This window comes from Hevea brasiliensis, chromosome 6, assembly GCF_030052815.1.
Source record: "Hevea brasiliensis isolate MT/VB/25A 57/8 chromosome 6, ASM3005281v1, whole genome shotgun sequence".
Taxonomy (NCBI): Eukaryota; Viridiplantae; Streptophyta; class Magnoliopsida; order Malpighiales; family Euphorbiaceae; genus Hevea; species Hevea brasiliensis.
The window spans coordinates 38790691-38862779 of NC_079498.1; the positions used below are offsets into that span (position 1 = coordinate 38790691).

The 72089-nt window shown below is 34.9% G+C and overlaps 2 pseudogenes; both read right to left on the reverse strand.

Moving 5' to 3' along the window:
- Nucleotides 1-26649: 26649 nt before the first annotated feature.
- On the reverse strand, nucleotides 26650-27647 carry LOC131180976 (mitogen-activated protein kinase kinase kinase 20-like; annotated as a pseudogene).
- A 3140-nt stretch (nucleotides 27648-30787) lies between these two features.
- On the reverse strand, nucleotides 30788-53085 carry LOC131180633 (mitogen-activated protein kinase kinase kinase 20-like; annotated as a pseudogene).
- Between the last annotated feature and the right edge of the window lie 19004 nt (nucleotides 53086-72089).

Sequence of the window (72089 nt, forward strand, 5' to 3'; positions counted from 1 at the left end):
GGCTCATTTCGGATAGCTTAAGGTCATTTTCGGGGCAGGTTATCTTCACAAAAAATCTAGCCCTATGTCTTAAGTTTCGTTTCCAATTAGTTTCACACCAATTGAAGTTGTGTAGCTTAAGTTATGGGCTCCTAAACACACTGAATTCAGTGTATAAAATTCTGCCCTAAGTTCAATTTTTCATTTCTTCAATTACTTCCATTAACCAACCTCAATTCACATTTAATTCACCTAAAATGACTATAATTTAGCATTGAAACATCAATGGCACTTCCTAGTACAAAATCCAAAATTTTCAAACACCAAAGTTTGTAATTTTCCCTAATCCTATCATTTCATTACTTCCATTCATCAACTCAATGTCAATTCAAACTAAATAAACCTCAAATGATCATAATTTAACACTACACACACCAATTTCACTATCTAGCACCAAAGCTCTAATTTTCCCATGAGCCCTAATCTTCCATAATTCAATTTATGCAATCCCATGAAATCTTACTACTCCCAATCATGCATACTACTTCAATGTAACTTAGATTTATCATTAAATTAACTAAAATACATCAAAACCCTAATTTCCCTAAATTGGCCAAAACCCTAGTTTAGATTTCCATACATGTTTCCTTTCAATTTCTCATGTTATTTCATCATAAGTTAACTTAATTCAAAGCCTATACAACTAATCTAACATGAAAATACACTTACCTCAATTGTGACCTTCCTAAATCTTTAATTTCTTCCAAATCACTTATATCCCCTAGATTGTAATATCTCAATCAATGTTTAATTTGATGTTCTCTATCAATTAGATGCAAAACCCATAGAGGAAAAGCAAGGAATTGAGTTTTGAGAATGGGTTTCAATGGAGAAAGAAGGAAAAAGAAGAAAGAAAGAAAGAGAGAAGGAGAGAGAGTGGGTGGTAACTAAATGGGGGAGAGGAGAGGGTTTTTCCCTTTATATATTTATCCCCATTATTTATTTATTTAATTCATTTAATTGGGTTGTCCAAAGCTCATTGATACTAAAATTTTAATTAAGTTTATATTCTAAATTTTTGTCTCTTTCATTTTCTTTTCACTTTTACTCTAATTTTTCCCTCAATATTTCTTCATAATTCAATATTTTATTTTCATTTAATTAAATTGACATTTTGGTCAAAAATCAACTCTTAAAGTGAATTGACCAAAATGCCCCTTATCGGGTCATAATCCCTCTTTTACAATATACCCCATGAATCCTTATATTTTTGGGTCACTTGATTTTTTATTGTGTCTATCTCAATTAATTTTCTATTTATTTTTGGTCCTCAAGGTGTTTTTAAATAGTACTAGTCACAGACCAAAAATGGTACTATTCATAATTCGGAGGATCGGGGTGTTACAATTCTCCCCTCCTTAATAATAAAATTTCGTCCTCGAAATTTACTCCGGTCTCATTCTCGAATAGTGGAGTGCCGCTTCCCATGTCCTCCTCACTCTCCCATGTCGCCTCCTGGCCTGAATGATGGTTCCACAGCACTTTCACCAGAGGTATTTGCTTATTCCTCAGCTACTTCACCTCATATGCCAAGATCTTTATGGGCTCTTTGTCATATGTCAGGTCTGGATTCACCTCAATCTCCTCTACTGGCAAAATGTGAGAGGGGTCTGATCTGTACCTCCTCAACATGGAGACATAGAAGACATTGTGAATCTTTTTCAACTTCGGAGGCAATGCAAGTCTATATGCCAATGAACCCACTCTTTCTAGAATCTCATACGGCCCAATGAAGCGAGGACTTAGTTTCCCCTTTCTACCAAACCTCATGATCCTCTTCCATGGGGAAACTTTCAGGAACACCTTGTCACCCACACTGTACTAAATATCTCTTCTCCTTAGGTCAATGTAGGACTTCTGTCTATCCGTTGCAATTTTGAGTCTGTTTCTAATGAGCTTAACCTCTTCTTCCGTCTGATGCACTAATTTTGGGCCAGTCAACTTCCTCTCGCCCACTTCATCCCAAAACAAGGGAGTTCTACACTTTCTGCCATAAAGTGCTTCATATGGAGGCATCCCGATGCTTGATTGATAACTGTTGTTGTAGGCAAATTCAATTAAAGGCAAGTGTGTGTCCCAACTCCCTTCAAACTCAATCACACAAGCTCGAAGCATATCCTTCAAAATCTGAATGATCCTTTTAGATTGGCCATCTATCTGTGGATGGAATGCTATACTGAAGTTCAATCTAGTTCCTAAGGCTTTTTGGAGACTACACCAGAATCTAGAAGTGAACTTTGGGTCTCTGTTTGACACAATAGACACTAGCACTCCATGTAACCTCACAACATCATCAATGTACAGTTTGGCCAATCTTTCCAGGCTGTAATCCATCCTCACTGGAAAAAAGTGTGCAGACTTAGTCAATCTATCAACAATAACCTAAACTACAACATGATTCTTTTGTGAACATGGAAGTCCTGTCACAAAATCCATAGAGGTTCTTTCACAATACTACTTGGGAATTGGCAATGGTCAGAGCAACCCTACAGGCACTTGGTGTTCTGCCTTTACTTACTGACAAGTTAGACATTTGGCAATATATTCTACAATGTCTTTCTTCATTCCTCTCCACTAATAGTGCTCTTTCACACTTCTGTACATTTTGGTTCCACCGGGGTGCATTGCAAAAGGTGAATCATGTACTTCCTTTAAAATGGTCTGCTTCAGTTCAACATTCTCAGGAATGCACATTCTGCCCTTATATAACAACAAGCCCTCATCATTTACTGATAATTCTGGTTTCTTGCCATCCCGAGCCTCTTCCATCAACTTCACATACTTATCATCCTTCTGTGCAACTGCTTTAATTTGTTCTGCCAGTATTGGCTTCACTTGCCAAGTAGCTACCATCTTCCCATCTTCATTAATCTCCAAATTATTAAGCAAATGCCCTTAACTCATGCACCATGGACAATGGAGAAATCCTCAAACCAACCATAGACTTGCGACTTAAAGCATCAGCTACAACATTAGCTTTTCCAGGCTGATAATCTATCAAATAATCATAATCTTTTATCAGCTCTAACCATCTCCTCTGCCTCAAATTTAACTCCTTTTGTGTGCCCAAGTACTTCAAACTTTTATGGTCTGTGTATATATAACATCTCTCCCCATACAAGTAATGTCTCCAGATCTTCAAGGCAAAGACAATGGCTACTAGCTCCAAGTCATGTGTAGGATAATTCCTCTCATGCGATTTAAGCTGGCGTGAAGCATAGGCAATGACTTTCCTATCTTGCATCAACACACAGCCCAATCCATTATGAGAAGCATCACTGTATATGGTATACTCCTTACCCAAAGTGGGCAAGGTTAAGACTGGAGCTTCAGTTAAACGCCTCTTTAACTCATCAAAACTTTCCTGGCACCGATCAATCCAATGAATTTTCACATCCTTCCTAAGTAGCTTAGTCAATGGAGATGCTAGCATGGAGAATCCCTTCACAAACCTTTGGTAATACCCGGCTAAACCAAGAAAACTCCGAACTTCCGTGACATTTCTAGGTGGCTTCCAATTAAGAATGGCTTCTACTTTGCTAGGATCCACCTGGATACCCTTTGTAGATATAATATGCCCCAAAAATGTAATCTCCTTTAGCCAAAACTCACATTTCGATAGTTTGGCATACAACTGCTTCTCCCTCAATGTCTGCAATACTATCCTCAAGTGCTTATCATGTTCCTCGCACTGTGAGTACACCAAGATATCATCAATGAACACCACAACAAACTGGTCCAAATATGGCCTGAAGATAATGTTCATCAGGCCCATAAAAGTAGCTGGAGCATTAGTCAACCCGAATGGCATTACTAAGAACTCATAGTGGCCATACCGAGTCCTAAAGGCAGTTTTAGGAATACTTTGCTCCTGCACCCTCAACTGGTAGTAGCCCGATCTCAAGTCAATTTTGGAGAATACAGTTGCATCCTTCAACTGATCGAATAAATCATCAATCCGCGGGCAGAGGATATCCTGTTCTTTATGGTCACCTTATTCAATCGTCATAGTCTATCCATAGGCGGAGAGTACCATCCTTCTTCTTCACAAACAATACCGTGCTCCCCAAGGTGACACACCAAGCAGATGAAACCTTTATCTAACAATTCTGCAATTGCACCTTCAACTCTTTCAACTCAAAGAAAGCATCCTATAAGGAGTGATGGAGATTGGCTCCACACCAGGTATAGTCTCAATTTCAAACTGCACCTCTCTTTTCAAAGGCAATGCCTCTAATTCTTCCTAAAAGACATCCGAAAAATTCCATACCGTAGCAATATCTTTAAGATCTAGACTCCGCACCTGGGTGTCTATCACATGAGCTAGATAAGCTTCATATCCCTTTCTAATCATCTTTCTAGCAAGTGCAGATGAAATGATGTTGGATGGCAATAACTGCCTCTCCCCGTGTATCACTTTGTCTGCATACTTAGGAAGACCAAAAGTGACTATCTTCAATCTACAGTAGATCAGGGCGTGATGCCTGACTAACCAATCCATGCCCAAGATGATATCATAATCTCGGAAGGGCATGTCAATTAAGTCTGACAGGAATGTATATCCTTGGATCACCAAAGGACAATCCTCATACAATTTGTTCACCCTAACCTCTTGCCCTAAGGGACTAGTCACTAGCACATCATAATCTAATTTCACACAAGGAATTCTATTCCCTGAACAACCAACACAAGGAGATTTCCCTCCATTAGTCCATATTTATGATGTAATGCACTATATGTATTAATAATGACAATTAAGCAGTTGTACTTATCAAAATTTTCAAACATGCAATTTCAAAACTTGTATAAAAACCAAAGCTCTGATACCACTAAAACATGTCACACCTTATCCCTGGTAAGGCATGACATGTTCCCGTAGCATACCTAATGAATTACCGAACTCCACCTACCGATAACCCCTTAGTTATGCTACAAGGGATTTTAAAACAAACCATAGCTTTTTATCTTATCAATTCTTTTGCGGAAAACTGAATGAAAATAGTTAAAATTCCATGTAAACATTCATTGGAAGTAATGATAGACTAAATATTACAAAAGTTACATTTTCATAAGTCTCAAAGTAAAATACAAAATAGTTACAAACTCAAAATGTGTGTAACGCCCTCACCATAGGTAGTCCGTACATTTTACTGTTCCGACGACTCATGTCTGTTCGGACAGTAAAAAATGTCTGAAACTACACCTAAACTATAGTGAGGAGGCATAAATTGAAGATATAAATGTTAAGAAAATATAGGAAATATTTAGAGATTTTATTAATTGGTATAAAAAAAAAATTTTCACACATAGAATACATGTTTTAAATGACATCAAAAGTTTACAATAGATATGATAAAACAAGATAGGGTGCTCTGGCACCGAATGTGGCACTTCTTGCTCAGCTATACAGTAGATGGGTAAGGGTCATCACATTTAGTGGTATCAGAGCCAGGTTTAGGTGGTCCTAGACCTAGATAGATAGAAAGAAATAGTTGCATCACATGCATGGGCCTTTAGATACAGTTGAGGTGACACTAATGCAGATCTGTTCTTTGTCTATTTTATAGGATCAATGGCATCTGATCCTTCAGAGCACGGACCTCCAAGGCCGATAGAGGAGGAGGTAGAGAGTCATGCACCTACACTTGCTCCTAGTAGGGAGTGAAGCAGCAGAGCAGAGTCATCTCGAGGTACTGTGAGTAGGGCACAGCACACCTTCTATGAACAGATAACACAACCATTCCACAGTCATTGGAGCTATGCCTCAGCCACAGCCGCTTCTAACTCCACAACCACAACCACCTCCACCACCACCACCTATATAGCCACCACCTCCCCCACAGCTGCAACCTGTACATAGATCCCCATTAGAGAGACTGTGGAAGTATGGGGCAGTTGACTGTAGGGGTAAGAGAGAGGATGATCCAGCACAACAGAGTATTGGCTGGAGAGGACAGAGAGGGTTTTGCAGCAGCTCCACTGCACCCCAGAGCAGCAGTTGGAGTGTGCTCTATCCCTATTACAAGAGGATGCATATAGATGGTGGGTGACAGTATCGAGAATGGTACAGCCTACACAGATCATTTGGGAGTTCTTTTTGGCTGAATTCAGAAAGAAATACATCAGCCATGTTTACTTGGAGGCCAGAAGGAGAGAATTCCTGGCACTGAGGCAGAGACAACTTACAGTCTTCGAATATGAGCGAGAATTCATGAGACTTAGTGAATATGCATTAGAGCTAATGGCTACAGAGGTTGATAAGTGCAGAAGGTTTGAGGATTGACTGAATGACAACATCCGACTGATAGTGTAACACCCTCACTGTAGCAATTCCATACATTCTCGCTTCAATGACCTGTAGGTCCCAGCTAGAACGTCTGAAAAAATAATTAGACTAGAGTGAGGAGTCATAAATAACTCAAATATTAATAAGCAAAATTTAGGAAAAATTTTAAAAATAAAATACAATCAAGTTAAATGAGCCGGTGCCCTAGCGATGGGTGACCATATAGGGAAGTATCGGTAAAGACAATTATCGACCCCAGATCCGTGAAAAAAAAAATAATTAATGAAATAATTTTTGGGACTCCAGAGAAGAGTCATTGAGGGTTTTATGGCATTAGAAAGCCAAGAAAAGGTTTAGAAAAATTTTTCAATCGATACAGACAATTTTAGTCTGTTAAGCCAAACGGAGGGCATTTTGGTCATTTCGCCTTCAGAGGTGATTTTTGGCCGACTTGTCCAGTTAAGTAAATATTTATTATGACACAAAATGTGAATAAATATTGCTAAAAATTAAATTAAAAATGAGTAAAAGAAAGAAGAAAGAAAGATAAACCGACAACTCGGTAAGAGCAAAATTTGGTCAATTAAATTTGAGGGTCCAATATTGACAAAAAATGATGATTATTAATTTAATGAAGCTAAATTAATTTAATTAATTGAAATTATGAAAATTAAAAATAATTATTGAAAAGTCAAATTATAATGATTATAAACTTCAAAATAATTTCAAATTTGCCATTCTACTTATTTACCATATTGCCATTAAATATTTAATTATTATATAAGTTAATTATTGAACAAAAATCTGCATTTTTTTTCCTTTCTTCTTCCCGTCACTTGCCTTCTTCTCTTCTTCTCTAAAATTCTCCATTAAAAACCCAAAATCCAAAGCTTAAAACCCTAAGTCACAACCAAATTTTTTCTTGGAAAAATTATAGCCCACCCTAAACTAAAGCTTAATTAGTAGAAAGCACTCAAGAAAACCAAAAAAAAAAAATTGAGTTTGGGGCAAGAGGAATTTCAGCCAAGGTGGACCAAGAAGGAGCTTCAAGTTTTTGATTGATTAGAAGATTGAATTGAAGTTGAGTGAAGCTAAGGAATAAGGTTAGTGCTAGAAATTCTCTTGGAATTTAAAATTATTGCAAGTTGATTTAGGGTTTGCTCAAATATGGAATTTTGTGTTGTGACTTGAATTTGATGATGTTGAGGTTGATTATTGACTATTAGAAGTGCTATAAATATGAATTGAAGTTTGGAAGTTGGGTGAAATTGAAAATTGGGAGTGCTTCTCTTATGCAGGAAATTTGGACCTATGAGTCCAGGGTATTGTTTGACCTATAACTGAGGTTGTGTGACTCCAATTGGTATGAGGCCAATTGGGGGTGAAACTAGACACATAATGGCACAACGTTTGTGAAGAAATCATGCCCAGAAAGCCAAATCAACTTGACCAAAAGTTTGCCCTAATCCGGGTGACCTGCAATCTGCCTGGGCAAAATGACCAAATGAACAGTATTTGGTCATTTGGTCATAACTCAATGTAGCAAGGTCCAATTGACATGAAATTTTACCAGCAACAAGTTGAGATATAGACCAACAACTTTCATGAAGAAACCTGACCCAAATTATGACCATAACCTAGTCAAATTGCCAACCAAACTTGAGTTACCAAATCTGGCGGAAACAAGTTTACCCAGAATTTTGGGTTCTACCCAATCCGGCCAGTCATGGTTTTTAGGCCATAACTTGAGCTACAAAACTCCAAATGGAGTGATTCAAAAAAGGAAATTCAACTAGACAAAATGAGGAACAACTTTCATGTTGATATGTTTGCCAAATTACCACAGCTAGATTGATCATTGGAACAGTAAATACAAGGCATGAAAACTGAAAATTCTGCCCAATCAACATTAAGCTTGTAAATGGTATTGGCAAATAATACCAACAAATTTTGAATGCAAAATGTGGTATCTTAGAGAACTTAGGTTCAATAAATTTATTATGTATTAAAAAGTCAACAATTTGAGTGAATAGTATTGTGAATAGTAATACAAAGACACAAAGTATAATAACTAAATTGGTAGAGGAAATTAAGGTATGAAATTTGGAATCCATGAAACATTCATGGATTACTTGGAATAGAAATAGTAATTTATCTAAATGACTTAATAAACATTTAAGTTATGTGAGTATATGATTAAGATTTGTATTCCCTTACTAGTAGGTCTAATAAAACATAAGTAATACCACTTGAATATGAAATGAAATTAAACTAGATGGATTGTTGAGTATAAATAGGATGAGGTTTACATTAGGATTTATGTTTCCATTACAAATAAGATAATAACACCTTGTATGAGTTATGAATTCATATAAATATTGTAATGAATAAATGAATCACATGAAAATATAAATGAAACATTAGTTCTATTTATAAGAGAAAGGAAGAATGTTTTGAGTACAATGGTATATGAACACCATTGTTGTGAATAGTGATCAATATGAATGACGTAAGAAATGTATGAATAGTATGATGAATGTATAAATTATGAAATTTATTATGAAATAATAAAGTCATAAAACACAATATATTAATATTTAATGATATTATGTGCCCTTATATTGCCTAGACACGTGTATCGATAGATAGATTGGCATGCCAATAGGTATTGTTTTAGCAAGATCGCAAAGGCTTTATGCCCAGATTCATGGCTTTATGCATGTATTCATGGCTTAATGCCCGTATTCATGGCTTTATGCCAACATTTATGGCTTTATGCCTGATTATGTGTTATCATGGCTTTTAGCCATACCGATGCATACGTGGTTGACGCTTTTCGCCCCATGGTATGACGCCCGAGGCACCGTGGTGTCCAAAGCCAACGACCGCTATCCAAATTGAGTCACCACATAGGTTACTTGGGCAAGAAATTTATTGAAATAAGTTAAGAATATTAGTAATTAAAAATATTAGAAATTAAATAAATGAGTAAGATGACCTAAAATAAATTAGAATAGTTATTTATTAGAAAGAATCAAAATGAATCGGACTGATATCAAAATTTACTTATTATGAAATAATGAGACAACCTAGCAAGTATAGAGAAAATGCTAAAAGATTAGCAAAGAAAATTATAACATAAATAAATATTGCAAATGTGACTTATATAATAATATAAGCATAAATTTATTATTTTCATATCATTTTCTATGTACATTATTACTGTACATTGGCGAATAAACACTTTCAAAGAAGACTAAATTAGGATAAAACATATTAAATTCTAGAAACCGCATGTGAAGTATAAATAAATCTTAATTATTTGAATTATGTTTTATTTCTATCTTTATTTGTATATTATTTCCTTATTATATTATTGCACCACTAAGAGAATGCTTAGCGCGATGGAATTGTTTCTCGCGCAGTAATCAAGTTAAAGCCCAATGAATACTAAATGTATATTTTGAGTTCGATCTGCAGAGCGTTCAAGGTTGTCACCTCCTCAGCAATGCATGCAGATAGGGCTCACATTAAGCATATCATGTATTTTGTGTATGTTATTTATTTCTTATATTGCAATGTAAATTAGCAAATTGTAATTAATTTATATATCATGTAAATTAAGGATTTATTTAATTATTGCAAATGATGTAAATTAATGCAAATTTGAGAATTTTGCTATAAGAATGGAGCATGAATGAATTTGTACAAATGAGTATAGATTTGAATTACATAATGATTTTTCAAATGATGATATGAGTATGAAAATGATTATGAAATTAAAATGTATGGATGAGATTTGAAATATGAGAAAATTATGAGAATGATTGATGAGATAATTATGATTAGCGTGGATGAAATTTTTTTATTTTAAAATATTGTTGAATTTCAAACATGTGAATATTGAAATACGCCAAACGATAATAAAATAGGAGAAACTCCACTTGTTTCTCCATCGAAAAATAACTAATATTAAATTAAACGAATTCAAAATTATTAAAAAAATTAAAGTAAGATAAGTTAGGGTGCTCCGGCACCGATTGTAGCATGCCTTACCGCTACATCGTAGTCAGTGAGGGTTGTTACATTTATTAGTATCAGAGCACGGTTTAGGCGTTCCTAGGCATGGATAGATAGAATGAGATAGTGTGCATAACATGCATTGCATTCATATGAGTTGAGGTGACACTAATGCAGATCTATTTTCTTGGTTATTTTAGGTTAAGGTATGGACTCAGAATCGCAGAGGGCAATAGAAGAAGAATTAGTAAGTCGTATCCCGACTGGGAATGATATTGGAAATCGGGGAGATCCTGCTCCACCAAAGGCAAGAGGTGCCTGATAACCCCAACAGCCTTGTTTGAGCGGATGACCGAATTCTTTCAATTTGAGATGACCTGGGTCAGCTATTCCTTTATGATATGCCTAAGTGTATAATAATAGATTCAAAAAAAAAAACTAAATAGTACCATATATACAAAAGAAGTAGACAGAGGGAGTAATAGAAAGGTAAAAGAATTATCTCAGAACCTAAAACAACCAGTAAATTTCGAGGATGAAATTTAAATTAGAGGGGAAGAATTGTAACACCCTCACTGTAGCAATTCCATACATTCTACTGTTTCGATGACCGGTGTCGGTTCGGACAGCTAGAACGTCTGGAAAAATAATTAGACTAGAGTGAGGAGTCATAAATAACTCAAATATTAATAAGCAAAATTTAGGAAAAATTTTAAAAATAAAATACAATCAAGTTAAATGAGCCGGTGCCCTAGCGATGGGTGACCATATAGGGAAGTATCGGTAAAGACAGTTATCGACCCCAGATCCGTGAAAAAAAAAATTAATTAATGAAATAATTTTTGGGACTCCAGAGAAGAGTCATTGAGGGTTTTATGGCATTAGAAAGCCAAGAAAAGGTTTAGAAAAATTTTTCAATCAATACAGACAATTTTAGTTTGTTAAGCCAAACGGAGGGCATTTTGGTCATTTCGCCTTCAGAGGTGATTTTTGGCCGACTTGTCCAGTTAAGTAAATATTTATTATGACACAAAATGTGAATAACTATTGCTAAAAATTAAATTAAAAATGAGTAAAAGAAAGAAGAAAGAAAGATAAACCGACAACTCGGTAAGAGCAAAACTTGGTCAATTAAATTTGAGGGTCCAATATTGACCAAAAATGATGATTATTAATTTAATGAAGCTAAATTAATTTAATTAATTGAAATTATGAAAATTAAAAATAATTATTGAAAAGTCAAATTATAATGATTATAAACTTCAAAATAATTTCAAATTTGCCATTCTACTTATTTACCATATTGCCATTAAATATTTAATTATTATATAAGTTAATTATTGAACAAAAATCTGCATTTCTTTCCTTTCTTCTTCCCGTCACTTGCCTTCTTCTCTTCTTCTCTAAAATTCTCCATTAAAAACCCAAAATCCAAAGCTTAAAACCCTAAGTCACAACCAAATTTTTTCTTGGAAAAATTATAGCCCACCCTAAACTAAAGCTTAATTAGTAGAAAGCACTCAAGAAAACCAAAAAAAAAATTGAGTTTGGGGCAAGAGGAATTTCAGCCAAGGTGGACCAAGAAGGAGCTTCAAGTTTTTGATTGATTAGAAGATTGAATTGAAGTTGAGTGAAGCTAAGGAATAAGGTTAGTGCTAGAAATTCTCTTGGAATTTAAAATTATTGCAAGTTGATTTAGGGTTTGCTCAAATATGGAATTTTGTGTTGTGACTTGAATTTGATGATGTTGAGGTTGATTATTGACTATTAGAAGTGCTATAAATGTGAATTGAAGTTTGGAAGTTGGGTGAAATTGAAAATTGGGAGTGCTTCTCTTATGCATGAAATTTGGACCTATGAGTCCAGGGTATTGTTTGACCTATAACTGAGGTTGTGTGACTCCAATTGATATGAGGCCAATTGGAGATGAAATTAGACACATAATGGCACAAATTTGGTGAAGAAATCATGCCCAGAAAACCAAACCAACTTGACCAAAAGTTTGCCCTAATCCGGGTGACCTGCAATCTGCCTGGGCAAAATGACCAAATGAACAGTATTTGGTCATTTAGCCATAACTCAATGTAGCAAGGTCCAATTGACCTGAAATTTTACCAGCAACAAGTTGAGATATAGACCAACAACTTTCATGAAGAAACCTGACCCAAATTATGACCATAACCTAGTCAAATTGCCAACCAAACTTGAGTTACCAAATCTGGCAGAAACAAGTTTACCCAGAATTTTGGGTTCTACCCAATCCGGCCAGTCATGGTTTTTAGGCCATAACTTGAGCTACAAAACTCCAAATAGAGTGATTCAAAAAAGGAAATTCAACTAGACAAAATGAGGAACAACTTTCATGTTGATCAGTTTGCCAAATTCCCAGTGCAAAATTGACCAATGGAACAGTAAAGACAAGGCATGAAAACTGAAAATTTTGCCCAATCAACATTAAGCTTGGAAATGGTATTGGCAACCAATACCACCAAATTTTGAATGCAAAATGTGGTATCTTAGAGAACTTAGGTTCAATAAATTTATTATGTATTAAAAAGTCAACAATTTGAGTGAATAGTATTGTGAATAGTAATACAAAGACACAAAGTATAATAACTAAATTGGTAGAGGAAATTAAGGTATGAAATTTGGAATCCATGAAACATTCATGGATTACTTGGAATAGAAATAGTAATTTATCTAAATGACTTAATAAACATTTAAGTTATGTGAGTATATGATTAAGATTTGTATTCCCCTTACTAGTAGGTCTAATAAAACATAAGTAATACCACTTGAATATGAAATGAAATTAAACTAGATGGATTGTTGAGTATAAATAGGATGAGGTTTACATTAGGATTTATGTTTCCATTACAAATAAGATAATAACACCTTGTATGAGTTATGAATTCATATAAATATTGTAATGAATAAATGAATCACATGAAAATATAAATGAAACATTAGTTCTATTTATAAGAGAAAGGAAGAATGTTTTGAGTACAATGGTATATGAACACCATTGTTGTGAATAGTGATCAATATGAATGACGTAAGAAATGTATGAATAGTATGATGAATGTATAAATTATGAAATTTATTATGAAATAATAAAGTCATAAAACACAATATATTAATATTTAATGATATTATGTGCACTTGTATTGCCTAGACACGTGTGTCAGATTAGATAGATTGGCATGCCAATAGGGTATTGTTTTAGCAGTACTGCGAAAGGTTTTATGCCTATATTCATGGCTTTATGCATGTATTCATGGCTTAATGCCCGTATTCATGGCTTTATGCCAACATTTATGGCTTTTATGCCTGATTATGTGTTATCATGGCTTTTTAGCCATACTGACTGCATACGTGGTTGACGTTCTGCGTCCCATGGTATGACGGCCCGAGGCACTGCGGTGTCCAGTGCCAACGACCCGTTATCCAGTTTAGTCAGCCTGTCATAGGTTACTTGGGCAGTGAAATTTATTCAAATAAGTTAAGAATATTAGTAATTAAAAATATTAGAAATTAAATAAATGAGTAAGATGACCTAAAATAAATTAGAATAGTTATTTATTAGAAAGAATCGAAATGAACTGGACCGATATCAAAATTTACTTATTATGAAATAATCTGAGACAACCTAGCAAGTATAGAGAAAATGCTAAAAGATTAGCAAAGAAAATTATAACATAAATAAATATTGCAAATGTGACTTATATAATAATATAAGCATAAATTTATTATTTTCATATCATTTTTCTTTGTACATTATTACTGTACATTGGCGAAATAAACATTTCAAAGAAGACTAAATTAGGATAAAACATATTAAATTTTAGAAACCGCATGTGAAGTATAAATAAATCTTAATTATTTGAATTATGTTTTATTTCTATCTTTATTTGTATATTATTTCCTTGTTATATTATTGCACCACTAAGCAGCAATGCTTAGCGCGATGGAATTGTTTCCTAAGCGCAGTCTGAAGTTAAAGCCAGTAATACTAAACAGATATTTGGGAGTTCTGATCTGCAGAGCGTTCAAGGTTGTCACCTCCTCAGCAATGCATGTAGATAGGGCTCACATTAAGCATATCATGTATTTTGTGTATGTTATTTATTTCTTTTATTGCAATGTAAATTAGCAAATTGTAATTAATTTATATATCATGTAAATTAAGGATTTATTTAATTATTGCAAATGATGTAAATTAATGCAAATTTGAGAATTTTGCTATAAGAATGGAGCATGAATGAATTTGTACAAATGAGTATAGATTTGAATTACATAATGATTTTTCAAATGATGATATGAGTATGGAAATGATTATGAAATTAAAATGTATGGATGAGATTTGAAATATGAGAAAATTATGAGAATGATTGATGAGATAATTATGATTAGCATGGATGAAATTTTTTTATTTTAAAATATTGTTGAATTTCAAACATGTGAATATTGAAATACACCAAACGATAATAAAATAGGGGAAACTCCACTTGTTTCTCCATCGAAAAATAATTAATATTAAATTAAACGAATTCAAAATTATTAAAAAAATTAAAGTAAGATAAGTTAGGGTGCTCCGGCACCGATTGTAGCACGCCTTGCTCGGCTACACTGGAGTCGGGTGAGGGGTGTTACAGATAGTTACATCTCACCACTTCACAAATTTCTCCCTATTAGTAGCATCAGCTCTGGATGTGGAGAGAGTAAAAAATGAGGAGCAGTCCAAGAGGGATAGACGGTGCAAGAGAGGTCCTGGGCAAGACCAGTATAGAGCACCAGCTACTATTAGTAAGAAGCATAAGGGTTCACAGAGCCAGACATAAGGCCAGAGGGGCCAGTCTGGAGATGAATTGGGTTGTTACATTGTGATAGTAATACAATGCTTTTAAATACAAACTGCACAATGTCCGTACATCCATACATATAGGTACAAAATACATCCAAAGGAATCACAAGGGTATACCTAACGTAAATACCCACAATCAATACCAAATGTTGATTCCAAGTCTCTCACTCGGCAGCCTTCTCCTTTTCCTTACCTGCTACAGCATAAAGAAGCTATCACTGGGTATATCACTCAGTGGTGCACAACTAAAATTTCAAAACTTAAGGTAAAACACAATTTATCAAAGCATAATAAATCACATCCTTCTTAAGCATGAAAACATCACAATTGTTCTAAGTTCATAAGAGCCATTTATTGGAATAACATTTCAAATAAGAAATCACACTTCATAAATCACAATTCACAAAGCATTAGTGTTGCCAACATCAACACACAGTTTAGGCCATGACACAAAATTTCATGATTAGTGTTGTGTTGTACACCACGACAAAGCAATCTCAATCTCACTAACTGTTATTAATGAGGGAAGGGCTAGCTAGCTAATGAGTACTCATGTAGCCTTACCCCACTAACCGTTATTAATGGGAGAAATAATCATATCAAAGATCAAACTCCAAGTAGCCGTTACTACTGGGGAGTTTCGGAGGGACTGTCATGCTAACTATGGTTTCAAAACAACTTTTAAGAGTTTTTAAATCAAAAATCACGTTTGCAAAACAATAACATATTCAAATTATCATAAAACCCATAAAAGGCGTGGCATCACACAAATTTCTTAAATGCAAGAGAGAAACCATACCTCATTCAAAATAAGCTCGTTTCAAATCAAACTCATTCAAATAAACTCATTTTAAAACAAAGAAAAAGGTTAGTTGTGCACAAACCTTCAAAAATTCTCCTTCCTTGTTACCTATGTAACACCCCTATGTTCGGTAGTGCATTGTACTATTCTGGTGACCAGTGTCGGTCCGGACAGCTAGGATGCCTAGAACTACACTTAGATATGGGTAAGGAGACATAAATAATGAAATACAAGAAAAGAAAATACAAGAAAAATAAAGGAAAAATAATAGCAATGAAATGTAACCCAGTTAAACGAGCCAAGAACCATAGCAATGGGTGATAGCACCGGGAAGTTGCGGCGTAGACCGTTGACTAGCCCTGGACCACGGGGAACCCTGGAAAATACTTTTAAGACATAATTAAAGACTTATTAAAGTATAAATATCATTAGAAATATCAAAGAAAAATTAATTAACTAGTACAAAGAAAATTAAGAAATCAAGAAAACAACAAAACTCGGTGTTATCGAAAAATCGGGAATACAACCCGAATAGGGGCATTTTGGTCATTTGACACCTAGAGTTGACTTTTGACCTCAATGTCCATTAAAAATAAGTGGTATTAAATTTTGAAAATGCCATGAAAAATGAAATTCCATGTGTAGAATAATTGAGAGAATCAAGGGTAAAACTTAAGATAATTAAAGGTTTAATTATATAAATATTTAAATGACATTAGTGGAGCATTATGGAATATAAAAAAATCACTAAGTGGACAAAGTGGGCAGCACTTAAAAACTTCATCTTCAACCTCATGTCTTAACCATTGCCGAAGTGAAGATTTTCTCCCAAAGAAACTCCATGGCCGCACCATGCTTGGAGCTCAAGTTCTCCATGAGCAAGCCATGATTTCTTGCAAGAGTCTTCATGAAAAATGATGCTCACACCATGGACAGTAGATAGGTAGCAAGAAAGGAAAGTTTTGGTGGAGTTTTGAAGAGCTTTAAAAGTGGTAAGTGAGTGTTTTCAATTCTTGTTTCATTAAAAGTGTAACCAAGGTTGTGGGTAGTTGATTTATGGAAGAATTTTTGAAGTTTGATGTTCTAATGGAGATGAACATTTTTGGCAGCCATGGAAATTCTGTATATGTAGCTTGTTTTTACTTGTTTATGGTTGTCTAAGATGTTGTTATTGATGGTAGCATGGATATGTGTATAATGGTTTGAATTTGGACATGTAAATGAGGTATGTTATGTGGTTAATTTTTGTAATTGGACTTAGAAAAATTCTGAGTTATAATGTGTTTGTTGAGAGTGGTTACAAGTTGCCAAAATGACCAAAAATGTGAAGTAAAATGTGTTAATGTTATGGTACAAACCATAATTGGCATGGAAGAGTTAATTTGGTAAGTGTTGGATGTGTAATTGATAAGGATGAATAATGTGTAATAGGACAGTGTATGTTTTGCCTTAGAACCTTAACTGTGTGGCTCCAATTGGTATGAGACCAATTGGAGGTGAAACTAGGCACAAAATGTGCCAACTATCATGAAGGAAGCTTACCAAAATTCTGCCTAGAAGGTAACTTGAAAAATGACCAAATCCGGATTAGTGAATTGAAAGCCTGAAAATTGACCATTTGGGCAGCAGTTGGTGTTTTGGCCATAACTCACTCAAAACAGGTCCAATTAATCTGAAATTTTTGCCATGAATAGACATATATCTACAATTCTTATGAAGACACGAAAGCCCAGAAATGGCCAGAACCAAGCCAAATAGCTTGCAAATGTTTAGGTACCAAAACTGGCCGAACCAAAAGTGACCTAAAAATGACCTAAAGTTACCATTTTGGTGCATTCTGTCCAGCATTGGTAAATTGACCATAACTTGGCCTACACAACTCAGACTGACCTGAAATTTTGCCCCGCATGCAATAAGACATAGACCTACAAGTTTGTAGTTTGGACCGAAACCCGAAAACCGAGGGAACTAGGTCGTCCAGGTCAAAATAATACACCAAAGTGCAGCAAATTGCAATAAAATGCAATATACTTGAAAGTGAATTTGGTAAAATGTACCAACACTAAAAGGCTATAAAATGTGACATATTGGTAAAATTAAACCTAATTCATCTAGAGTGCATTAAGGGTCAACATTTTAGGTTGACTAAGGAAAATAATAGAATTCAATAAATTAATTATTAAGCCTTATTCTTAGAGACAGTTTAAATGAGTACTGAAACACTTCAAATTGTGTGTTTCAGTTAGCAAAGACTCAAGGAAGGGGAAGGAAACACTGAGTCAGGGCCAAGAGACATTTATCAAAGGTTTGTGCACAACTAGTTTTTAACTGATTTTGTTCTGAATTTTTCATATGATTAAATGACATATTTTTCTTATGTATTATGTTTAACAAGCATTGGATTTAATTCAAGGATTATTAAAATTGTTATAGTATGTATGAATTTAGCTTTGTGAAATGGTATTTCCACAAGTATTAAGCATTGTTGTGAATTGAATAAATTATGTTTTGGAAAATTGTGATAGAACATGTTTTGAATTATGATGGGCAATTTGCATGGAAAAATGCAAATTTATGATTTGAATTATGATAAGCATAAAAATTATTGGATATCGGAATTGACTTTAAATCGAATTGTATTGTGATTTATGCTCACTAAAAAGATTGTGATATTGTTTTATATCTCACTATAGATGCTTGACTAGGTTATTACCCATCTCTCTCATTTGTTGAGAAGACAATGGAGTTAGTTGTGTTTTGATTACCATGGTATGTGCACAAGCTTAGATTATCCTCTTATTAGAGGTTAGATCTAAGTTTTTTTTTATGTTCTGGCCCTTTCGGAAGATTCATTATTGTGGTGTGTACTGTGCACGATGATTCGACCTCCCCGACCATAGGGAGTTAGAATCACCCCGAAGATGGCCCTTTCGGATTAGTCTTCATAGCTAGTGGGATAAAGAATGTTTTTGAATAGTAAAGAATTGTGATTTCAATTATGATTTATGTATAATTGATTTTATTGAAATTACCTTAAATGGTTAGTTATGATTTGATAAATTGAACTTCGTGGTCAAAGTCATTTTATACAAATGATTCATATTATTGGCAATGAATATTTTGAATTTTGGAATTTGATGAGTATCCAGATTTCCAAATTATTTGCTGTAATTTTTGTTAAGGTATATTGTACTATGTTTTAAATTATAGTTGTGCACCACTGAGTTCACCACTCAACGATAGCTTTGTATGCTGTCGCAGGTGAAAAAAGCATAGAGCAATTGAGTAAGCTTCTTTGAAGACACATTCAGATCAGCTCCAGGTATATCATAGGTATACCCATGTACACAGGTTTTGATGTATGCATGTAATAATATGTATGTAAATTATTTGAGTAGTTGTATAAAAACTCTTGTAAAATATTTTGGTATGTAATTAAATGCAAATTATTGTAAATGTAAATTTGAGGTTTCATTTATTTGAATAGTTTTATAATATTAATTTTTAAGTCTTGTAATCAATGAAATGTTTCTTTTATGATGAGGTTGGTTTGAAAATGAAATGATTGATTATTGAGATTGAATTGTGAGATGAAATGAAGTTCTTGGAGTTTTATTTGAGAAAACATATTGGGAGTGTTTTTCCTTTTCAGGTTTGAAGAACTGTTTTCTCAAAACACAAACAGCACTTTGCTGAAATTTTGAAAAAAATTTTATAACACCAGATTTTAATCGATGATTTAAATTTCAAAAAAATTATTTTAAAATCCCTTGTAGTATATCTAATGGGTTATCGGTAGGTGAAGTACGGTAATTCATTAGGTCTACTACGGGATCATGTTACATCTTACGAGGGAGTAGGGTGTGACATGTTTTGTGGTATTAGAGCAATGGTTTTAAAGTAAATTTTGAACTGTGAATTTGAAATCTTATTGTCGGTAACTACAACTGCTCAAATATTTAATACATATAGTACATTTACATCATAAATATGAACTAATGGAGTGAAATCTCCTTGTGTTGGTTGTACAGGAGTAGAAAATCCTGTGAAAAGATATGGAAGAAAAGAATGAGACAATAGAATAGTCTGTGATGGCAGAAGTACAAGTTGAGGCCCCAGCTCCTCAGAGTGTCGAAGGCCCGACTATACCAGTTTTACCGGTACAAATTACTGCACAAATGGCCCAGAAAATGGCCACTTTATTTCAACAAATGGCTGATACTCTGTCAGCTTAAGCTCAAGCACAAACCCAACTCCCACGAAGGCAGTGTGAAATGGAGAAGAGGGAGAAACATATGGGTCAGAGCTCGAGCAGTAATTTGGGGAAGAGAAAAGAATTTGAGGAACCCCGAGCTCAGGGATATGATAGAGGCGGATCATCAGGGCAGAGAACACCAAGATCTAGTCGTCGAACAACCAGAAGTTCCTATTCTGCCCGTTTCTGCCATGTTTGTGATAAGCTACATGGAGGTATTTGTCGTAAGGCCTCTAGAGCCTGCTACAATTGTGGAAAGCTTGGACACTTTTTTAGAGATTGTACTAGAGCACCTTGATCTGCTCTCCGGAGTTCACAGACCATCATTCAGAGTCGAGATAGAAATAGAGTTGGTACTCCTGACCACCATAACACAGTGAATCAACCCGAATATAGTAGCGCATCAGTCAGAGCGTCCACTATGCGCCAAGGAGAAAGAACAGAAACTTCGGATGTAGCTGCTGGTAAGTTCTTAATTTTTGAAAGAAACAATTAGTTATTATTTGATCCCAGCACTACTTAGTTGTGTGCTAGTGTTAGAACGATATGTTCTATTGCTATTCCCTTGCATAGGAATGAATTTTGATGTATTAGTGACTAGTCCTTTAGGATAAAAACTATAATAACAAGTATGATTGACATTAATTTTGGAAGAATTGTTAGCTAAAAGTATTTTCTAAAACACCATAAATTATAAAGCTAATTGGCGAGCCTACTTAATGTAAGGCAAGAGGACCTAAAAGTAAGTTACAGTAACAGAATTGCTTTAGATGAGGGCAAAGATGTTACTGTTAGTAATTATCAAGGGATATTGTAATCAGAATCGATTTAGGATATTAGTGGATTCGAGAAAAATAAGATGTTAGAAAACCTAGTCCATGAGGTTATAACGTAGTGACTATGTAATGTTCTCGATGTTTGTATTGTAAGCTGCAGATTACAGTACCGACATGGGATTATTATATAGAGCTACGTGCTTCCTCGTGGTACAATAAACTAAGAATATTTGTAAGTAATCTATAATTTGATACAATTGCGCCCGAATAGAGTACTATTACGAAAAATAAATGCGAAAATTCTAGTAACAAATTTAAAACTTCAGAACTAGCCTGTTGAAAGACTACACTTGTAAGGTAGCTAGAGTCAGTAACTCGGTTACAATAATGTGAACTACCTGTACCATAGTAATTGCTATAAGTTTAGAGATATCAGTACGACTTATCATCCTCAGAAGGATGGACAGTCGAAATAAGTAATTCAGGTAAATTCTGAAACTCATTGAGCTTCTGTAAACTCATTGAGCTTCATTTCTTCAATTACTTCCATTAACCAACCTCAATTCACATTTAATTCACCCAAAATGACTATAATTTAGCAATGACACATCAATGGCACTTCCTAGTACAAAACCCAAAATTTTCAAACACCAAAGTTTGTAATTTTCCCTAATCCTACCATTTCATTACTTCCATTCATCAACCCAATGTCAATTCAAACTAAATAAACCTCAAATGATCATAATTTAACACTACACACACCAATTTCACTCTCTAGCACCAAAGCTCCAATTTTCCCATGAACCCTAATCTTCCCTAATTCAATTTATGCAATCCTATGAAATCTTACTACTCCCAATCATGCATACTACTTCAATTTAACTTAGATTTGTCATTAATTTAACTAAAATACATCAAAACCCTAATTTCCCTAAATTGGCCAAAACCCTAGTTTAGATTTCCATACATGTTTCCTTTCAATTTCTGATGTTATTTCATCATAAGTTAACTTAATTCAAAGCCTATACAACTAATCTAACATGAAAATACACTTACCTCAATTGTGACCTTCCTAAATCTTTAATTTCTTCCAAATCTCTTGTCTCCCCTTACTTTTAATATCTCAATCAATGTTTAATTTGATGTTCTCTATCAATTAGATGCAAAACCCATAGAGAAAAAGCAAGGAATTGAGTTTTGAGAATGGGTGTCAATGGAGAAAGAAGGAAGAAGAAGAAAGAAAGAAAGAGAGAAGGTGAGAGAGTGGGTGGTAAATAAATGGGGGAAAGGAGAGGGTTTTTCCCTTTATATATTTATCCCCATTTTTTATTTATTTAATTCATTTAATTCGGTTATCCAAAGCTCATTGATACTAAAATTTTAATTAGGTCAACAAATGGAATTTATATTCTAAATTTTTGTCTCTTTTATTTTCTTTTCACTTTTACTCTAATTTTTCCCTCAATATTTCTTTATAATTTAATATTTTATTTTTATTTAATTAAATTGACATTTTGGTCAAAAATCAACTCTTAAAGTGAATTGACCAAAATGTCCCTTATCTAGTCATAATCCCTCATTTACAATATACACCGTGAATCCTTATATTTTTGGGTCACTTGAATTTTTATTGTGTCTATCTCAATTAATTTTCTATTTATTTTTGGTCCTCAAGGTGTCTTTGAATAGTACTAGTCACGGACCAAAAATGGTACTATTCATAATTCGAAGGTTCGGGGTGTTAGAGAAGGTGATTTCCTATTGATGCATATATATAGGGCCTTGGCATTTATTGCATACAGAACCCGAAGTGGACGCATTGGTAATTGAAGAATTTATTGCTTTGACCGATGCAAGTTAGAAAGAGAGGAAAGATTAGGAATGAGAGAGATCAGGAAATAAGAGAGGACCCGATGCAAGAGATAGAGATTGGAATAATAACCCTAAAAGGGGATGGTCATAATGGGAAGATCAGAAGAAACAGGAAACGACCTATAGAGATCGAAGAGAGCAGAGGGGTTAAATAACTTCCGGTTAGAACTTTCAATTAACTCTCTTCATCGTCAGATCCGAGTTAGTTAAAGCATTGCAGGCATGATCAGATCCTCACCACACATTTCATTTGCAAGGATGCCCTCCTAGCCGCCAGACGCCAAAACAGTTAAAGCAGCCCTGTACATCCCGATCTACACCATTGATTATAATTGTAAGGATGGATCTGGAGCCCTCGGATCAAAAGCAAATGACAGATTTGGCACTTTTTTATTCCCAGCCTTTGGATCCATTTCATAAGGCGAGACCCTTGACCGTTGGATTGAGGGGAGAAAGGACAGATATTCTGAACGAAATCCCGACCCTCTATTTTGATTCTCTTTAATTCTCAGACATCAGATTATGTCCTTTTGAATCTGATCCCTCCGTCTCCCCCTAATAAGATCCTGATGCTTCATTTTGGACACCCGTTCCATATAAATACCTGCATGCAACACTGTAGAGGGAGGAGAAGGTGGTGATTATCGTGGAAAGACTCTGAACTTTGATTCAGTCTGGTTACCTGTCATTCTGAGCTTTCAAAGTGTTGAGAAACTTTAGAAACTAGTTTTCTAGGGTGTTTCATCAAAAGGAGCTCTAAATCCTAAGATTTTCATTTTCAGTACCTATGCTTTGCCCTGTGAAACCATCTTCACTCTGCCTCATTCCCATCACCCTAATATCTGTGCATTACTTTCCGAGCTCAACTTTGCCCTGATCTGTTCTCATTACCTCGGGTAAGCTCAAGTTCTTCGGCTGCCAGCTTTCACCTCAGTAAGATTTGGGGATACCGAAGTCAACTCACCTGTCTCCTCAACTTTCACAGGTAAGCGTCTAAACTGTCATTTTGTTTAATACCCTTGGTTTGTTTTCTCTAGTTTTCTTTTAAAGTCTCTTTTATATCCAGTCACATTAAGTCTCAGAATAGGTTATCTAGGCCCGAAGTTATTTCCTTTGCCTTCTTTTTTTATTCATTCATAAATTCCATTTATCGTCACTTAGCTTTCATTCCTTTCGAGAGTAGACATTTAAGTCATAGGTGACTTGTAAATACTCTAAAGAATATAGGCAGGGGTACTTTAACATGAGAGTTTTTGCTTTGAAAAAATGAAAAAATGATAAAGGAAGATAGATGTATCAAAGGTCGGATAGGTTGGGAACAAGATTAGGTTAAATAAATAAGTTGAGATCGAGCCTTGGAACGAACCCAGTCGATAAGACAATAGATCAAGAATTAAGATAAGTTCGGGTCTCTTAATACACTAAGAGATCGGGGGAGAGTTCTTACCCGAGTTCTCAACTTAAATTCTTAACACTAAGAGATTAGGGGAGAGTTCTTACCCCAATTCTCGGTCAAAATCTTAATAAAATATGTGGAGATCAGGGGAGAGTTCTTACCCGAAATCTTCCCTTTAAATTTGAACAGAATATATTAAGAGATCGGGAGAGTGTTCTTACCCGAATTCTCTTAGCTTAAATCTGAACTAAAATATCACGACTTCAGCATTCACATCAACCCCAACAAAAATCCATTACACAACATCTACTCACTAAGGGTCATCTCATGTACTCATATTCTTGGGCAACCCAAAATAGTGAAATATCAAATATTCTTTTTATCCGTCCCAAGGATTAACATCATCATTCCAACCCCCTAATTATCAATTTTAATTTATAAAGAGTACAATATTAAATCTGCTTACCCTCGCTGAGGGACGAGGTGGGGTGCCTAACACTTTTCACACCCGTATACAGACCCTGAACCTAGAATCTCTGTTTTCAAAGTGATTTTTTTTTTTAATCTTTACAAATGGTTTCCTTTAATTTCCCTCAAAATTAAAGTGGCGATTCCCCACTTTTCCCACTTCGGTGAGAATTTGTCCGGCGACCGCAAAACCCTTGCGACACATATATAGAACATAAGCAACATTTTTTAATGGAGGAAGCTTATTCATTTCTATGTGCAAATTTATGGATGTGTTATTAATTCATAGCAGCGAACTCATAGGGCCACCTTTTTGAGAAATTATATAGTGAAGCAGTTATATCATGTCAATACTTTACATAGAATGGCAAAGCAATTGGAGATGGACTAATATACAAATTCAGTTACTAAAATTAAAAAAAAAATTATAATTTTTTTAGACCCACTCTATATACATACTTATTTTTGCCATTCTATGTAAATTATCCTACATAGAATAATTGATATATAACAAGCTTTGACATGTTATAAGTTATCCTCAGTAATCAAGGAGATCTCGGTTCTCATTTAAGCCTTGCTATCGATTCATTTTATTCATACTCTTCGAGAGGGCAATTTGATCTTTGTTTCACTTGCAAAGCACAGGCCAATACGCTTTGAAGGCGTTATAGCTTTCTTTTCCTTTTAGGGTTATTGTCTCCATAAAACATAATGGAGGATGATGCATTTCTGTGCCCAAATCAATGCATGTGTTACTAATTAAAGCAAACTTAGCTTATCAAAAAAGAAAAAAAAAAAGCAAACTTATTCATAGCAGTGAACTCATATGGCCACCTTTTTTCATTCCATAAACCAAAAAGGACTTTTATTTATATAATGAACAATATCAAATTACAACCACCATTTACTAGAGAATTGGTTGCACATAAATGTAAAATGTGTAGGCAGCGAGTCCCTGGCTTAGCAACTTCCGTGGCATAAGCAATAGAGCCTTGAATAAATAGGAGAAGATCACATCAGCTTTTCCAAATGGATGCCAATTCCATGTTTATTCTTGAAACCAACTGTCACATTTTGGATAAAATCAGACATCATTAATGATGGACCTCTTCCACACCCATAGGTAGCAAAATTAGCATCTTCCTGGCCCATAGACAGCACTTTTTTAGGTCTCAAAAAAGAAACCTGCAAGTGAGCAGGGATAAAAACTTCTTAGGTAGCAGAACTAGCATCTTCCTCGCTCAGCAACTTGCTGCATATCATATAATATCATTATAGGCTCCAATTCACTAGGTAATTAATTCTCTTAGGGAACAATATTATGGGTAACATTAAATAACAAAGTCAGTCATGAGCACAATATAGAGCAATTCAGAGCCATTGTTTTCCTTCCAGAGTTACACAGAGGACAGCATTCTGATCCTAGCTCTATTGACCAACTTGGATCATATTGTTTGCAGTTGCAAGAAAATCATATCTACAATTTAATTCCTTCACATGACCAAATCTTTTCAATTCCAATTATGTACTGCTGAAGATGTTGTCTTGCTCTACAAATGATATAGTTAACTAAAGATCAAATTGTTGCTTAACTTGGATTTCTGCATAACGATGTTGAAATAGTTGACACTGGTTTGAAGTTAAAAACGATATCAATGCATGCCTGTAGGAATGGTGAATATAGTAGGACATTTCTCCACCATATGTGAAGAAACATGTGCTGGTGAATGAATTGCAAAGAACACCTTTGCCAATGATAGCAGAGATTGGAGTACTAACTTCATTGGACTCCTGATTCTGTGGATTCAGGAAAACTTTAAAACATCCCACCATTACTCTCCTCCACTACAGCTGACCAACAACAAGAAGAAGATCCCCATTCAAATATAGAATGCCACTATTTAGAACAGCTCGAATCACAACATTCATTGCCTATGACAGATGAGTTCACATACCCTTAATCCACAATCTCCCCAAATTCGCTGCTTTCTGTGTCATCTATTCCTGATACAAAAGGATGAATTAATAACATCTCAATGGTGAATCTGAACTGATGATTCTTCACTAGACATCCTTTCAAGAAATCCTTGCCATCCTTTGAAATCCAAGAAGGAATTTTAGGCAATTCATATCTATCAGCAATCCTCTCGCAAGCTTTTTCAGTTGTTTCATTAGGGATCGAACCCCAAAGTGATTTCCTAGTAAACATCTTGAAAACCATACATCCAAGAGCCCAAATATCAGAGGGAAATTCTTGAATATTATCAACGAGAGTCTTTGGTGCCATATAGAAAGCAGTCCCAATAATAGAACAATCAAACTTCCTCTTCTTAGTCTTCTGAACTTTCTTGGCCAATCCAAAATCCCCAATCTTGGGCACAAAGTCACCATCGCCACTAGGCACGAGCAGCACATTATCTGGATTCAAGTCACAATGAGCATAATCATGGCTGTGGATATAATCAATACCCTTTAGAATAGACCTTGTGTGTCTCTTCACATCTGATTCAGGCAACCCACAACCACCCGATCTCTTTATAAGATCAGCAAGGGTTCCTCCGAAAGCGTACTCCAATAATAGATTGTAAAGCATCTTTTCATCCTTACTCATAGTGGTTTCTTCACCATAACATTCAAGAATGTAGGGATAGTCACGAAGATGGTTGAAAACCTCTTTCTCCTTCTGAAGCGAACTTGAGGAAGAGACCTCCACTGATTTAACAGCCATAAGTGGTGGATACAACACTCTTCTTGATTTGGGTTTCTTCAAAAAGGTGAGATAAACAGACGCAAACCCTCCTTTGCCAAGCTACGGCCCTCTCCAGCATGTGACTTCGTGATTATCCGAGCTATCTTCTTCGACTGCCATAACCTTTCTTCATTGCTTGGGTTCTTTAAGGACACTTAGTTGCACAAGAGAAGGGATTTTACCACCATATAACATCGACGTGAAATTAAAGCTTTATTGTCCTAGTTGCCACCATTTTGAAAACCAACTTAAACTAATAACTAATTTTATATTTTTTGACCCATAAAATAACTAAATAATTATAAAAAAAAATTATATAACATGCTAAAAATTTTAACTCGACTCTTTATTTTAAATTAAATAAATATTTTATAAAAAATTTTAGTTCATAAATTCCAAAATAAAATTTTAATCTAGTTAGCATGCCTAGCTATTCAACATGCCACATTAATTAACCACTTTAACTATTAATTGGTCAATTGGTAAATATGAAAATAATAATAAAATTTTAAATTAAATTAATAAAATTAAAAGATTTGACTAAATTTAAAAAAAAAAAAAGATTTTGACCTTCTTAAATCAATATAAGAAATTATTGATAACTTTTTCCTTTTAATAATAATAATAATAATAATAATAATAATAATAATAATAATAATAATAATAATAATAATAATAATAATTAGCTCTTAGCTGATTTGATCATCTTCAATCTGAGAGGTTCAATAGTGTCATCATTCATGAGTTATTACAATAAATTGCTATTGAAGAATGTTACATTAATTGATTCCAATCTTTCTTATAAAACATGCTTGTACATACTTTCATGCATATGTGTGTATTTGTTACGAGTTAGTGTAATAATAACAGAAATTTGTCAATAGATGTCATTAAATTCTACAAGAATAGGCTTAAATTGGTTATCTTTATTTATATATACTCTTTCTCATTAGTTATTTTGCTCTAATCTTAATCTTGAAGAAAACTTTAAACTGTTGCAATTAATAGGAAATGCATGTAATTAAACATGTTTGGTCTTGAATCCCTTATGAGAGCTTTTGTTTTTCCATGCATATATAGAACATGAGCAACATTTTTTAATGGAGGAGACTTGTTCATTTCTATGTATGGATGTTTTGCTAATTCATAGCAGTAAACTCACAAGGCCACCTTTTCGAGAAATTAGATAGCGAAACGGTGATATCATATCAATACTTTGCATAGAATGGCAAAGCAATAGGAGACGGACAAATATACAAATGCAGTTACTGAAATAAAAAATATATATAATTTTTTGGGACCCACTCTATATACATGTTTATTTTTGCCATTCTAAGTAAATTATCTTACATAGAATAACTGATGTATAACAAGTTCTGACATGTTATAAGTTATTCTCAGTAATCAACGAGATCTCAGCTCTCATTTAAGCCTTGCCTTCAATTCATTTTGTTTATACTCTTCGGGAGGGCAATTTCATCTTTGTTGCACTTGCAAAGCAAGGCTTGATCTGCTCTGAAGGCCTTAATGCTTTCTTTTAGTTTTAGGGTTTATGTCTGTATTGTCCTCATTTAAGTTCTCCTTTATATTTGCTTTTGGAGTACTCTACTTTGTTCTTGGATTGTTTGAATCCTGTTTGTTATTTTTGTTTTTCTTCGGTATCTAGGTTTTCTCGTAGCATGCCTTGTCTTAGGTAGGGTTGGGTGTATGGGGCGGCAATCTGCTGATAGGAGTTAGTTGGATGAGTTTATGCTAAGTTTTTCCTACCTTATTTTATTAAAATTTCCTATTTATAAAAAAAGGAACCGAATGTGTGCAGGCTCTCTAAAAATAAGCTTCACAAGACTTGCTGAAAAGTTTCTTTTATAAAACACACTAATACATAGGTTCATGTGTGTGTATCTATTGTCAGTTAGTGCAATAATAATAGTAAATTTTCAAAACCAGCTACTTAAGGATGCCATAAGAGTAAATTTTCAAAACTAGCTCCTTAAGGATGCCATTAGATTCTATAAAAATAGTTTTCCTCCATGTTTAAGCCATTTTTCTTTATTTATTTTCCTCTTTGATACATGCAATGATCCATTCGATAGGGATTTCCCATTAGTCATTTTACTCTAATCTTAATGGGAATTGAATTTGAGACTTCTTAATGAAAATTTTGAACGATTACACTAGATCACGCAAGGTAAACATGTTTTGTCTTAAATCCCTCATGAAATCTTATGTTTTTACCTACATAGAACATAATGGAGGATGATGCACTTCTGTGCCCACATCAATGCATGTGTTACTAATTAAAGCAAACTTAGCTTATAAAAATAAAATAAAATAAAATAAAATGTATCCATAGCAGTGAACTCATATGGCCACTTTTTTTCATTTCATAAACGAAAAATGACTTTTAGTTATATAATGAACAATATCAAATTACAACCACCATTTAGTAGAGAATTGATTGCATAGAAATGTAAAATGTGTAGTCGGCAAGTCCATGGCTTAGCAGCTTCCGTGGCATAAGCTGTAGAGCCTTGAATAAATAGGAGAAGATCACATCAACTTTTCCAAACGGATGCTAATTCCATGTTTATTCTTGAAACCAACTGGCATATTTTGGATAAAATTAGACATCACTAATGATGGATCTCTTCCAGGCCCATAGGTAGCAGAATTAGCATCTTCCAGGCCCATTATAGCACTTTTTTAGGTCTCAAAAAAGAAACCTGCAAGTGAGCAGGGATAAAAACTTCTTAGGCAGCAGAATTAGTGTCTTTATCACTTGGCAACTTCCTGCATGCCATATCATATCATTATAGGCTGCAATTCACTAGGTAATTAACTCTCTTGGGGAACAATATTGGTGGTAACTTTAAATAACAGGGCCAGTCATGAGCACAATATATAGCAATTCAGAACCATTGCTTTCCTTCCAGAATTAACAAAGGACAGCGTTCTCATCCCAGCTCCAATGACCAACTTGGATGATATTGTTTGCGGTTGCAAGAAAACCACATCTTCAATTCCTTCACGCCCCCAAATCTTTTCAATTCCAATTGTGTATTGCTGAAGTTGTTGTCCTGCTCTATAAATGATATAGTTCACTAAAGATCAAATTGCTGCTTAACTTGGAATTCCGCATAAGGATTTTGAAAGAGTTAATACTGGTTTGAAGTTAAAAAGGATATCAATGTATACCTATAGGAAAGGTGAATATAGTAGGACATTTCTCCACCATATGTGAAGAAACATATGCTGGTGAATCAATTGCAAAGAACATCTTTGCCAATGATAGCATAGATTGGAGTACTAACTTCACTCGACTCCTGATTCTGTGGATTCCGGAAAACTTCAAAACACCCCACCATTACTCTCTTCCACAACATCTGAACAACAACAAGAAGAAGATCCCTATTCAGATATAGAATGCCACTATTCAGAACAGCTCGAATCACAAGGTTCATTTGCTGTGACAGATGAGTTGAAGCACCCTTAATCCACAATCTCCCTAAATTCGCTGTTTTCTGTGTCATCTATTCCGGATACAAAAGGATGAATTAATAACATCTCAATTGTGAATCTGAACTCATGATTCTTCACTAAACATCCTTCCAAGAAATACTTGCCATCCTTTGAAATCCCAGAAGGAATTTTAGGCAATTCATATCCATCGGCAATCCTTTCGGAAACTTCTTCAGTTGTCTCATCAGGGTTTGAAGTCGAACCCAAACTGATTTCCCAGCAAACATCTTCAAAACCTTGCATCCAAGGGCCCAAATATCAGAGGGAAATTAAAAATCATTTTAAAATGTCTAAAATTATTTAGATATTGTTCTAAATTATTTTCATTCACCCAAAATATTTTTGCCAATATTTTTGTTAATATTATTTATTTTTGAGAAAATACATATTTTATTTTGGACTTTAAATTCTTTCTATCTGTGTACAGAAATATTTCAAAACAAATATTATTCATCTAATTAGAAAAATAAATGTTTTTATAAGAATTTTTTATAATAATAAACATAATAATTTTTTAAAAAATTTACTATATTTAAAAAATAATTTGTAAAACACTTGCATTTTATATAAGCTTGTTATATTTCATTTATAAAAGTTTTCTTGATACATTTCCTTAAATTTTTCATAATGAAAAACATAATTGTGATGGTGGTGGAATAATTAAACAAATTATAAAAATGATCATTTATATATATATATATATGACAAAATGTATAATGGCAAAGATATTAAAAATCATAAGTAGATATGTTTTCGTGTTTTAGAGCCTGTTTGATATTGTAATTGAAGAGTTAGAGTTGCTTTTCAATAATAGAAAAAAATCATTTTATCTGTTGAAAAAATTAATTTGAAAAAGATAATTTTGTTATTTAATGTTTTATAACTAAAATTTATTAAATTTAATTTTAAATTATTTTTTAATATTATCTAAATAATATATCTAAAAATATATTTTTCTCAACAGATCCTTAATTTATAAGAATTTTAATTTGTAACTCTTAGTACTTCAATTCTATTAATAATGATTGATAAAGTATTTAAAATAATTATAATTAATTAACTAATATTGAATTTTAAATGCAATAAAATTAATTAACGAGTCATAAATTACCATGATTTAAATGAAATTTTTTAAATTCCAAACTTTTTCAAACTTATAGATGGTGAAATGACCCAAAAAAGAAATAATGGAGGAATAAGAAAATACTTCTGAGAATTATTTATTAGTAAAATTATTATATATACAATAAATATGTTTATATTTTTAATATATATATTAATTAGCATACTCGATTCATTATGCACGGGTGAATCATTGATTATATATCATATATATCCTAATTAAAAAACTAATTTTGATAATTTGACATATAATTTTTGTCATAACAAAATGAAAAATGAAAAAAGAAATTATATACATTAGAGCATCAAGGTGGGCCCAACAAGAGCCTGTTAATTTATAATTCTTAGAACCAATAATGTCAGCAAATTTTCATGTCCAACTCCGGAAAGGAAACCACAAAACTTCACCACCGCCCCAAGCATAGGAATCAGTTTCCAACTAGGATCTTAAATCCTATTACTTCAATGTTAAAGTTTCCTTCAATTCTATATAAATGTGCATTAATGCCTGACCTCTCTCCTTCCATTAGAAACAAGTAAGAGCAATTTCAAGAATGGAGAAACAGCATTTGAAACCCTTTGGTTCTTTCTATGCTTCCACCACTCAGGAAGCAAAGAAAGATCAATTTCTTGCAGCTGAGCCATCTGAAAAGAAGCGGAAGTACCAGCATAACTCAGACGGTGAAAAGAATAGTGGAGTTTCGACTGAGTTGGCCCTTTCTTGCGGGGTTCCAAGGAAGATCAATAAGCCAAGAATCAAAGAAATCAATTCTTCTCCTGATAATGAGATCAATGCTATCGTTGTTTCAACTCGACTTGCAAATGAAGTTTCAACTGAGCTAAAACTATTTGATGAATCTTGGTTTACTGCCTTTGTTGCAACGAGAGAGGAACCTGTTGTATCCAAAGAATCATCGGATTCAGAATCGAAATCATTGGTTCAAAATATTGCAGGGACAACATCCAGCCCTGAAGATGAGAGAAAAGAGAGTCCGATGCATGATGTTCCGACAATACTGATGCTTTCTGATCCATGGAAGATTAAGAAGAAGCTCACCGGTAGTGATCTTGGTAACCTGTGCAGGCTTTTGGTGGCATCATTATCAGTCAGAAATCATATTTTGCCATTATTGAGCGGTGAAACGGTTGAGCAGATTGAAAAAGATGGTGCTCCAGTTCCTATATGGGTTTGCGATACTAATAACGAACAACATATGGTTTTGAAGCACTGGCGTTCATCGAAGAGTTATGTTTTCATCAAAGGCTGGATGATTCAACTTGTGAAGAGAAGGAATTTAGTTGAAGGAAATCTTATTGGGATTTATTGGGATCCATCAAATTCAATATTCAATTTTTCTGTGCTTGAAAGAGCTTAGCAGCAGCAGAAGCTGATTATTCTTCTTATAATTTTTCATTCATGTACCTTTTTTTTTTCAATTATATAAAACTATTTCTCATTCTTTGTTAGCTTTGTTAAGAAAATTTTATTTTTGTTCTATTTTTGTGACTATTAAGATTTCTCAAGTTACTGATGCTTCTGTTATTAAGATTTTCGATATCACTAAATATGGCGCTAAGGAAGATGAGAAGTCTGACTGCACAATGGTTGGTTAATTTCTTTTTACACTGCACATTTATTTATTAAAAATTCTTATCTAGATCTGTTCATTATCGATTAAACAATGATGTATGATAAGACCCACATGTAAAATAAGTGATACTCACATGTAAAATGGGTGAAATTCACCTGTGTCTTGAATCGAAAATAAACTAACTTTTCAATGATTGGCAAGGCTTTACTATAACGAAACTTTAATAATATGGCTTTCATGCATGAAGGCCTCGAATGAGGCATGCAAAACCACTGTTGGTTCTTAGTGATGGCAACGGATAGGATATTCATGAAAATTACCATATTTAAACTCGAACCCGATTAATATTCTCAAAACCTAAATCCGTCCTAAATCCGATTAAAATTTATTTTCAACTACTCACACCCATCCCAAACGCAATTATTATTACCTAAAAAATATCCAAATCCATTTAATTTTATATATTTTTAACTAAAAATCTATATAAAAAATTATTTTGTTAATAATTTATATTTTAAAAATTTAATAATTTCATAAAATATTTCAATTTTATTTTATACAGAATAAAATATATAAAATTTACAAATATTATTATAAAAAATATATATATTCTATATTTAATCAAATATTTGTATAAGTAGATTCGAAGCATGTAAAACTCGAACTTGACTCGAACTCATCATGAGTATTAATTAAATTTCAAATCTACCATCCCAAAACTAATAATCCGTCTTATTAAGGTTCGGTCAAATCGGGTACCCGCAAAAACTCAACCCATTGCCATCCCTACTAGTCCTGCAAAAATTCTTATATCTAAAGGGACTTTTATGGCAGCACCCATCATATTTCAAGAGCCCTGCAAAAGCACCAAGCCTTTAATTGTTGAAGTTCATGGGACTATAAAAGCAACAGATGATTTAACTCAATATTTTGTGAATAATTAGTTCTTGTTTGAAAAAGTTAATGGTGTGGTTCTCACTGGTGGAGGAACCTTTGATGGATAAGACACTTCTGTGTGGAAGAAATTGGGTTGTGAGAAATATATATATATATATATATATATATATATATATATATAAAGATTGCATCAGACTTTCTAGTATAAGTATATGAACATATTTAATTTTTTAATACAATAAATCTCCAAATCTTATAAAAAAAATCTCCAAAAATAATAATTAACAGGCTGCACCAGCTTTACAACCAATAATGCCAATATAGTTAGTCCTAATGAGAGTGCTAACTAATGAGAAATTATTCAATACAATTGTCGTATGTACAACGTATAGATTTTGAACTTTGATTATATTGGGATTCATCACAATTAATGACTATAATAAACCTATTATACATGCAACGTGAAAAGGAAAATTTATCTTAACTTATGTAAATATTGTTGGAAACAAGCACCTGGTTTCATTTCATATTTAGCTATAGTCCTGGAAAATTAGTATCTTAACCTTGGGAAAATTGGCAATAATAGAAAGATCCTATTAATCACATCCACATATAATTGTTTTCGTAAGAAGCACACCTATTATTGATCAATCTCAATAATCTTAAAGAAAATAAATAAGGAGGGAATATAGAAAAAACAAATCCAAATTAAATTCATGATAAAGCCGTTAATTAAATGAGATATATTAAAAAGTCTCACTTTTTCTCATATTTACTCATGGATTTATAATCTTTTATTTGATATAATTCCATTTTTGTTAACTTACATAAGAGCAATTATAAAAAAATGTATCTTGTTATCATTTAAAAGATAACATTTTAATTTTCATTAAATTAGTACCTTGAGATTTTACGCCATTAGATTCTTCTTCCATCCATTAGAGGAATGAAAACCAGATATTAATACTAATTGAAATAAGAAATCACTACAAGATATTAATACTAATTGACACAAGAAATTACCACATATCAACATTTTTTTAACGAATGCAAGAATAATATGTTACATCATAAAATCTTATGGTACTAATTTATTGAAAATAAAAGTGGTCTCTTAATACGCTAAACTACGTGTAATTTTAAAATTACTTATAATTTATAATTTTATAAAGAATATTCTTTTATGTTAACTAATTAGCTAATCTGATGTCATTATACAAAGAATCAACACCAGTTTTAAATTATTAAAAAAATATTAAAATATAACCAAATCAAAAACTTATTTTTTTAAAAAATAAAAAAGAATAGAATTTAAACCAACCTAATACCATGAGTTCGATTTGCATGCAAAATTAATTTCTCACTTTGAATTTTAAACAGTATCTTTACTTATTCATATTTTTTAAAAACTTATTATTCTATTATATTTTTATTTTATTACATTTAAGTTAATAATTAAATTATTATTATATATTAACAGTTAAATTAATTACAGGATATAAATTTTTGTGAAAATATAATCTAATCAAAATATAATAATTTCAAAATTAATATATATTTTTATTTATAGAATTAAACTAACCTTAAAATTACCATTTCAATATAAATAATTATATTAATATTCAATATTTAAATAATAAAATAACTGTGTTATTGTACATGTTTCAAAGACTAGTATTGATAAATGTATGAAAGGAGGAAACATTAGCATTGCCGATAATGTTCTTCATGATTTATATTATTTATATCATTAAAAAGTATCTATGGTGTCAATTGTGTAAATTTGTTGCTAATAATATAAATTAATAACAAATTTTGCTACTACTTTTAGCAATGATAAGTGATTTTATATAAAGTCATTGCTAATAATTTTTAGTGAGAAGCTATTCCATACGAATATATTATTTATAATTTTTACCAAGAAGTTATTCATCACCAAATACTTTTAATACAAATTTATCGCTAATAATTTTTAGCAATAAATTTATCCATTGCTAAATCTATAGATAATTTTAAGTTTTAAATATTACTATAATTAATATAAATTAAAATTTTAATATTATTTTAATAGTAATTATACTTATACTAAAAATCTTATTATAATTCTATATTTTTAATTCTATATGTATTATTAATTCATTAAAAATTATTTAGTTTATTACAATAAAATCAATAAACAACATTATACACCGAATCTCTCTTATATTAATTTATTTTTTTTTAATTTTTGTTAATATTTACGAATTTATAATATTAAATTATAAAATCACTATTAAAAAGTAACTATTTAATTAACATAATTATAAAATTATTGTTAAAAATAACTATTTAATTAAATAAAATTTTATATTTATATCAATAGATATAAAATTATAATCTTATACAATGAAAAATAATTGTTATAAATTTGTAGCTATTTGTTTTTAAAATATTAGTAACAGATAGTTTTATATTTACACACTCTTTTTTTGTATAATAAGACTCAAGTTTAATTAATTTTGATTTATAATATGATTTTTTTTCTTTTTTTCACTGCATTTTTGTGTATTTTTTTCTTTAACAGGTAAAATCTATTTGTAAGTTTTTAAATTTTTAAGTTTTTGTATGTCATAGATATCATTCCTATAAATGTAATTGCACGTGAATGTGATCACTTGAATTTTATATTATTGCCATTATCGAATGAAACCACTATCCTCACGAATTCTATGATATTTGTATAGGGTAAGATAGATTAATTTTCATTTTTAACATATTTAATATTGATGCATCCTATAATATTTGGGATGATTAATATCATTTTTACATAAAAAAATATATTTTATATGTGATTGTCTAAGATTTTAATTTTTCTGGATCTATTTAGTCTAAATATAGATTAATTATAATTTATTAATATCCTTATGTGCATGAATATATTTTTTATTTTTAATTCATTAGTAAATCTTAGTTAAATTGCTAATTTTGACCATAAGGTTATAAAAAAGCCTAATTATATTTTTACACATATTTATGTGAAAAGTTATGCTCCTCTCAATATTAATATTAAGTTGTTATGTTTTAAAATTTTAAAATAATAAAAATAAGAGGAAGATACAAAAAGAAAAAGAAAAAAAAAACAATTTGATTACTTAAGAGTTGAGAGTACTAATTATAATATTAATATGAATTATTTAAAAATGCATGATTAAATTTAAATTTATATTTATATTTATAATTTATTTATAACATATATAGATATAAGTTAAAATAAACAAAAATACTTATTAAATATATTAAATAGGTTTTAAAATTATTTGTATTAAACGATATGAATCACAAATAATGTTACTAATTACATTTAGACGATGGAATGGTTTATATAAATATAGACTTACATAAGAGTTGAATCAATCTGAAAATCTTTATTATATTAATTCATTAGCTTTTGCATCACTGATATTACGTGATGTCTATTGTAATTCAGTATGGTACATCTTACACATAAATAAATTAGTCAATTGTCAGTGGAAAAGGCAAATTCGCAGATAACTTTTAAGAGATTTAACCTATATTTAGGGTTTTTATAAACTTACTTTATATATGTGTCAATTTCAAGGCAATTTAGAAACACGTAGATATAGGCAATCTTATATTCATCATCTCCTAACCATCTTGTTTTAGCTCTGCCATACGATCGACTAGGATACTTGAATATTGATAAATTTCCTTCGATTTCATCACTGTCTCCGCCATCATCATTACGGGGAACTTGTCGATCCCGCGTTATGACATGAGGCTTAAAATAATGTGCACAAAAATTAGATGCTTCAACTAAGTATGCATTACATATTGAACCTTCTACTTTTGCTTTGTTCTTTACATTTTTCTTTAGGTGTCCCAGATATCTGAAAATACAAAACACCATATTCAAATGCAAGCTCTAGGGAAAGTTTATGATGAATTTTACAACACAAAAAGAAAATAACGATTCTCTATTACCTCTTAAAAGGATACATCCATCGATATTATACTGGTCATGCAATTTTTACCTCATATGGTAGATGGATGGGAATATGTTCCACTGAGTTAAAAAAGGCAGGAGGAAATATATGCTCTAACTTGCAAATAATTATGGAAATTTTTGCTTCTAGATGCTCCATGTCTTACACCTTAATATTTGTAGTAGTAGGATTTTTGAAAAACAAGCTCAACTCAGTCAATGCTTGCCAAACTGTATTTAGAAGGAACTCACGAAATGCAATTGGTAGTAATCTTTGCATAAACACATGGCTCTTCATGTCACACCTTACCCCTCTGTAAGGCATAACATGATCCCGTAGAATACCTAATGAACTACTGAACTTCACCTATCGATAACTCATTAAGTACCCTACAAGGGATTTTAAAACAATTTTCTTACTTTTATAAGTGGTGAGCATTTTGTAATAGGTATTAAAACATTTAATTAAAGTTGAAAACTAGTTAAAATTTTTGGCCTATTTTATTTTTCCGCAAATTTTATAGAAATTTCGGCAGAGTGCCATCTGTATTTTGAGAAAACAGTTCTTCAAATTCATGTAAAAAGCACTTCTAATAATTTGTATCAACAACTTCTTCAAATTCACAATCATCCCAATCAATTTCAATATCATTTATCAATCTCCGAAAATTCAAATCTACAATTTCCAATATTCAACAATAATCAAAATACCATTAATTAATTTCATTCAATTTAAAGCAAAATACTTCCATTCATATTTCATTAAAGATAAAACAATTTATATACATCATTACAAAAATTTATATTAAGAAAAATTCAAACTAAAATTTATTACAAACTTTATACAAACTGCACAAGACCAGTTTTATATGTCCATACCTTTACATACATTACACACATCAAAATGAATTTTTATAGTCGGGGTATAAAATATACCCGATAACTTCAAGCAGGTAGCTCCTCAATCCTTAGCAGCTCAATCTGCTGCTCCTCTAGTCTCTAAATCTGCGACAGCAATAACAGTCATCGCTGAGTACTAGGACTCAGCACAACATACTAAAATAAACTTTATGCGGAATTTAAATCACATTTATTCAAAATTTAAATTGAACACGAGATATCAATACAAAACATGATTTACAAAATTTTAGTTCAAACAATTTTATTTCAAACGTCTCAAAACACATTTCATAAAAACACACAGTTATATTATGCCATTCGAAACAAATATAATCTCAATAGCCAGAGGCTAAGGAGAAGTCACATCACAAGGCTAGCTAGCTCAAATATATGGATATCCATTTAATTGCTTCTTCTACTGGCACACACTTCAACACTTCAGTCAGAGAAGGAATCAAAATTCAAAACTGATTAACCCCACTAGTCATGCTAGTGAGGTGTTCAAATATATGGTCATAACACTGTGGTTTCAAAACTCATCTTAACAATTTACTAAATATTTATGCCATCTCAAATATACACAAATAACTTTCAACAATTTAAATTAAAAGCATAATAAATATTTCATCACAATGATGTCACATTTCAATATTTCAAATTATTCAAAACAATATGCAGAAGAAAATTTACAGAAATTCTAAATTGTGCACAAACCTTATATGAGTCGCCTTTTGGCCTTGACTCGACACCTCGGGTTCTTTTTCGGTATTCTTTTCCACTGAAATACACAGTTTCACAGTGTTTCAGTACCATAACTTAGCATAAATCCAAAAACAAATTTAGATTCACTTTTACCTAGCTCTAATGTGGTAAACTTGACGTTCTTTAAAATTTATGTTTCGGGGTTACTATTCATGATACTATTCAAGTCAATTTGTTGACTTTCTAAGGCTTAATAGGTATGGGAATCCCAACTTCACCCACATACCACATTTTGGTTACTAAATTTGTTGGTTTTGATTGTTTACTCAAATTCTAAGTCTTTTAGGCAAATTTGCAAATTTTCAGTTTTGGTGTCTTAAGTTGCACTGTTCCATTGGTCATTTTTCTGTTAGAATTTGGCAAAACTTTTTTCATAGAAAATATTCCCTATTGTCTTAACTATTTTCTCCTTTTGGAGTTTTGTAGCTCAAGTAATAGCCATTTGAATCATGGCTGCTGGATTTGACTTAACCCAGATTTCTAGGCACCAAACTGGTTATGGCAGTTTTAGGTCACCAAATTTGGGTGGCCAAATGACTTTGTTAATGGCATAATTTGGGTTTGTGTTCTTCATGAAAGTTTTAGGTCTATATCTCAGCTGTCCACTGGTAAATTTCAGATCATTTAGACCTGCCTAGCCTAAGTTATGGCCAAATGAATAAATACTGTTCATTTGATCTTTTTTGTACAGGTCAGACTGCATAAATCCGGATTTAGTCAATTTGTTCACTAGGTTTTGGTCACTTTTTGGGCATAATTCCTAAATGAAAAATGTTCCATTTTGTGTCTATTTTCATTCCCAATTGGTCTCATACCAATTGCACTTGTAAATTTTCAGTTTTGGTCCCTCAAAGGGACCTTGGTCCTGCTGCCTGCAGCATGGCCACTTTCAATCCGAATTTAAACTCACTTCTAACACTTCCAACACATCTCAATTGGTCACAAATGACCATTTTTCATCTGAAACAAGGTCAAACACACCATTTGACCAATTCTCACATTTTTTCCTCCCAAACCCTAGGTGCCCAAAACCCTAATTCATGCAATTGATTAATTCATACCCAATTTACTACACTAATCACATATTCAACCTTAACCAATGTCAAATTCATGTCTAAATTAAATTGAACATATCAAAACTTCAAGGTACCATGGCTAGCCAAAATTTACATTTGGTCCCTCACAATTGTTTTTATTTCATTTCAATCATATTTCTAAGTTCTTCATGTTATAATCACCATTAATTCAACTAGAAAGTTAAGTTTAGTTTACTAACCTTAGTGCATAAAATTTTTCCTCTTCAAACCTCTTCTTTTCTTCTTTCTTCCTTTGTGTACCTTGTTTTCTAGTTGCCCAAACACTTTTTAACCTTGGCAAGATTATTTTCTATGGTGGGATCTTGAAGTTTTCAAGCTCAAGAATGAGCTTCAATGGTAGTTTTGTGGAGAGGGAGAGAGTGAGAGATGGGCTCACGGAAATTTGTGGAAGATAACACTTTTTGTCTCTCTTTTTTTATTTTTCTTTTATGAATTAATCCTTATAGAAGACCATAATTTAGTTTAATTATATTTATTAATTGTAATAGTTATTGCATCATGCATCAGGTCATGTATGATGTCATTCACCTTTCACCTTTTTCTTTCTTTTTTTTTTTCCATTAGTTCTTTAATTTAATTCCCGATTCTGAAATTTTCTTTTCTTCAATTTTATTTGACAGTTAGGTCAGGAGTCAGCTCTCGGGGTCAATTGACCAAATTGCCCCTCGCCGGTTCGACCCGGTTTGTAAATGATTTAATATTTCTTCCGGATCCCTGACCTAATTATTTAACTGGCTTAACAATTCTTTTTCGTGATTTTCTCTTTTCCATTGTGTTTGCAATAGTCCTAAGGACCGTGGCATCACATTTTACAGTTTGAAATTTAAGTTTAAATCAACTTCGCAATCCTTCCCGAGAAGGTCACCTATCGCTGTGACTCTCTGGTCATTTAACTTCTTATATTTTGTTTCTCTTATTTATACTTAACTAATTGGCAATTACTAATTATTTGTATTTAGGGCTCATCTAGTTGTCTCAAGTGTGGTTCTAATCCCCTTAATTGTCCGGACTGACACCGGTCACCGGAATAGTGAAATATACCAGGCTATCCAAATAGGGGTGTTATAATTCTCTCCCCCTTAAAATAAATTTTGTCTCAAAATTTACCTGGTATCAATCTCTGAACAGCTGTGGGTGTTGTCTCCTCATGTCCTCCTCTCGTTCCCAAGTAGCCTCCTGGCTCGAATGATGGTTCCGCAGCACTTTCACTAACGGGATCTGCTTGTTCCGTAGCTACTTCACCTCATAAGCCAGAATCTCTATGGGTTCTTCCTCATATGTGAGGTCTGGATTCACTTCAATTTCTTCTACTGGTAGTACATGAGATGGGTCTGATCGATACCTCCTCAACATAGACACATGGAAGAAATTATGTATCTTTTCTAACTCTGGAGGTAGTACCAAACGATATGCCAAAGGACCCGCTCTTTCCAGAACCTCATATGGCCCAATGAAACGAGGACTCAATTTCCCCTTTCTGTCGAATCTCATAATTCTCTTCCAAGGGGAAACCTTGAGGAATACTTTTTCACCCACTGCATACTCAATATCCCTTCTCTTCATATCAATATAGGACTTCTGACGGTCTGATGCAACCTTGAGTCGGTCTCTAATTAATCTGATTTTCTCTTCAGTTTGCTGAACAATTTCGAGCCCAATCATCTTCCTTTCACCTACTTCATCCCAACACAACGGGGTTCTGCATTTTCTGCCATACAAAGCTTCATATGGAGGCATTCCAATGCTTGATTGGTAGCTGTTGTTGTAAGTAAACTCAATCAAAGGCAAGTGTATGTCCCAACTACCCTCAAACTCAATCACACAAGCATGTAGCATGTCCTCCAAGATCTGAATTATCCTCTCAGATTGGCCATCTGTCTATGGGTGGAATGCCGTACTGAAGTTCAATCTAATTCTTAGGGCTCTCTAAAGACTACCCCAGAATCTAGAAGTGAACCTAGGATCTCTGTCAGATATGATGGATACTGGCACTCTATGCAGTCTTACTATCTCATTAATGTACAACTTGGCCAATCTTTCTAAACTGTAGTCTATTCGGACTGGCAGAAAATGAGCAGACTTAGTTAGTCTGTCAATAATGACCCATACTGCATCATGACTCTTTTGTGTCCTCGGAAGTCCTATCACAAAATCCATCATTATTCTCTCCCATTTCCATTCTGGTACTGGTAGTGGATGTAACAACCTAGCGGGTACTTGATGCTCTGCCTTCACTTGCTGACAAGTTACGCATTTGGAAACAAACTCTGCCACATCTCTTTTCATACTCATCCACCAGTAATGCTCCTTTAGCCCTCTATACATTTTTGTGCCACTAGGGTGCATGGCAAAAGGAGACTCATGTGCTTCCTTCAAAATGATCTTCCTAAATCCAACATCATTAGGAACACACATTCTGCCCTGGTGTAATAGTAGACCATCATCTCTTATTAAAAATTCTAGTCTCTTGCCCTGCCTGACTTCTTCCAATAGCTTCTGATACCTTTCATCATTTTGAGCAGCCATTCTGATATGATCAATCAACACTGGCTGTACATGCCATGCAACTGCTGTCTGCCCCTCATCATTAATCTCTAAGCTGGCATGTAATGATCTCAACTCATGTATCATAGACAAAGGAGTAACCCGTAGACTTGCCATAGTCTTACGACTTAAGGCGTCAGCCACAACATTAGCTTTCCCTAGCTGATAGTCTACCAGACAATCATAGTCTTTTATCAACTCTAACCATCTCCTTTGTCTCAAATTCAACTCCTTCTGAGTGCCCAAATACTTCAAACTATTATGATCTATGTAGATGTAGCACTTCTCCCCATACAAATAATGTCTCCAGATCTTAAGAGCAAACACAATAGTTGCTAGCTCCAAGTCATGTGTCGGATAATTCCTCTCATGCTGTTTTAGCTGGCGTGATGCATAGGCAATGACATTTCAATCTTGCATCAATACACAGCTTAACCCATTGTGAGAAGCATCACTGTAAATAATATACTCTTTACCCAGGGTAGGTAAAGTAAGGACTGGAGCCTCAGTTAAACATCTCTTCAACTCATTAAAACTCTGTTGGCATTTATCCGTCCACTGAAATTTCACATCCTTTCGAAGTAATTTAGTCAATGGAGATGCTAACATGAAGAATCCCTTTACAAAACGGCGGTAGTATCCAGCTAAACCCAGAAAACTGCAAATCTCCGTGATATTTCTGGGTGGCCTCCAATTAAGGACAGCTTCAATCTTACTTGGATCTACCTTGATGCCCTTTACTGATCTACATGCCCCAAGAAAGATATTTTTTTCAGCCAAAACTCACACTTTGATAATTTGGCGTATAGCTGTTTCTCCCTTAAAGTCTGCAGTACAATCTGTAGATGTCCATCATGCTCTTTTGCACTTCTTGAATAGACTAATATATCATCTATGAATACCACAACAAATTGGTCAAGGTATGGTCTGAAGATAGTGTTCATCAAATCCATAAAAAGCAGCCAGAGCATTAGTTAACCCGAATGGCATGATAAAAAACTCATAATGGCCATAGCGGGTTCTGAAGGCAGTTTTATGAATACTTTGCTCTTGTACTTTCAGCTGATAATAACCTGATCTCAGGTCAATTTTGGAGAACACAGCTGTACCCCTCAACTGATCAAACAAGTCATCAATGCGAGGCAATTGATATCTATTCTTTATTGTCACCTTATTCAACTTCTGATAGTCAATACATAAGCGGAGAGTGCCATCTTTCTTCTTTACAAACAACACTGGTGCTCCCCAAGGTGACACACTAAGGCGGATAAAGCCCTTGTCAAGCAACTCTTGCTACTGCACTTTCAACTCCTTCAATTCTGCTAGTGCCATTCTATATGGTGTTATAGAGATTGGGTCCACACCAGGCATAACATCAATCTCAAACTGCACTTCTCTTTCTGGAGCTAATCCTGGCAATTCATCAAGAAACACATTCGCAAAGTCACATACAGTAGGAATGTCCCTTAGTGTCGGACTCCCCACTTGGGTGTCTAACACATGTGCCAAATATGCTTCACACCCCTTTCTGATCATTCTTCTGGCTAGTGTGGCCGAAATGATGTTTGATGGCAGTAAATGCCTCTCCCCATGTATTACCACATCACCGTATAGAGGGAGACCAAAAGTGACTATCTTTAGTCTACAGTCAATCATAGCGTGATGCCTGGCTAACCAATCCATGCCCAAGATAATTCATAATCTCTGAAGGGCATTTCAATCAAATCTGACAGAAAAACATGTCCTTGGATCACCAAAGGATAGTCTCTATAGATTCTATTAACCCGAACCTCTTGTCCTAACGAACTAGTTACTAGCACTTCAAAATCCATTTTGACACATGGAACAGCAAGTGAACTGACTATGCTAGCACTAACATATCAGTGGGTTAAACCCAGATCAAACAGCACAAATACATCTTGATCAGAGATAGAGAATGTACCAACTATAACGTCAGAAGTCTTAGCCACTTCTCGCTGTCTCATCGTGTAAACTTTGGCTGAAGCCCTTCCTTGTGCTGACTAACCAACAGTACCCTGACTACCTGATGCAGTGCCTCTACCTTTGCCTCTTCCTCTGCCAACTGATTGTGAACCTCTGGGAGCAGGAGTCTGAATAGATCCTTCTGCATTCGTAGGAGCTGGACCGAATCTAGGAGCACTGGTGCAGTCTTTAGCTAGATGGACCTTGCCTCCATTGTTAAAACAGGCTCCTGTTGCCCAATAGCATTCTCCCCCATGAATCTTGCCACAAGTCTCACAGGGGCGGGTAGGATATGAACCCTTACTCGACTGCTGACCAGACCTAGGGGGTCTCTATCCAGAGAATCAGCCCCTTCCAAATCTTCAACCTCGACCTCTGTTAGGTCCACCAAATTTCTTCTTCTTTCCAGAGGTACCACCAGAACTTGGCTCTACTGACTTTTCCCCCTTATCTTTTTCTGATTTCTCAGCTTTCTCTTATTTTTCCTTTACTGGGGTCTCATCTGTTTCAATTCTCTCCAACTCAAGTGCTTGAGAAATGATTTCTGAAAAATTGCTGTGTCTGAATCCCACTACTTGCATCCCCAAACTGGGCTTTAAACCTGTCTCAAATCTCTTGAATCTTGCCTTGCTGGTAGAAAGGAGACTCCCAGCATAATGGCTTAAGCGGGAGAACTCCCTCTCATACTCTACCACTGATCTGTTACCTTACTTCAGACTCAGAAATTCATGTAACTTTTGATCCACATATGCGTCTGGGATGTATTTTTGTCTGAATTCTCTGATGAAGTCATCCTAGGTCAGTACTGGTGGTTCTGCCAAGCTGTGAGGGATGGTCTTCCACCAATCATATGCATCCCCTTGCAGTAGTGACACAGAGTATTCAAATTTGAACTCATCTGGGTATTGCAGTTTCTTGAATACTCTATCCATTCTCTCTAGCCATTGCTCTGCCTCTAAAGGGTCTACTATACCCTTAAATTCTGTAGCCCTATACTTTAATAACTTGTCATACTGTCTGGCTGGAGGCTGTGGTTGTACCACAGGTGTCTGGGGTGGAGCTTGAGCAGGCATACCCCCAGCCATTTATAGAAACATCGTAGCCATCTATTATGTGAACTGTGCAAGAAACTGCGGCATTTGTGGGGCTGGTGCTACTGATCCACTGACATTTTGTAGAGCTGGGGCTTCCCCTTATACCTCAGCTTCAACAGATTGCTCGACTAAGTGATCCTCTTCTTCCATTTCAGTCTGAAGTTAAGGTATCTCCTGAACAAATAACACAAGGAGATTTCCCTCCATTAGTTCATATTTATGATATAATGCACTGTATGTAACAAATAAGTTGAGCAGTTGTACTTAACAAAGAAAAGACACAAATTCATAAGTTAAAACATACTTCAAAAATTTGCTCTGATATCAATAAAACATGTCACACCTTACCCCTCTGTAAGGCATAATATGATCATGTAGAATACCTAATGAACTACCGAACTTCACCTACAGATAACTCATTAAGTACCCTACAAGGGATTTTAAAACAATTTTCTTACTTTTATAAGTGGCGAGCATTTTCTAATAGGTATTAAAACAATTAATTAAAGTTGAAAACTAGTTAAAATTTTTGGCCCATTTTATTTTTTCGCAAATTTTATATAAATTTCGGCAGAGTACCGTCTGTATTTTGAGAAAACAGTTCTTCAAATTCCTGTAAAAAGCACTTCCAAAAATTTGTCTCAACTACTTCTTCAAATTCAAAATCATCCCAATCAATTTCAACATCATTTATCAATCTCCAAAAATTCAAATCCACAATTTACAATATTCAACAATCATCAAAATACCATTAATTAATTTCATTCAATTTAAAGCAAAATTCTTCCATTTATATTTCATTAAAGATAAAACAATTTATATACATCATTACAAAAATTTACATTAAGAAAAATTCAAACTAAAATTTATTACAAACTTTATACATACTACTCAAGACCAATTTTACATGTCCATACCTTTACATACATTACACACATCAAAATGAATTTTTATAGTCAGGGTATAAAATATATCCGATAACTTCAAGCAGGTAGCTCCTCAATCCTTAGCAGCTCAATCTGCTGCTCCTCTAGTCTCTAAATCTGCGACAGCAATAACAGCCATCACTGAGTACTAGGACTCAGTGGTGCACAATATACTAAAATAAACTTTATGCTGAATTTAAATCACATTTATTCAAAATTTAAATTGAACACGAGATATCAATACAAAACATGATTTACAAAATTTTAGTTTAAACAATTTTATTTCAAACGTCTCAAAACACATTTCATAAAAACACACAGTTATATCATGCCATTCGAAACAAATATAATCTCAATAGCCAGAGGCTAAGGAGAAGTCACATCACAAGGCTAGCTAGCTCAAATATAAGGATATCCATTCAATTTCTTCTTCTACTAGCACACACCTCAACACTTCAGCCAGAGAAGGAATCAAAATTTGAAACTGATTACCGCCTCTAGTCATGCTAGTGAGGTGTTCAAATATATGGTCATGACACTGTGATTTCAAAACTTATCATAACAATTTACTAAACATTTATGCCATCTCAAATATACACAAATAACTTTCAACAATTTAAATCAAAAGCATAATAAATATTTCATCACAATCATGTCACATTTCAATATTTCAAATTATTCAAAACAATATGCAGAAGAAAATTTACAGAAATTCTACATTGTGCACAAACCTTATATGAGTCGCCTTTTGGCCTTGACTCGACACCTCGGGTTCTCTCCCGGTATTCTTTTTCATAAAACACACAGTTTCACAGTGTTTCAGTACCATAACTTAGCATAAATCTAAAAATAAATTTAGATTCACTTTTACCTAGCTCTAATGTGCTAAACTTGAAGTTCTTTAAAATTTGTGTTTCGAGGTTACTATTTATGACACTATTCAAGTCAATTTGTTGACTTTCTAAGGCTTAATAGGTATAGAAATCCCAACTTCACCCACATAACACATTGTGGTTACTAAATTTGTTGGTTTTGGTTGTTTACTCAAATTCTAAGTCTTTTAAGCAAATTTGCAAATTTTCAGTTTTGGTGTCTTAAGTTGCACTGTTCCATTAGTCATTTTTCTGTTAGAATTTGGCAAACCTTTCTTCATAGAAAATGTTCCCTATTGTCTTAAATTTATTCTCCTTTTTGAATCACTCCATTTGGAGTTTTGTAGCTCAAGTTATAGGCATTTGAATCATGGCTGCCGGATTGGATTTAACCCAGATTTCTGGGCACCAAACTGGTTCTGGCAGTTTTAGGTCACCAAATTTGGGTGGCCAAATGACTTAGTTAATGGCATAATTTGTGTTTGTGTTCTTGTTGAAAGTTTTAGGTCTATATCTCAGCTGTTCACTGATAAAATTTAATGTCATTTATACCTGCCTAGCCCAAGTTATGGCCAAATGAATAAACACTATTCATTTAGTCATTTTTGTACAGGTCAGACTGCATAAATCCGGATTTAGTCAATTTGTTCACTAGGTTTTGTTCACTTTTTGGGCATGATTCCTGAATGAAAAATGTTCCATTTTGTGTCTTTCTTCATTCCCAATTGGTCTCATACCAATTGGACTTGTAAATTTTCAGTTTTGGTCCCTCAAAGGGACCTTGGTCCTACTGTCTGCAGCATGACCATTTTCAATCCGAATTTAAACTCACATCTAACACTTCCAACACATCTCAATTGGTCACAAATGACCATTTTTCATCTCAAACAAGGTCAAACACACCATTTGACCAATTCTCACATTTTTGCCTCCCAAACCCTAGGTGCCCAAAACCCTAATTCATGCAATTGATTAATTCATACCCAATTTACTACACTAATCACATATTCAACCTTAACCAATGTCAAATTTATGTCTAAATTAAATTGAACATATCAAAACTTCAAGATACCATGGCTGGCCAAAATTTACATTTGGTCCCTCACAATTGTTTTTATTTCATTTCAACGATATTTCTAAGTTCTTCATGCTATAATCACCATTAATTCAACTAAAAAGTTAAGTTTAGTTTACTAACCTTAGTGTAGAAAATTTTTCCTCTTCAAACCTCTTCTTTTCTTCTTTCTTCCTTCTTGGACCTTGTTTTCTAGTAGCCTAAACACTTTTTAACCTTGGCAAGATTATTTTCTATGGTGGGATCTTGAAGTTTTCAAGCTCAAGAATGAGCTTCAATGGTTGCTTTGTGGAGAGGGAGAGAGTGAGAGATGGGCTCACAGAAATTTGTGGATAATAACACTTTTTGTCTCTTTTTTTTATTTTTCTTTTATGAATTAATCCTTATGGAAGACCATAATTTAATTTAATTAAATTTATTAATTATAATAGTTATTGCATCACGCATGAGGTCATGCATGATGTCATTCACCTTTCACCTTTTTTTTCCATTAGTTCTTTAATTTAATTCCCGATTCTGAAATTTTCTTTTCTCCGATTTTATTTGACAGTTAGGTCAGGAGTCAGCTCTCGGGGTCAATTGACCAAATTGCCCCTCGCTAGTTTGACCCGATCTGTAAATAATTCAATATTTCTTCCGGATCCCTAACCTAATTATTTGACTGGCTTAACAATTCTTTTTCGTAATTTTCTCTTTTCCACTGTGTTCGCAATAGTTCTAAGGACTGCGGCGTCACATTTTACGATTCGAAATTTAAGTTTAAATCAACTTCGCAATCCTTCCTGAGAAGGTCACCCATCGCTGTGACTCTCGGCTCATTTAACTTCTTATGTTTTGTTTTTCTTATTTATACTTAACTAATTGGCAATTACTAATTATTTGTGTTTAGGGCTTATCTAGTTGTCTTAAGTGTGGTTCTAATCCCCTTAATTGTTCGGACCGACATCGGTCATCGAAATAGTGAAATATACCAGGCTATGCAAATAGGGGTGTTACACTTCATACCAAAAAAGCTTATACTTTTGCATATCAACACATAGCCGTATTTTTGCTTTTTCTATTTATCAGGAGTATAATAAGCCTTAGGGTATTTACCTGTTGGAACATCTTTCTCTAACTCTTTTTTACGACATAAATGTGTTATATCTTCTCTTGCTTTTGCATTATCCTTTATCTTCCCTTTAATATTCATCACTATGTTAAAAGTATTCTAAAAGACATTTTTCTCGATGTGTATGACATCTAAGTAACCATTTCTCCAGAAAAACTTTTATCACATTTCACTATTAGTACAATTTCACTTTTAATAGATAGTGAGATCTCCCAATTGGTTTATCTTTAACTTTATTACGTACCTAGGGAGATCTTCTATCAATTATTATGCAGAAAAACCGATTAGGTTACTCTAGAATGATAGCTCTCCCATTATACGTTAGCTTATTAGAGTTTATATGCGTCGATCTAACATGTTTAATTTTATTAGAATTTTTTTAAATTTCATAAGTGGCATGAGGCTACAGTATTCATTTATAAGAATTGAACATGCGCAAGCTCTCTAAAGATAAGATAATTATTTATACATCAGGGTAAAAAATAGTGTTACCTTCGATATAAAAATTTAATTTTCCTTAATTTTAGAAAGATGGGGCCATGTACTTAGAGAGATGATGCATGTGCACTAAATATAATCTCTCCTAAAAATGAGCTTCACACAAGATTTGCTGAAAACTTTTTTCTTATAATATGATCCATTCAATACGGAATGTTAATGGGAATTGAAAATGAGACTTCTTGATGAAAACTTTAAATGGTTACAATAGAACAAGTAACTAAACATGTTTTATCTTGAATCCCTTATAAGAACTAATGTTTTTCCCCCGCATAGAGCATAACCAACATAGAGCATAACCAACATTTTTAATGGAGGATGAAGCATTTCTGTGAGCAGATCAACGTATGTGTATTTCTAATTAAAGCAAACTTAGGTTAAAAAAAAAACTTATTCATAGCAGTGAACTCATTTGGCCTTTTTTTTTTCATTTCATAAACCAAAATGAATTTCATTTATATAATGAACAATATCAAATTACAACATTTTAGTTGAGAATTGGTTACATAGAAAAGTAAAATGTAACATTGTAGCAGCAATGCTCTGGCCTAGCAGCTTCCTTATCAAAAGCAATAGAGCCTTTAATAAATGGAGAAGATCACAGTAGCTTTTCCAAATGAATGCTAATTCCACTTTGTTCTTGAAACCAACTGGCACATTTTGGAGAAGATCAGACATCATTAATGATGGACCTCCTGAGCAGGACACGCACCACTTTTTAGGTTTCAAATAAGAAACCTACAAGTGAGCAGGATGAAACTTCATTCTTTGTGCATTAGCATCTTCAGAGCAGGAATGAGTCCATGCACCCCTAATCCACAGTCTCCCCAAATTTGCTGCTTTTTGTGTCATCTATTCCGGATACAAAAGGACGAATTAATAACATCTCAATGGTGAATCTGAACTGATGATTCTTCACTAGACATCCTTTCAAGAAATCCTTGCCATCCTTTGAAATCCAAGAAGGAATTTTATGCAATTCATATATATCAACAATCCTCTCGCAAGCTTTTTCAGTTGTTTTATTAGGGTTCGAACCCCAAAGTGATTTCCCAGTAAACATCTCAAAAACCATACATCCAAGAGCCCAAATATCAGAGGGAAATTCCTGAATATATTATCAACGAGAGTCTCTGGTGCCATATATAAAGCAGTCCCGACAATAGAACAATCAAGCTTCCTCTTCTTGGTCTTCTGAACTTTCTTGGCCAATCCAAAATCCCCAATCTTGGGCACAAAGTCACCATCCCCACTAGGCACGAGCAGCACATTATCTGGCTTCAAATCACAATGAACATAACCGTGACTGTGGATGTAATTAATACCTTTAAGAATAGGCCTTGTGTATCTCTTCACATCCGATTCAGGCAACCCACAACCACCCGATCTCTTTTTAGGATCAGCTAGGGTTCCTCCAGAAGCATACTCCAACAACAGATTGTAAAGCATCTTTCCATCCTTACTCATAGTAGTTTCTTCGCCATAACACTCAAGAATGTAGGGACAGTAAAAAAGATGGTTGAAAGCCTCTTTCTACTTCTGAAGTGAACTTGAGGAAGAGACCTCTGCTGATTTAACAACCATTTAACTTTTTATGTTATGTTTTTCTTATTTATACTTAACTATCTAGCAATTACTAATTATTTGTATTCAGGGCTTATCTAAGTGTCTTAGATGTGATTCTAATCTCCTTAATTGTCCGGACTGACACGGTCATCGGAATAGTGAAATATACCAAGCTATGCAAATAGGGGTGTTATAATTCTCCCCCCCCCCCCCCCCACCCCTAAAAATAATTTTCGTCTCGAAATTTTTTACCTTGCATCAATCTTTGAACAACTGTGGGTGTTGTCTCCTAATATCCTCCTCTCATTCCCAAGTAGCTTCTTGGCCTGAATGATGGTTCCACAACACCTTTACCAATGGTATTTGCTTATTCCGTAGCTGCTTCACCTCATAAGCTAGAATCTCTATGGGTTCTTCTTCATATGTGAGGTCTGAATTTACTTCAATCTCTTCTACTAATAGTACATGAGATGGGTCTGATCTATACCTCCTCAATATGGACACATGGAAGACGTTATGTATCTTTTTTAACTCTGGAGGTAGTGCAAAACGATATGCCAAGGGACCCACTCTTTCTAAAACCTCATATGGCTCGATGAAACGAGGACTCAGTTTTCCCTTTCTGCTAAATCTCATAATTTTCTTCCGAGTGGAAACCGTGAGGAATACTTTCTCACCCACTGCATACTCAATATTCCTTCTCTTCATATCAATATAGGACTTTTTATGATTTGATGCAGCCTTAAGTCGATCTCTGATTAATCTGATTTTCTCTTCAGTCTGTTGAACAATTTCGAGCTCAATCATCTTTCTTTCACCCATGTCATCCCAACACAAAGGGGTTCTTCATTTTTTGCCATACAAAGCTTCATATGGAGGCATCCCAATGCTTGATTGGTAGCTATTGTTATAAGCAAACTCAATCAGAGGCAAGTGTGTGTCCCAACTGCCCTCAAACTCAATTACATAAGCCTATAGCTTGTCCTCCAAGATCTAAATTACCCTCTCAGACTAGCCATCTGTCTATGGGTGGAATGATGTACTGAAGTTCAATTTAGTTCCTAGGGCTCTCTGAAGACTATCCCAAAATCTAAAAGTGAACCTAGGATCTCTGTCAGATACGATGGATACTGGCACTCTATGCAATCTTACTACCTCATCAATGTACAACTTGGCCAATCTTTCTAAACTATAGTCCATTCGAACAGGCAGAAAATGAGCAAACTTGGTTAGTCTATCAATAATGACCCATACTGCATCATAGCTCTTCTGTGTCCTCGAAAGTCCCATCAAAAAATCCATCATTAATCTCTCCCATTTCTATTCCGGTACTGGTAGTGGATGTAATAAACCAGCTAGTACTTGATGCTCTGCTTTCACTTGCTGACAAGTTAGGCATGTGGAAATAAATTCTGCTACATTTCTTTTCATACCCATTCACCAGTAGTGCTCTTTTAGCCCTGTATACATTTTTGTGCCACCAGGGTGCATAGTAAAAGGAGACTCATGTGTTTCCTTCAAAATGATCTGTCTCAAGTCAACGTCATTAGGAACCCACATTCTGCCCTGGTGAAGCAGCAGACCATCATCTGTCACTAAGAACTTAGGTTTTTAGCCCTGTTTGACTTCTTCTAACAGCTTCTGATATTTCTGATCATTCTAAGCAGCCATTCTGATCTAATCAATCAACACTGGTTGTACATGCCATGCAACTGCTGTATGCCTCTCATCATTAATCTCTATGCTGGCATGCAATACTCTCAACTCGTGTACCATAGACAAAGGAGAAACCCGTAGACTTGCCATAGTCTTACGACTTAAGGCATCAGCCACCACATTAGCTTTACCAGGCAGATACTCTATCAGACAATCATAGTCTTTTATCAACTCTAACCATCTCTTCTGTCTCAAATTCAACTCCTTCTAAGTACCCAGATACTTCAAACTCTTATGATCTGTGTAGATGTAGCTCTTCTCCCCATATAAGCAGTGTCTCCAGATCTTAAGAGCAAATACAATCTCCAAGTCATGTGTCGGATAGTTCCTCTCAGTTGTTTCAGCTGGCGTGATGCATAGGCAATGACATTCCGCTCTTGCATCAGTACACAGCCTAACCCATTGTGAGAAGCATCACTGTAAACTGTGTATTCTTTACCCGGGGTAGCTAAAGTAAGGACTGGAGCTTCAGTCAAACACCTCTTCAACTCATCAAAACTCTATTGGCATTTATCTATCCACTGAAATTTCACATCTTTTCGAAGTAATTTAGTCAATGGAGATGCCAACATGGAGAACCCTTTCACAAATCAGCAGTAGTATCCAGCTAAACCTAGAAAGTTGTGAATCTTCGTGATATTTCTAGGTGGTCTCTAGTTAAGGACAGCCTCTATCTTACTTGGATCTACCTTGATGCCCTTTGCCGATATTATATGCCCTAAGAAGGATATTTTCTTTAGCCAAAATTCATACTTCGACAATTTGCGTATAGCTGTTTCTCCCTCAAAGTCTGCAGTGTAATCCGCAGATGTCTATCATGCTCTTTTGCATTCCTCAAATAAACCAATATATCATCTATGAATACCACAACAAACTGGTCGAGGTATGGTCTGAAGATAGTGTTCATTAGATCCATAAAAGCAGCCAGAGCATTAGTTAACCCGAATGGCATGACCAAGAATTCATAATGGCCATAGCGGGTTCTAAAAGCAGTTTTAGGAATACTCTGCTCTTGTACTTTTAGCTGGTAATAACCCGATCTCAGGTCAATTTTGGAGAACACAACTGCACCCCTCAACTGATCTAATAAGTCATCAATGCAGGGCAAGAGATATCTATTCTTTATTGTCACCTTGTTCAACTACTAGAAGTCAATACATAAGTGGAGAGTGCCATCTTTCTTCTTAACAAACAATACTGGCGCTCCCCAAGGTGACACACTAGGGCAGATAATGCCCTTGTCAAGCAGCTCTTGCAACTGCACTTTCAATTCTTTCAGTTGTGTTAGTGCCATTCTATATGGTGTTATGGAGATTTGGTCCACACCAGGCATAACATCAATTTCAAACTGCACCTCTCTGTCCGGAGGTAGTCCTGGCAACTCATCAGGGAACACATCCGGAAAGTCACATACAGTAAGGATGTCTCTCAATACTGGACTCCCCATTTGGGTGTTTATCACATGTGCCAAGTATGATTCACACCCCTTTCTGATCATTCTTCTGGCTAGTGCAACCGAAATGATGTTTGATGGCAGTAACTGGCTCTCCACATGTATTTCCACATCACCATACAGAGGGAGACCAAAAGTGACTATCTTCAATCTACAGTCAATCATGGCGTGATGCCTGGCTAACCAATCCTTGACCAAGATGATATCATAATCTCTGAAGGGCATTTAAATCAAATCTGACAGAAAAACATGTCCTCGGATCACCAAAGGACAATCTCTATACATTCTGTTGACTCTGACCTCTTGTCCTAACGGACTTGTTACTAGCACCTCAAAACCCATTTTAACTCATGGGATAGCAAGAGAACTAACTATGCTAGCACTAACATATGAGTGTGTAGAGCCTGGATCAAACAAGACAAAGACATCCTTATCAGAGATAGAGAAAGTACTGGCTACAATATCGAAAGTCTCAGAATCTTCCCGCTGTCTCATAATGTAAACTCTGGCCGGAGCACTCCCTTGTGCTGATTGGTTAACGGTACCCTGACTGCCATAAGCATTGCCTCTACCTTTGTCTCTTCCTCTGCTAACTGGTTGTGAACCTCTGGTAGCAGAACTCTGAATAGATCCCTCAGTACTGGTGGGAGCTGGCCCAAATCTACGAGCACTGGTGCAGTCCTTAGCAAGATGGCCTGTAACACCCTCACTGTAGCAATTCCGTACATTCTATAGTTCTGGTGACCGGTGTCGGTCCAGATAGCTAGAACTTCTGGAAAAATATTTAAACTAAAGTGAGGAACCATAATTAACTCAAATATTAATAAGAAAAATTTAGGAAAAATTTTAGAAATAAAATACAACCAAGTTAAATGAGCCGGTGTCCTAGCGATGGGTAACCCAGTGGGAAGTTGCGATTCTCGCAACTAGGAGCCCTAGACCCGAGAGAAAATTCATAAAATAATTTTTAGGACTCTAGAGAAGAGTCATTGAGGTTTCTATGGCAATATAATGCCAAGAAAAAGCTTAGAAAAATTTTTTAATCGTTACAGACAATTTTGGTCTATTAAGCCAAATGGAGGGCATTTTGGTCATTTCGTCTTCAGAGATGATTTTTTGCCGACTTGTCTAGTTAAGTAAATAATTATTATGACATAAAATGTGAATAAATATTGTTAAAAATTAAATTGAAAGTGAGTAGAGAAGAAAAGAAAAGAAAATGAGATAAAATGACAATTATGACATCACCATGAGGTCATTTAAAAAAATCCCACCAATCACATTTAATCAACACTTAAATTAACTAATAAAAAGAGAATAAATGATACAAAAAAAATCAAAAAGCCATCTGCTCGTTCCTCACCCAAACCAGCCATCTCCCTCCCTTAACCGATTCCTCCATTAAAGGCTTAACCAAGCTTCAGACCACACCTAATCTCACCATAAACCCACTCAAGCTCTTCACTAAATTTGATCCTCACACCATAAATCATCACTAGGCGCAAAAAGATGAGGGAAAAAAAAAGTTTTGGCAAGCTTGAGAGTAGCTCCAACAAGGTTAGTGACCACTCTCCTCCCTTTCTTGTTTAATTCATGTTTATTAACATGAGATAAGTGGAAATTGTAAGAAAAACAAAACAAAATTTATGTATATTCACCCCTATAATTTCGGCAGCTTCGGGATGGTTAGGGTTTGATGAATTTGCTTCAAGCAAAGTGGTTAGGAGCTGGCTTTGGCATGAGATGAGTGATTGAACATGTAAGTGCAAGTGTAATGCAAGTGTGATGCATGAATGAATCTTGAAAATGTGGACACTTGAACAACATTAGGGTTTGCTCATGTAATGGTTTGTTAACATTGTAATGGTCAATTAGTGACCATTTGAATGTGTGTGAGGAGGAATTGAAGTGAGTAAGGATGTTGGAGTTTAGCTTAGGCATGCTACCCTTGGAGACCTGCAGGACTGGTTGTGAGTCCAGCAGGTATGGGCAACTTTAAATGGAGTTGTATAGGTTCAATTGGTGCAAGGCCAATTGGACATGAAACTAGACACATAATGGCACAGCTTTGGTGAAGAAACCCTACCTAGAAGACCAAACCAAGTTGACCTAAAAATTACCCTAATCCGGGTGACCAACAGGCTGTCCCTGGAAAATGACCAAATGCATAGTGTTGGTTCAAATGGTCATAACTCAGTGTAGGCAAGTTCAATTGATCTGAAATTTTACCAGTAGAAAGCCGAGACATAGACCTACAACTTTCATGAAGAAGATAAACCCAAATTTTGATCATAACATGTTCAAAAACTAACCTGCAGTCAGTGCATAAAAACTGTTGAATTGGTTCTACCTAGAAATTTTGGAAAATTTACAATCCGGCCAGTTATGGTGTTTAGGCCATAACTTGTGCTACAAAACTCCAAATGGAGTGATTCAAAAAAAGAAATGTAACTAGACACAATAAGGAACAACTTTCATGAAGACAATTTTGTCAAATTCCTACTGTACAAATGACCAATGGAACAGTAAACATAGTGCTTAAAATCTGAAAATTGTCAATAACCAACACTAAGCTTTGAAATGGTATTGGAAACCAATACCAACAACTTTAGAAGGCAAAATGTGGCATGTTGGGGATATTAGAACCAATGTACCTATTGTCTATGAAAAAGTCAACATTTTAGTTGACCAATGAAATGAATAGTAACAATTAAACTTCAATTTCAAGAATTGTGCAATTTAAAAGTGTAACATGCCCTAGTACACCTAGTAAGATTGGTTTGGATAGGTTGGCATGCTAATAGGGTTCAGTTAGAAGTACTGCACATGGCATTATGCCATTCTGAAATTTTATGGCTTTTGGCCATTCTGAAATTTTATGGCTTTTAGCCATTCTGAAATTATGGTGATACTTGGCATTGTGCCTTATATTTATTACAGCTTATCAGCTGTTCTGTTGCACACCGGGAGATACATATGTAACCATGGTGTGACGGCCTGAGGTACTTGATACCCAGTGCCAGTTTACCCGTTTATCTAGTGCAGTCATCCAGTATAGGTTACTTGGGCAACCAAAAATGAAAATTGATAAATTTAATGAAATAATGAATATAACAAGTACCAAATAAATAAGACTATAAATAATTATTAAAAATTTGTCTGCATGAGACATCAATACATTCACTGCATATTTATTTCCTTTTAGTTCTTTTTATTTTATTATTAGCACCACTAAGCATTATTGCTTAGCGTGTTGCTTTTTGCTATGCGTAGGTTATGGAAAGACTGACAGAGAGCCTAGTAGACCACAGACTGGGTGAGGCCATCCATAGTTCTGCATAGTGTCCGTGTCACCTCATAGACTTCAGTGCATTGGTAGGACACTAGGTCCCATTTTGGTATTTTGTAATCAAACTTTTATTTTCTCATGTATAATTAAGACTCATGTAATATATTTTGGTATTAATGTAAATATTTGTAATTTGTGTTTTTAAAATGAAAAATTGAGTATTTATTTATGATTTGTATATGATTATCATGTGAAATGAATGAATGAGAAATAGAAGTATTGTTGAGAAATATTGAGACCTTGTTGATATAATGGAGTTTGGGAATGATTGAAAACGTATTGGAAGTGTTTTTCATAGGTTCCGAAGAACTGTTTTCTCCATTTTTAGCCGGTATTCTGCTGAATTTTCTATAAAATTTTTGAAACTTCAAATAAATTTATAATTTCAATAAATGACTCAAATAAGATAAATTTAACAAATTGCACTTCATAACCATGAAGAAATAAATTAAGAAAGGATAAAAATAGTTGAAATAAAATATAGTGTTTTGGTACACTGTGTGGTATATCTTAGTCGACTACACTGTAGACGGGTAAGGGGTGTCACATTTAGTAGTATCAAAGCATGGTTTAGGCATTTCTGGGTCTAGATCAAGTCCATACCATGCATTGCATTTGTAAGAGCCGAGGTGACACTAATGCAGATCTGTTTGTCTTTGTTATTTTGATTAGGATATGGACCCCACATCACAGAGGGCAGTTGAGGAGGAAGTGGAAAGTCATGCTCCACCTGCAGCAACTGAGACTGGGGGTAGGGGAGAACCTGCTCCACCAACTCCAGTAAAGCCTGCTCAGCCTCCACAGGCCATGTTCCAGCAAATGGCTGAGTTTTTCAAACAAATGGCTGGGGTAATGCCACCGCCACCACCACCTCCACAGCAAAAATCACATCTAGAAAGATTAAGAAAATTTGGAGCAGTAGATTTCTTTGGCAAGAGAGAATATGATTACATTGCAGTTGAACCAGTTGAGCAGGCAGAAGGGTTTTAAAACAACTCCACTGCACTCTAGAGCAAAATCTAGAAGTTGTTGTATCTCTGCTGCAAGATGATGCCTACCAATGGTGGGAAACAGTGTCTAGTGAATTGCAGCCAGACTAATAACCTGGGACTTCTTCCTCTTAGAATTCAAAAAGAAGTATGTGGGTAGTGTATACCTGGAAGAGAGAAGAAGAGAATTCATTAACCTGAGGCAGAGACAGCTGATAGTGGCAGAGTATGAAAAAGAATTTGTCAAACTAAGCCCATATGGAAGAGAGATAGTCCCTAATGAGGCCGAAAGGTGTAAAAGATTTGAATAGGGGCTAAATGATAACATAAAGATAATGATCATTGCCTTGGGAATCACAGACTTCACCAAGTTAGTGGAAGCTGCATTAAAAGTTGAGAAAGTTAGAATAAGTGAGCAGACTAGAAGAGAGAGACAGTAGAAGAGGGGCTCGGGTCAGTCTAGCTCATCTCTTGCACCAGGGAAGAAGTTTAAAGGTCCACCTGCACAGAGTTCAGGTCAACCTCAAGGTAGGGGCCCAGGCCACAGTTTACACCTAGGAGAGGTCAGTCCACACCATCAGTGGGCAGTTCTCCAAGGACGGTGTTCAGGGGACCAGCCCCAACATCTTCTGTATGTCTGCATTGTTTGAAGTGGCACAAAGGGGAGTGTTAGAGAGTGATGGGTGCCTGCCTAAGGTGTGGGTTGACAGAGCATCGGTTAAGGAATTGTCCACACAGAACTGCTACAGCTACTCTAACAGAAGCAGACAGACCTGCTCCTGCACCTCAAAGGGGTAGGAAATCTGGTAAATCTGAGGCAGTGGGACCATCACAGAGACCGACATCTAAGCCAACAGAGGGACCAGAGGTCAGAGCACCTGCCAGAGCCTATGCCATAAGAGCTTAGGAGGAGCAAGATGCCCCGAACGTCATCAGGGGTACGTTCTCCCTCTACAATACATCTCTGCATGCATTGGTGGATCTAGGATCCACTCATTCATACATCTGCATCAACCTACCTGTAGAAAGGGGGATATTAGTAGGGGAGAGTGACCAAGACATTCTGGTCACTAATCCATTGGGCCACAGTGTAGTGGTGAACAAAGTGTACAAAGGTTGCCTGTTAAGGATTCAGGGGAATGAATTCTTGGCAGACTTGATTGAGTTGTCTTTCCATGAGTTTGACGTGATTTTGGGAATGGACTGGTTGTCACGTCATCAGGCAATGGTTGATTGTAAATTGAAGAGAATTTCCTTCAAAACTTCTAAGGGTAATGAGATTACAGTTGTGGGGGAAAGGACAAATTTCTTGTCCAATGTTATCTCATCCACAGTTGCAAGAAAACTGAAGAGAAAAGGCTGTGAAGGCTACCTAGCGCATGTGGTGGACACTAGGCAGGCTAAGCCAGATCTATGTGATATACCCATAGTAAGAGACTTCCCATATGTGTTCCCTGAAGAATTGCCTGACTTGCCACCTGAAAGGGAAGTCAAATTCACTATTGAGATACTGCCGGGTACAGCACTAATCTCTATTGCTCCTTATAGGATGGCACCTACTGAGTTAAAAAGAGCTGAAAATCCAGTTGCAGGAGTTACTGGATAAGGGTTCATACGGCCCAGTGTGTCACCATGGGGAGCTTCAGTGCTGTTTGTGAAAAAGAAAGATGGGACTTTGAGGTTATGCATTGATTACAGGCAGTTGAATAAAGTGACAGTGAAGAACAAATATCTATTATCTAAAATTGATGATCTGTTTGATCAGTTGAAGGGAGCAGGAGTATTTTCCAAAATTGATCTCAGATCAGGGTATCATCAGTTGAGGGTGAAGGAGTCAGATGTGCCAAAGAATGCATTCAGGACCCGGTATGGGCATTATGAGTTTCTAGTGATGCCCTTTGGCCTAACAAATGCACCAGCAACATTCATGGACCTTATGAACCGAATCTTCCATCCATACCTAGATCGGTTCATAGGGGTCTTTATTGATGATATTTTGGTGTATTCCAAGACCAGGGAAGAACATGATAAACATTTGAGAATTGTCCTGCAAACCCTGAGAGAAAAGAAGCTATATGCTAAGTTGTCCAATTGTGACTTCTAGTTGAATGAAATTGCATTCCTTGGACACGTAGTGTTAGCTGATGGGATTAGAGTGGATCCCAAGAAAATAAAAGCAGTGATGGAATGAAAGCCTCCTAGAAATACAACTAAGGTTAAAAGTTTCTTGGGGGCTAGCTGGGTATTACAGAAGATTTGTGAGGGGATTTTCTTTAATAGCTGCTCCAATGACCAAGTTGTTACACAAGAATGTCAGATTTGACTGGAATGACAAGTGTCAGGCCAGTTTTGAGAAGTTGAAGGCTATGTTGACAGAGGCACCAGTGTTAACACAGCTAGTGTCGGGAAAAGACTTTGTGGTATGCAGTGATGCCTTTCATAATGGGTTAGGGTGTGTATTGATGCAAGAGGGGAAGGTGGTCGCCTATGCTTCTAGGCAGCTAAGGCCACATGAACAGAATTACCCTACCCATGATTAAGAACTTACAGCAATTATCTTCACACTGAAGATATGGAGGCACTACTTATATGGTGAAAAGTGCTACATTTACACAAACCACAAAAGTCTGAAATACTTACCAACCCAGAAGGAGCTCAACCTTAAACAAAAGCGATGGATTGAGTTCCTAAAGGACTATGATTGTGTGATTGATTACTATCCTAGGAAGGCAAATGTAGTTGCTGATGCTTTGAGTAGAAAATCCATCACAGCTTTGAGATCATTGAATGCCCGTCTATCCTTGGCTCAAGATGGAGCTGTTTTGGCTGAGTTGCAAGTGAGGCCAAACCTGCTACAGCAGATTTTAGATGGGCAGAAGGTAGATGAAAAGTTAATGACTACTATGAGTAAAATCTCAGAAGGGAAGGCAACTGACTATGAGGTGAAAGTAAATAGGTGTTTGTACTACAAAGGAAGAGTGTGTACCAAATGATGGGGAATTAAAAGCCAGTATTCTGAAAGAGGCACACACCAGTGTTTATGCTATGAACCCAGGAAGTACAAAAATGTATCATGACTTGAAACTTCATTATTGGTGGCCTGGTATGAAGAAGGACATAGCTGACTATGTGACTAAATGCTTGACATGTCAGCAAGTCAAGACAGAATATCAAGTTCCATTGGGTTTGCTACAGCCTATACGCATACCTGAATGGAAATGGGATCGGGTCACCATGGATTTTGTAAGTGGTCTCCTCTCACCTAAAAGAAGCATGATGCAGTATGAGTGATAGTAGATAGATTGATGAAGTCAGCACACTTTCTGCCAGTTAGGACTGACTACTCACTGGAGAAGTTAGCAGAATTGCATATCAGTGAGATAGTTAGACTGCATGGAATTCCACTTTCCATCATATCTGATCAAGACCCAAGGTTTACATCGAGATTTTGAAAGAAGTTACATGAATCCTTGGGTACACAACTCCACTTCAGCACAACTTTCCATCCTCAGACGGATGGGCAATCAGAAAGAGTAATCCAGGTAAACATTGAAACCAATTGAATTAATACAAATATTGAACTAAAATGATAATAATAACATGAAATATATGGTAGGTCCTTGAGGATATACTGAGGAGTTGTGTCATTGAGTTTGAGGGAAGTTGGGATAGATACCTCCCACTGGCAAAATTTGCATACAATAATAGCTACCAAGCTAGCATCCAAATGGCCCTGTATGAAACACTGTATGGGAGGAAATGTAGAACCCTAGTTTGTTGGATTGAATTAGGCGAAGATAAACTAGTAGGGCAAGATCTGGTGAAACAGACTGAGGAGAAGGTAAAGCTAATCAAAGCCAACTTGAAGGTTGCCTCAGACAGACAAAAATCCTATGCTGACCTGAAGAGAAAAGAAATAGAATATGCAGTTGGTGACAAAGTGTTCCTCAAGGTGTCACCGTGGAAGAAGGTACTAAGGTTTGGAAGAAAAGGAAAGTTATGCCCTAGGTTCATTGGCCCATATGAAGTCATTGAACGTGTGGGTCCAGTGGCCTCCAGGCTAGCTTTACCACCAGAGCTGGACAAGATCCACAATGTGTTCCACACATCTATGCTAAGAAAATACCGCTCAGATCCTTCACATGTCATCTCTATGGAAGAAATTGAAGTACAATTGGATTTGACATATGAAGAAGAACCCATACGGATCCTGGCTCGGGAAATGAAAGAGTTAAGGAATAAGCATATTCCACTGGTGAAAGTGCTTTGGAGGCACCACAACACCGAGGAGGCAACTTGGGAAAGTGAAGAGACGATAAGGCAACAGTTCCCTCAACTGTTTGCAGTAGGTAAATTTCGAGGACGAAATTTAAATTAGAGAGGAAGAGTTATAACACCCTCACTGTAGCAATTTCGTACATTCTACTGTTTCGGTGATCGGTGTCGGTCCGGATAGCTAAAACATCTAGAAAAATATTTAAACGAAAGTGAGGAACCATAATTAACTCAAATATTAATAAGAAAAATTTAGAAAAAATTTTAGAAATAAAATACAACCAAATTAAATGAGCCAGTGCCCTAGCGATGGGTGACCCAGTGGAAAGTTGCGATTCTCGCAACTGGGAGCCCTAGACTAGGGAAAAAATTCATAAAATAATTTTTGGGACTCCAGAGAAGATCATTGAGGTTTCTATGGCAATAGAATGCCAAGAAAATGCTTAGAAAAATTTTTTAATCGGTATAGGCAATTTTGGTCTGTTAAGCCAAACGGAGGGCATTTTAGTCATTTCTTCTTCAGAGATGATTTTTGGCCAAATTGTCCAGTTAAGTAAATAATTATTATGACATAAAATCTGAATAAATATTGCTAAAAATTAAATTGAAAATGAGTAGAGAAGAAAAGAAAAGAAAATGAGATAAAATGACAATTATGACATCACCATGAGATCATTTAAAAAAATCCCACCAATCACATTTAATCAACACTTAAATTAACTAATAAAAAGAGGATAAATGATACAAAAAAAAATCAAAAAGCCATCTGCTCCTTCCTCACCCAAACCAGCCGTCTCCCTCCCTTAACCCATTTCTCCATTAAAGGCTTAACCAAGCTTCAGACCCCACCTAATCTCACCATAAACCCACTCAAGCTCTTCACTAAATTTGATCCTCACACCATAAATCATCACTAGGCAGCAAAAAGAAGAGGAAAAAGAAAGGTTTTGGCAAGCTTAGGAGTAGCTCCAACAAGGGTAGTGACCACTCTCCTCCCTTTCTTGTTTAATTCATGTTTATTAACATGAGATAAGTGGAAATTGTAAGAAAAACAAAATAAAATTTATGTATATTTACCCCTATAATTTCAGCAGCTTAGGAATGGTTAGGGTTTGATGAATTTTCTTGAAGCAAAGTGGTTAGGAGCTGGCCTTGGCATGAGATGAGTGATTGAACATGTAAGTGTAAGTGTAATGCAAGTGTGATGCATGAATGAACCTTGAAAATGTGGACACTTGAACAACATTAGGGTTTGCTCATGTAATGGTATGTTAACATTGTAATGGTCAATTAGTGACCATTTGAATGTGTGTGAGGAGGAATTGAAGTGAGTAAGGATGTTGGAGTTAAGCTTTGGCATGCTGCCCTTGGTGACCTGCAGGACTGGTTGTGAGTCCAACAGGTATGGGCAGCTATAAATGGAGTTGTATAGGTTCAATTAGTGCAAGGCCAATTGGACATGAAATAGACACATAATGGCACAACTTTGGTGAAGAAACTCTGCCCAGAAGACCAAACTAAGTTGACCTGAAAATTACCATAATCCGGGCGACCAACAAGCTGTCACTGGAAAATGACCAAATAAATAGTGTTTGTTCAAATCGTCATAACTTAGTGTAGGAAAGTTCAATTCATCTGAAATTTAACCAGTAGAAAGCTGAGACATAGACCTACAACTTTCATGAAGAAGACAAACCAAAATTTTGATCATAACATATTCAAAAACTGACTTGCAATCAGTGTACAAAAACTGTAGAATTGGTTCTGCCTAGAAATTCTGGAAAATTTACAATCCGGCCAGTTATGATGTTTAGCCCATAACTTGAGCTACAAAACTCCAAATGGAGTGATTCAAAAAAGAAATGTAACTAGACACAATAAGGAACAACTTTCATGAAGACAATTTTGTCAAATTCCTACTGTACAAATGACCAATGGAATAGTAAACGTAGTACTTGAAATCTGAAAATTGTCAATAACCAACACTAAGCTTTGAAATGGTATTGGCAACCAATACCAACAACTTTAGAAGGCAAAATGTGGTATGTTGGGGATATTAGAACCAATGTACCTATTGTCTATGAAAAAGTCAATATTTTAGTTGACTAATGAAATGAATAGTAATAATTAAACTTTAATTTCAAGAATTGTGCAATTTAAAAGTGTAACATGTCCTAGTACACTTAGTAAGATTGGTTTGAATAGGTTGGCATGCTAATAGGGTTCAGTTAGCAGTACTGCACATGGCATTATGCCATTATGAAATTTTATGGCTTTTAGCCATTCTGAAATTATGGTGATACTTGGCCTTGTGCTTAATATTTATTACAGCTTATCAGCTATTTTGTTGCACACCGGGAGATACATATGTGACCAATGGTGTGACGGCCTGAGGTACTTGATACCTAGTGATAGTTTACCCGTTTATCTAGTCCAGTCATCCAGTCTAGGTTACTTGGGCAACCAAAAATGAAAATTGATAAATTTAATAAAATAATGAATATAACAAGTACTAAATAAATAAGACTACGAATAATTATCGCAAAATTTGTCTGCATGAGACATCAATACATTCACTGCATATTTATTTCCTTTTAGTTCTTTTTATTTTATTATTGGCACCACTAAGCATTATTGCTTAGCGCATTACTTTTTGCCACGCTTAGGTTCTGGAGAGACTGACAGAGAGCCTAGTAGACCACAGACTGGGTGAGGCCATCCACAGTTCTGCATAGTGTCTGTGTCACCTCACAGACTTCAATGCATTGGTAGAACACTAGGTCCCATTTTGGTATTTTGTAATCAAACTTTTATTTTCTCATGTATAATTGAGACTCATGTACTATATTTTGGTATTAATGTAAATATTTGTAATTTGTGTTTTTAAAATGAAAAATTGAGTATTTATTTATGATTTGTATATGATTATCATGTGAAATGAACGAATGAGAAATAGAAGTATTGTTAAGAAATATTGAGACCTTGTTGATATAATGGAGTTTGAGAATGATTGAAAATGTATTGGAAATGCTTTTCACAGGTTCCGAAGAACTGTTTTCTCCATTTTTAGCCGGTACTCTGTCGGATTTTCTATAAAATTTTTGAAACTTCAAATAAATTTATAATTTTAATAAATTACTCAAATGAGGTAAATTTAACAAATTGCACTTCATAACCATGAAGAAATAACTTAAGAAAGGATAAAAATTGTTGAAATAAAATATGGTGTTTCGGTGCACTGTGTGGCATATCTTACTCGGCTACACTGTAGATGGGTAAGGGGTGTCACATGGCCCGTGACTCCACAATTAAAGCAGGCCCCTGTAGCCCAATAGCATTCTCCCCCATGAGTCTTGCCACATGTCTCACAGGGGCGGGGAGGATATGAACCTCAGTTGATCACGACTGCACCTAAGGGGTCTCGCCCGCAGAATCGCCTTCCGAACCTTCCACCTCTGCTTGATCCCTTAAATTTCTATCTTTTTCCAGTATTGCCGCTGAAACTTTGCTCAACTGATTTTTCACCTTTTTCTTTTTCTGATTTCTTTGTCTTTTCTATTTTCTCTTTCACTGGTGTCGCTTCTAATTCAATTCTTTCTACTTCCAGTGCTTGAGACATGAGTTCAAAGAAGTTACTGTATTTAAAGCTGACCACTTGCACTCTTAGACTAGGCTTCAGGCCGGTTTCAAACCTCTTGCACCTTTCTCTGCTGGTAGACAAGAAACTCCTAGCATAGTGGCTTAAGCGGGAGAAGTCCCTCTCATACTCTGCCACTAATCTGTTGCCTTGTTTCAGACTCAAAAATTCTTGCAATTTTTGATCCACATAAGCATCTAGGACATATTTCTATCTGAACTCTCTGATGAAGTCATCTCAGGTCAATACGGGTGGTTCTGCCAAGCTATGGGGGATGGTCTTCCACCAATCATACGTATCCCCTTGAAGTAACGATACTGAATACTCAAACTTTAGTTCATTCGGGCAGTGTAATTTCTTGAATACTCTGTCCATTCTTTTCAGCCATTGCTCTGCCTCTAGAGGGTCTACTGCACCCTTGAATTCTATCGCCCCATATTTCAACAGCTTATCATACTGTTTGACTGGAGCCTGAGGTTGCACCACAGGAGTCTGGGGTGGGGCTTGAGCAGGCATACCCCCAGCCATCTGTTGAAACATAGCAGCCATCTGCTGGGCGAATTGTGCTGGAAACTGTGGCATTTGTGGGGCTAGTGCCACTAACCCACTAACATTTTGGAGGGCGGGGGCTTCCTTTTGGGCCTCAGCCTGTACTGACTGCTCAACTGAACGATCCCCTTCTTCCATTTCAGTTTGGAGATAGGATATCTCCTGAACAAATAATACAAAAAAATTTCTCTCAATTAGTTATGATGTAATGCACTCTATGTAACAAATAAGGACATTGAGCAGTTGTACTTGTCAAAGAAATAGAAAAAGTCACAAGTAAAAACATACGTTAAAAATTTGCTTTGATACCACTAAAACATGTCACACCTTACCCCTCTGTAAGGCATAACATGATCTCGTAGTATACCTAATGAATTACCGACTCTATCTACTGATAACCCATTAAATACACTACAAGGGATTTTAAAATAATTTTCTTACTTTTTGAAAGTGGTGAGCTTTTATAGCAAGTATTAAAAACATGTACTTGAAGATTAAAGAGTAGTTAAAATTTTTGTCCATTTTTATTTTTACGCAAATTTTGGAAAAATTTCGGCAGAGTGTCGTCTATATTTGGGAAAAACAATTCTTCAAATACCTGTAAAAACACTTCCAATATCTCATTTCATCAAATCAAACACTACCACAAAAAAATCAACATCATTTCTCTCTACTCCATAATTCAAAATAATTCTCAATTCAATTGTCATAAAAAATAATACTAAATAATTCCATTCATTTTTCATTAAAGTAAAATCAATTTACATTCATCAACCTAAAATTTACATTAGAAAATCCAAACTAATATTATTACAAAATCTATATAACTGTTCAAGACCCGTTTATACATGTACATACATTTACATACATGAAAGTAAACATTACATTCAGGGTATAAAATTATACCCGACCAAATCTCAGGGATGTAGCTCCAAGATCCTCAGCAGCTCACTCTGCTGCTTCTCTAGTCTCTTTATCTGCGACAGCAATAACAGCCATCGCTGAGTACTATGACTCAATGGTGCACAACATACTAAAATAACATTTTATGCATAATTCAAATCACATTTATTCAAATATGGTATTGAACATGAAAGACAGATACAAAACATGAATTATAAATTTTTTGTAACACCCTCCCTGTAACAACTCCGTACATTCTTCTGTCCCGGTGACCAGTGTCGGTCCGGACAGCTAGAACGTCTGGAAAAATATTTAAACTAAAGTGAGGAACCATAATTAACTCAAATATTAATAAGAAAAATTTAGGAAAAATTTTAGAAATAAAATATAACCAAGTTAAATGAGCCGGTGCCCAAGCGATGGGTAACCTAGTAGAGAAGTTACGGTTCTCGCAACTAGGAGCCCTAGAAGCGGGAAAAAATTCATTAAATAATTTTTGAGACTCCAGAGAAGGGTCATTGAGGTTCCTATGGCATTAGAATGCCAAGAAAACATTTAGAAAAATTTTTCAATCGGTACAGACAATTTTGACCCGTTAAGCCAAACGGAGGGCATTTTGGTCATTTCGCCTTCAGAGGTGATTTTTGGCCGACTTGTCCAGTTAAGTAAATAAATATTATGATCTAAAATATAAATAAATATTGCTAAAAAATTAAATTAAAAATGAATAGAAAAGAAAGAAAAAGAAAATGACTTAAATCCCTAATTATGACATCACTATGATGTCATTTAAATGTCCTCCACTAATCACCATTCAACAACACAATTAAAATTCTTTAAAAAGTGAAAAATGACAAATTAAGAAACCAATTTATGGTTTCTTATTCTTCATCTAGCCGTGACCCTCTCTTCTCTCTCCCTCCATAAAAAATTTTCTTTCATCACTTCCATTTTCCATGAATTCTCACTACTAAACCCTAGACATCTTTCATTAAAACTTGTCTATTCCTCTTGGGAAAGTGTTGGACAGCCTAGAAAAAGAAAGAAAGTGAAGTTTAAGCTTGGGAAAATTCTACTCAAAAAGGTTAGTGCTATGTAATTCTTTCTTTCTTGTTAAACTATGTTAAGCATGCATAAGGAAGTAAAAATTGAAAGAAATTAAAAAGGATTATTGAGAAATTGTTGAGTTAGGGTTTGGGTTGAAGAATGAGATTTGATCTTGTGGTGATGGAAGTAGGCTTTAATGGTCAATTAGTGACCATTTGGTTTGGTTTAAATCAGAAATGAAGTGAATTGGGTTGTGGGATTTGAGGTTGATGTGGCTGCCTAGTGAGAGCAGTAGGTTTGGTGTGAGTCCAGCCTGTTTGAATAGCCATAACTTGGGCTGTGTAGGTTCAATTTTTGTTTGGACAATTGGACATGAAACTAGACACATAATGGCACAACTTTGGTGAAGAAACTATGCCCATAAGACCAAACCAAGTGGACCAAAAACTTGCCTCAATCCGGATGTCCTGCAACCAGTTTCTGCAGAATGACCAAATGAACAATTCATTTGGCCATAACTCAGTGTAGAATGGGCCAATTGACCTGAAATTTTACCAGCAACAAGCTAAGATATAGACCAACAACTTTCATGAAGAAACACACCCCAAATTATGAGCAGAACCTATCCAACAAGGGAGTGGCAGTCACTGTTCACTGCACTGTAGATATGGTCAGCCCTGAAAATTTTCAATCCGGCCAGTTGTGGTTTTTGGACCATAACTTGAGCTACAAAACTCCAAATGGAGTGATTCAAAAAAAGAAATTCAACTAGACAAAATAAGGAACAACTTTCATGTTTATCATTTTCCCAAATTCCCACTGCAACAGTAACTAATGGAACAGTAAATATAGGGTATGAAAACTGAAAATTCTGCTCCATTAATTTTAAGCTTAGAAATGGTATTGGCAACCAATACCAACAAATTTTGAATCCAAAATGTGGCATGTTGGGAGTGTTAAAACCAATGTACCTATTTTCCATGCAAAATTCAACATTTTTGTTGACTAATGAAGCGAATAGTAACACCAAAGTTTGAAATTCAAAAACTATAAAATTCAAAAGTAAAATGCCCTAGTGTACCTAACAAGATTGGTTTGGATAAC